Below are 72,089 nucleotides of genomic sequence, written 5' to 3'. Positions count from 1 at the left end.
CTGTGGCGCATGCCTGCGCAACGGAATCATAGTCTTCTTCGCCGGACTGCTCCTCGGGCATGAAGTTAATTTTCTGATGGGTCCTTGTCGATTGCCCTGCTACCCATGCCGAAGGCTGTCTAAAACGGGATGAGGAATCTATATCCATGGGCTCCGCCCTTGGTTGTTTCTGGGTGTTTCCCGTATTATTGTACGGTTTTTGTTTAAAAGAACTGGGTTGGTTATTGCCTCCCTTTTGAGGTCTGGCAAAGTAAGGGGTTTTTTGTATTGCCCCCAAATTTCGACTTTGTTCTTGGTCTGCGGGCCAATTCTTCCAGCCCGCTTGTCGCTGGTTGTTTGGTTTGCCCACTTTTTCCTCGCTGTGGCGAGCAAAACTAGCCGCAAAAATACTTCTTTCGTTGCTCGATTCGGCTTCTTGGGCCAAAGCCAATGCCGATGGCAAATCTTGTGGTTGCGCGGGAAATACGGCAATTTTTAATGATTTTTTTAGGCCGGATATAAACGCATGCAGGGCGTCGTTCCTGAATTTTTGATTCAAAACGGCTGCTGCGTTAGCGTCATGGGTCATAATAATTTTATTTGTCAAAAGCGTTAGCTTTCGTTCTACTTCATCATAGTATTTAAGTAAGGGTAAATCTCCTTGCCTTAACAAACTTAATTCTTGTTGAATTACGTGTGTCGGAGTTTAGTCCGCATACGTGAAATCTAAACGTGCCAATACGGCGTGAAAATTTAACACTGTATTATATGAAGACAGTGCAGCGGACGCTGGTCCTCTTATTTTGTTTCTGAGGATTGCGACTGCTTGATAGAATCGACTGCTGCCTTCGTAAGGCTCGAATACCCTGTATGCTGCTGTGGCAGCCTGCCTCCAGGAGACGTAATTCTCCTGTTTCCCTTCGAATTCCGGGACGGATTTTACTATATCCAGCGGTTCGGTACATTCTACCCCAGGTACAATTTTAATCTCCTGATACGTTTTGATATCTGGAGTTTTAATTTTTAATGAGTTTATTTCTGCCATCAATGCGGCTACTTTCTCATCAAATTCGTGCTGTTGCCTTTCGAGTGCGCCTTTCATGGCGTTCTCGATGGCTAGAAGCTGCTCTTGAGACATTTCTATTTTCTGACTGGAAAATTCAGAGATTCCAGTTTCAAAGGCACTCTTTCGAACAAGGGTGTTGGCCCTACTGGTCCATTGATAATAGTCCTCTTGGGGAGCTCCTGACCCCCGAGATTTCCTATACTCTTCCAAAATTTCTTCGTCTGACGACGCGTAATTTCCCGTGGACATGGGTCAAAATCAACAATAAAAACTGCTGCGGGTTTTTATATAATTTGTAATATTTTGTTTCATAAAAATGAAAAAAAATTTAATGCATTTATCTATTATGTAGTTTTTTACTAAGAAAAATAATTCCCAGTGTACTTTTATAAATCGTAAAAATGAGTTGGCTGCGCAAATGTTTTTATTCGTACTCGAATTTCGGAGAAAAATTTATTTTTTCACACTCAGGTTTCATAAAAAAAGGAAAAATATACCTCTTTAAATCTTGTATATCTTTATTGTATTAATTTTTTATTTTTTTATTTCACTTGAACGATATGTTTAACAAGTTAAAAAAAAAAAATTTTTGGAAACGGAGAAAAAAAGAAATTTAAATATTTTCTCTTTTTTTTTTTTTTTAATAATGTAGTCACTACAGACCTAGCGAATCTTTTTTATTGATTTTTTCTTTCTTTTTTTTTTTAAATTTTCTTTTCTATATTATTTATTTTGCACGACACAAACAGCCTACTTACATTTTCTTATATTTATTTTTCAAAGTTTTCTGCAAAGCTGCCGTCGGCTTTTCTCCGCTTCAGTTTGTTTACTCCCACGGAGGGGGGTGAGGGTTGCTCTACAGCTCCCTTTACTTGTACTATTCCCGCGGAGGGGGGCGAGGGTTACCCTACATCTCCCTTTACTTATATTATTCCCGCGGAGGGGGACGAGGGTTGTCCCTGCAGCTCCCTTTCTCACTGTCTCCTTGTTGATTTAGAGTTTTATGCAAGATCCAAAATCTTGCAACACAATTAATTTTATTTAAGAACTCTTCGTTTTTTTTTTAAATGTTTTATTTTTGTTTTTTCTCGCTGTTTCTACAATTTTTCGTGTAGAGACAAAATATATTTTTTGTCCGTATTTAGAAGTTTATGCAAGATCCAAAATCTTGTAACACAATTAATTTTATCTTAGAACTTTTCGTTTTTTTTCTAATGTTTTTTTTTCTCACTGTTTCCACAATTTTTCATGTAGAGACAAAATATATTTTTTGTCCGTATTTAGAGGTTTTTTTTTTCTTTTTTTGTTTTTTTGGTTTGATTTCTCTTCGGTTTTTTGTGTTTTTTTTTTTTCACTTGTTTATCTCACTGTTTCTACAATTTTTTGAATTAGGGTGTGGGTTTTTTTCACGCTTGGGCGCCAATTAATAATATGTTGTTGGGGTGTAGTTTTAATATTATTTATTTATTATTTATTTATCGATTATCTTGTTTCGCTCAAGCCCGTTAGGGTTAGGCTACTGACAAATATAATATAAAATATTACGCGAGCTAAGGCTGCGGAGTTCTGCTTAAGACTAAACTAGAATACTACCCGGGCTGTACTTCGAAGCCTTCGTTGGGCTGCGGCGCAGTTGCCCAGTTGCAATGTCAGCATTCCGTATCCGGCCAGCAACGATCACTTGTTGTGCAAGTGCCCGAGCCGGTCCGCGGACAGTTGCCCTTGGAATGCGTGGTCAGCACCTCTCTCGTTACGCGTGCGGGCCACCGTATCCGGTGTGCAATTTGGCACTTTTCCTAAATTCTGCCTGCGCGTGTTAACTTGTATATTAATTCAGCTGTGCTTTTCGAATCGAAACTTTTTTCGATTTATTTGTTGGAACTATTGTTATTAAAAAAGGCGAGAGGGTGTCAGAAATTAATGAAATAATTTATAAATTTTGTTCACAGGCAGTATTTGTTATAGAATCTAACACCAAAAATGTAAATTGCTTAATAAAATACAAAGTCTAGTTCCCGTAAAGATCTTAGCAACAACTGCAACACAGCTACGAAACCTTATTGATTATAACGTGCATCAACACTGTTGGGCCAAGCAGCCACCAACTAAATCATTTAAAAATAATCTAAATAATATGTTTAGCTGCAGCGGTTATTATTAGCATTTATTCTTATCTGTTTGTCTCCCAGTTTGGCATGCGCTTTGTTGTTATTTGTAGCGTATGCGCTTTTGGGAGCTTTGGTAGAACTTCTGCGCAAGCTCTTAGTGATAAACTTATATTCGCTATTAATTGTTTGATTTGGGGTTAAATTGACAGATTATAAATATTGAAATCGAAACTAGATTTGTTTAATAGAAGGCCACTATTAAAAAGCTGATAGCGTTACAAATACTATGGTACTAATAAGCGTCATATGGATCGTAAGACACATGCACTGAATGAGCATTGATTATGCGAGCGATCGTGGGAAAGTCAAAAACTAGAAAATATAAAAATATTCGGCAGCCCAATAAGGCCAACAAAATTTTCATCTACCAACAACGAACTCTCACGGACTAATTAGGCGCTAAGACATGGACTTCAGTAACTTCAACAAAATGCTACCAATGATATCGTGGGATGGTAGAATAGATATTTCGCTGCCTCCCGTTCGTTGCATCAGACTGTAGCGGCGACTGAAGAGTCATTTTCAAAAAAAAAAAAATAATAAATAAAAAAAAAAAACTAAAATTGTAAACAAATACAAACGATATACATATCGGCTTTGTAAATTGGTTTTTTATAACCGAAAGTTAAAGTAAAGCTTTTACTTCGGGAGTTGCCCAATTGCTAAGCGGAATCAGCTGCAGCAGGGAGGCTTAGGAAAGCTGCAATATCAGCTGTTCTGCATTTCCGGTAACCTAAATGGCATGTAGGTTGTTCCATGCTCGGTCTTTTCTATCGAACCCCCACCAAGTGCAGACGCCTAATAATATCTCTCTCTGTATATATAACATCTCAATGGTTTTATCAGCGCAAGTGCAAAGTGGTTATTTTTTTTTGTTATCCCCAAATACCAAGTAAGTCGCAGATTATGCGTATGTTTTTATTGTGTTTACATGCATACGCTTATCTAGATTTGCAACGGTGATAAGGGCAGCCTAAGCCTGTGTTTGTGGGTTTTTTGTTTTTGTTTCGCGGCTTTATAAAAGCGCGACCTCGTTGCGGCCTTATCAAAATTTATCAGGTGAATATAAAATATGGTTTCTAATACCTCCAGGGTACTTATTGTAGCCGTTTTAAAGATTCAGGCGGTCCACATCAAAGCACCCCGGGAGCCCTCCTGGTGGAGGCTCCCAGATCAGGAGCGGCTAAACCTCGATCGGTTAGTCCGTGAACCTCATCCCCCTCCCCATCATCATCATCATCATCTTCATCTAATAATACAGTGGCGGCGGAAAATTAACACACAGTAGCCGAAAACTGACTGCAGGGATGGAATAAGGGAATTTGCAATCCCAACGAAATCAAGACCCGTTAAACGAAAGGCCGTTGACCCCACCAGCCATGGAATAAGGAGCAAAAGAGAAATTATTAAAACCGCTAGCCCAGCCGCCCAGCTCCAAACTCGTGGCGATCATTTTCTTTTCTTCTTCTCATCTACATTTCATTCCCCAAATCACGAGAGTATAAAACTGTTTTAAATTTTATTTTTTTTTTTGTTCAATAGTTTTAATTTTAAGTTTAAATTTAAATTAATTACAGGCTTTTAGTGAAGTGAAGAAAACGGAATTTGGAAAATATGAAGATAATATTTGTTTTTTAAACTTTCGCGAACAAAAAAAATGGTTATCAGTAATCCTCGTGCGTAAATAAGTTTGTTTTAAAATTCTACGGTGTACAAAGCCCTCATTACACTCATTTACAGCAACCCAAAGCAGAGATCGATCTTTCGCCGATGGATTTACAGTGAGTGGTTTATTTACCTTTTACATATACACTGGGAAAAATTTTTCGAGTCCCACTGAATTTTAATTCTATAATATAATGCATTCATCCTTCATCTTAACACGAACAAGATAACAAGAGCACGAATTTAATTTAAATGATTTAATTGATGACTAACGAATACTCTATCCTAATGAATTTTAAATATTATCATTTTTTCTAATGCCTTTATTTGAAATTTATTTTATTACTTTCAAAAAATGAGATTTACTCACACCAAATTTTATTATATTACATACATACCCATATTTCTTTAAACATTTACATGTTAATCTATATTTTTTTATAAATCTTACATATAAGTTTCCCTCCCGTATAATTAGGATTTGTTTTATGCAAGCAACCGTTTAGAAATAATGTCAAAAGCCTCTTTAGCCGGACTCTATAGCGTGCCCTCGCAAGTACAAATCCTTCCTAAACAGCGCAGAAGACCGTTACACGCTACAAGACTGCCTACCTTCTTTCGCGGGTGAAGTCAATATCGTTGCTGTACCAGTACATCTTAGCGTGGGGCCTTCGGTAACGACTGCGCAGCTGCATTTCGGGTCTGCTCATCATTTCGAGATTGCTGACGAAAGCATCAGCTATTACGTTGGCTGCTTTTGGTGGGACGAGGTCGAGAAGTGTTTCAGTATAGCGTATAAAAATAATGAAAGATTCCTTATCTGTACATAAGGGGAAAGATCAAAGTCTCCCGCGATAGATTAAAGAGTTTGAGAAGTGGTTTTCACAATGTCTCGGCGCAGTTCTTCAGAATACAGCCTGGTACTCCATCGGGGCCTGGCGAATACAGGGCCTGGCAAATACGTGGCCTGCCTGGGTTTAACCTTAAGAAGATCCGATAACACACCACTTTTATTAAAAGAGGAGTAAAATATAAGGTTGATTGGATTGGCTGATTGGATACTATAGGTGTAAGGATGAGCTGGAATGGTGCTAGGTGAATACGTTGTTTGAAAAAACTGTGCAAAGAGATCGGCCATTGCCTGATCAGTGTTCGCATAAGAGTTTTCAAACGTAAGCTTCTCTGGCCAAAAGCTGACAGAACAAATTGTATTAAATATCTGCACGGACACGCGTATTTTAAAAGATGACATGTGCCTGGTGTAGGTATGTATATTTCAATTCAAAAATATTCGCTACCTTTATCAGACACCACAGATATGAGCGGCTGCATAATTGTCGGCTGAGTAGGCTGAAGATTATTCGCCACGATCCCATCACTAAGAGCGAATTTCTTTCGCTTGGAGATTCATTTAGTAGCTGAAGTACTGTTTAGGTTCAGCTGGTTGACTGGAATCTCCTACTCGTCAGATTTTTGCATGCCACAATGTGCCCCATCTCTAGGAACCAGTAGCAGCGTGCTACCACCTAATTTATCTTAATGTGGCAGACTGACCATACTTCAATACACTTGCCCACTGCTGTGATTGCCTTGGCAAGACCCGCGTCGGTGATGGCCTACACAGTGCTCAGTGCGTCAATTTTTCTCTGAGTACGCTTGAACCTTTGCCTTGCCTCCTAGAATCTCCTCCTTTTGTCCTCGCCAGCTTCAGTAGAAGCCTGCCTTTGCCTTTTTCCCTTACCTTGTTTATGTACGGGCCCAAAACGTCGTTTAGGCTCCTTCTGGGGGCTCGAGCTCGAACCTTCAATGATTTGACCAGCTCACATTCGTTTTGTTTCCTAGCTTGGTTCTCCTGCACAGTACCGATCTTACTGCTACCGGTCGTGGTTGAGCGTCGAAACTTCCGCCGGAAGGCGCTGTTACTCGTGCTCACCAACATCTGACGCAAACTAGCTTAGGCATTGGGGCCGTTTGCGCCTGCTATACTGGGACACACCTTACTAGGATGGATGCTCTGGTTATGATGCTCTTCTGCATAATGGGGATGTGCCTCTTGTTCTTGTTTTTCTTCTTGAAATCAGAAGGAATTGGCTATTGACATTAAACTTTCTTTCCTTCCAGATCCTCTGCCAACCGTGACTTCAGATTTTCAAACGCCTCTTTGAGTCTGGCTGTCCATTCGCATTTTGTCCCTTTCCGCAGCTAGGTGAGCTATACGCGCTATTTTAATGCTCGATTCTTCCCTTCTCTAGCAGCTCTTCCATCATTGCGTTGATCTCCCCTGGTATTTCGGGGTTCTTCGGATATTACCTCTGTTTTATGGGAATGTCGTCTTTCATGATAATCCTGTGCTGCGTTATGTTCGAACAACCTTTCTGGTTTGCCAACGCCACTAGCTACTCTTTAATGAACCTTTTGTCACGTTCCTTCTCCCATTCCTCCAAGGATCGAGATACCGCTACCGGGAACCTATCCTCCAGGCAGCCGCTCCATCTTTTTCTTTTCGGTGTCGTGATCTGATGGCTCACGCACATGTTGTGTTAAATCCTGCGAGGAAATCCCACCCTAGCACCGCGCTGTTTCCCATGCCTGACATCATCAGCAGGTTCAATTTTCTTTCCTTTTTACCAAAGCTTAAATTTATTTGGGGTATCGTTCGAGTCTCCGTGTGGCTCCTATCGGCCAACGTTACCCATCTTCTCGTTTCTGCTCATTTTCCGGGAATTTCCTAGCTCTTTACTAACTTTTCTGAAATGAAGCTAGCCGTTGCCCTGTGTCTATCATGGCCTGAATTTCTGATCATCCGACCGTGACGACCGCCTCCTTTGTTACCATACCATGTTATCTTGGTATGCGTGCGGATAAACCTCTGCTTTGAGAGAAAGCACTTCGCGATCTCCCGCTTGTTGGTAGCACTCTGTGCTTCTTACTCCTGTTGCGCCGTACATCCTGCAGAAAAATATTCTGGGGTTCCTGCACCCACTCGCCCAATGGCCCATGCGTCCACACCTGTTGGGTGCTGGGTATGGGTAAACTGTATGCATTTGTGGTTCGAAAAGAAGCATTTTTTGTTTATAAATAGTTTTATTAATATAAATAAATATGTAAACATACAATACGATACAATATAATTGTGCCTTTCAATTTATTGAGTAGTTCTGTATATAGTACCATTTTAGATTTTATGACTTCAACTGCAATTGCTTCAAGGGTTCCTTTTGTTGAGTTTACCAATTTGATGACGCTTAAAATATTTAATAGTCCTTTAAATTTCCCCGTAATTCCCTGTTAGAAATAATCTTTAATTTCAATGCTTTAGTTACGGAATTCTTAGTTATCAACTTTTGGCACACCAAAAAATTCGTGAGTGACATTACAAATACAAATGAGCAGAAAGAAGTAATTACATGCGAACACAACCGCGCCCACAGGGCTGCCCAGGAAAATGATAAACAAGTCCTTCAGAATTACAATTTTCCGAATATGGCCTAACTCAGAAATGAAGTGGCGATAAACTGCAAGACATGCACCTAGGCTAAGTACAACGACATCCCAAGAAGCAGGAGTTGGGTGCCACACCTATCCCTTCATACGGTGTGAAAGACTACATATACATATCTATTCTACGGATAAGAGATTATTCTTAGCCTGCCTAGATATATCCATTACCATCTAGGAACACAGTTGAAGTAGGCAGCCACATATAACAACTTATAAACTTTTTCTCAAATATTAAAACACATCGTAGGGGACAATAAAAAGCCCCAACCGCCGCCGATTTACATTAGAGAGAAAAGTTCTAATGCTCTCGTAAGCACAATACTAAATCTAATCGGACCAGACAATTTTCACATAATTCCACTAACAAAGGGAAATATTCACGAAACAGAAGTTCAGACTAATACGGAAGTAAATTACAAAATTATGTCGAAGTATTTAAACGACAACAATAAAAACTTCCACACGTACCAATTAAAAAGCAGTAAAGGCCAGCAAGTAGTACTTAAAAGTATTGAACCGGAAGTAACACCAGCCGAAGTTACAGGCGCACTAAAGGAAAAAGGTTTTATTGTTAAAAATGTCACTAACATTTTGAATAGAGAAAGAAAGCCTCAACCTCTGTTCAAGGTAGAACTTGAACCCGAAACCAAATCCAAGCCTCTGAAAAAAATGAAGTGCATCCAATTTTTACTCTCCAGTTCCTACTTCACCGCAGAATAACCGTAGAAGAGCCGCATAAGAGAAATGGGCCGGTGCAGTGTAATAATTGTCAGGAATACGGCCACACAAGAACTTACTGCACGCTCCGCCCAGTATTCGTTGTTTGTGGAGAACTTCATGGCTCCCACAAATGCCCAAAAAACCAAGAGGATTCCAGTAGCAAAAAGTGTGGAACTTTGGAGGCAACCATACGGCTAACAGGGGCTGTCCAGTCTACAAGGAACTGAAATGTCGTACACACCAAAGAGTGACCACTGCTCGCTCACACATTCACCTATGAAATCAACGCGTGATGTCTTCCCTCCTACAGCCGTGACCTTCAGCTTATAATGAGTTCACCGACAAACCCGAAAGTTTTGCAGCTGCTCTAAAAATTTGCCTGAAAATCACCGCCCCTACCAAGCCACGATCATCAGTTTCCCCTCACCAACCAGGAGAACAGTCTACGAACAAATTTGAAGCAATGATATTAATCTATTAATTAAACCAGGTAATCTTCAAGAAAGTATGATAGATTTCATGTCATTCATGCAGACAACTATACAAGATCTTGTGCGAAACCAGAATGTTTTGATTGAGCTGCTTGTTGCTCTAAACCAGACAAAGTAATCAATGGCTCCACTTCGTATCTCACTGTGGAACGCCAATGGCGTCTCACAGCGCAAACTTGAATAAGCTTAATTCCTTAATAACAACCATATCGATGTAATGTTACTCGCAGAAACTCATCTTACAAATAAATACAATTACCAAATTCGGGACTACTTCTTCTACAACACGAATCACCCAGACGGGAAAGCACACGGAGGCACCGGGATTTTGATTAGAAAACGAATTAGCCCTCTAAGACGTAAGCCTCCCTGAAGGTACGTATTACGTTTTTGGCCCTAACAAATAAACTAACAGCTTTTTAATCGATTAAATAATTTGTGGCTGTTGATAAAAAGCATATTGAATTATAAATCTCAGCTTTAAAGATCTCCGAAGCTTTTAACGGCACTTATGCTTAGAAATACATAAAGCATATGTTTTTTCCCGCGTAAAATTTGGTCGGCGGTATGTTGTGTGTTGCTGTTCAAATAGTAGCAAATGTATAAAACCTATCCAGCTCATAATTTTTTTCTTGAGAGGTAAGTTTATTTACTTTTAAAATTAAGTTGAAGATTTACAAATATATAAAAAGCATGCGTTGTGACAGCGAGAGTGCGATACGTGCCTTGAGGCCCGTTTGGGTTCATTGCAATTTATGTGTTTGTTTCTGTTTATGGAAGGATTTTACTTAAAAGAATTAGAAATATTATAGAAAATGGCAAACCGGGTTCGTTATAACTATTTGTATTGTGCGATTCATTCGTATACGCATACCGCTTTGAGATCTACAGCGGTGCAGGTGATAATGTGGTCTTATCTGGTCACCCAGATTTTGGTGCTTCAGCCAACATTGTATCGCGCTTAAAAAAACCGTAGAAAGATTTTAGAATCGCATAACTAACTTTGATAATTTTTATACATCTTTGCCGTTGATGATTTATCTAAGAGCGATAGGTATTTTTAGCCTTGGAACGGTGCGAGGAAACCGTATCTCCTATTGCAAACTATCAAACGATATTGCCATCAACAAATTGCCAAGGAGTTTTTCGACTGCGTACTGAGTCGATCTCATGCACGGCCTAATGGGACGCTATCATATCAGAGCAAAAACTAGGGATGCCGCAACACGTATTTTTTATCACCTAATTGATATGATACCTAAACCATTTTCCACATTGGTTGGATCGAAACAGTGGTAAAGAAGTTGCAATCACTGTAAAACTTCCAAAATGCAATGCATATGCAGGAAATGCAGTCTTTATTTATGCTGCACAGCGAATAAAAATGGTTTTGTAAAATAGCATAAGAAAAAATAAAATAAATATTCATTACTTGAAAATGTTTTTTTTCCCTTAAAGCCTCAAGCGTGCCTTCAGGCCCGCTTACCTTTCTTCTCACCTTACATGTGAACCAAAGACTATACGATATTTTTAAGCATATATTAAAGCTTAGAAGCATTCATTCACTTTAAAAAAATGTATTTGAATAATTTTTTTCCATTATTTTGGAAAGTAGTCTTAGAGGGTTAAGCACTGCTTCCACAATAGTTTCGCCACTAACTACATTCAAGCTACATCTATAGAGGTACAGGTGGACCACCGTTCCCTAAAGCTTGCCGCCGTATACTGTTCTTCTCGGTTTACAATATCCGAATCCCAATTCATGGACTACTTCAACTCTCTGAGGGAACAATTTATAGCAGCAGGAGACTTTAATGCCAAGCATACGAACTGGGGATCTCGACTGGTGACTCCAAAGGGAAGGCAGTTGTACAACGCAATAATAAAACCAAGCAACAAACTAGACTGTGTGTCACCTGGGACACCTACATATTGGCCAACAGATCCCAGAAAATTGCCAGACTTGATAGACTTTGCAGTCACAAAAAACATTCCACGCAACCTGATAAGCATCAACTCCTTACCAGATCTATCGTCTGACCACTCGCCTGTACTCCTCCAACTAAATCTACATCCAGTTGCGGTACAACCAACTGGCTCAAGTATAAAAATGTGTAAGTTCGCACATCAAGTTGAATCCACGTTTGAATGACGAAGCTGATATCAACTTATCCACAAACGCCCTTGAATCCGTCTTGGTCGCAGCAGCTCGCATGTCAACCCCACAAACGCAAGAAACCTCGTACAATCATAGATACACGAACGTTGAAATAGAACAGCTTGTTCAAGCAAAGCGACGCTCACGGCGAAACTGTCAATCCAACAGATCACCTTCTGCAAAAAAAAGGTTTAAAGATTCTACACGAAGACTGACAGCTGCACTCCGTCAAGAAGAAGAAAGGTCCCAAAAACATTTCATAGAGCAATTATCCCCAACGAGCTCCAAGTTCCCACTTTGAAGAGCACACTCATCACCCAGCGCACCAATAGAACCTGCATACCAATTAGGACATCCACAGGCAACTGGGCGCGCAGCGACGGAGAAAGGGCCGAGAGATTTGCAGAACATCTTCAAAATGTATTTCAGCCCAACACAGCATCTAACGGGATCTCACTGCCAGCAACATCAGATATCGACACATCTACGTATGATCCAATTGTATTCAGACCACACGAGTTGCTCAAAATCATAAATGAACAACTCAACCCAAAAAAATCCCCAGGATGCGACCTAATACCACCAAAAATGATTATCGAACTTCCTCTTTGCGCAGTTCGAGCTATTTGCCAACTCTTCAATGCAATAACGAAACATGGGCACTTCCCAGAGAGATTGAAAAAGTCGATCATCATAATGATACCAAAACCTGGCAAAGACCGCACAATTGCTTCATCATATAGACCAATTAGTTTACTAACGTGCCTATCAAAACTCTTCGAAAAATGCCTCTTGGCACATATTACCCCACATCTCAGAACACACAACAAAATCTCGACTCATCAATTCGGGTTTCAAGAAAAACATGGAACCATCGAGCAATTCAACCGCATAACTGCACTGCGATATTTCTGGACGTATCGCAAGCTTTCGACAGAGTATGGCTACAAGGTTTAATGCACAAGATAACAGAAATGCTCCCAACCAACACTCATAAACTTCTGAAGTCATACCTTTACAACAGGAAATTCTCAGTAAGATGTAATGCTGCCATGTCCGATGATTACATCATCAGTGCCGGAGTTCCTCAAGGCAGCGTGTTAGGACCAACACTCTACCTTAAATACACTTAACAGGCAAGACTGCTCCCCACTTATTCTAAACAACACAGTGGTTCCGGTGGAAAATGAAGTGACATATCTTGGCGTACACCTCGATAGACGTCTTACTTGGCGCAGCCACATTGAAGCCAAAAGAACTCATTTAAAGCTCAAAGCCAGCAACCTCCACTGGCTTATCAATAGCCGCTCGCCCCTTAGCCTGGACTATAAGGTACTCCTATACAACACAGTTCTGAAACCAATCTGGATGTACGGCTCTCAGTTGTGGGGGAATGCCAGTAACAGCAGTGTGGGCATAATGCAAAGATCACAGTCAAAAATTTTCGGAACCATCACCGGGGCACCGTGGTGCGTTCGGAATGCAAACATTCACAGGGACCTTGACATACCGCTCGTCGGAGAAGAGATAGCACAAATTACAACAAAGTACTACAGCAGGCTATCAGTAAATCCAAATCATCTCGCGAGATCCCTCACGCGAATTTCTAGCAGTTCCCGCCTACACCGCAACGACCTTCCAATCCAGCGCTAATTATTAGGACCATGTAGTCTCTATTCAGTTAAATTAAACTGAAAACTGATAATACGTTAAAGTTATAATAAAGTAACGTATTATTTTAAGATTTGCAACCTTATTGTTAGACTCATAAGGAGAAGATCCAATAAATAAAATCAAGCTTAAAAAAATTGTGTTTTTTAATAAACTTTAATTTAGTAAATTTTAATTTTGAATTTAAGGTGAAACTTGAAATAATGATATTGAATTTATTAGAGTTAGTTAAACCATTTTTTGTTCCATTATATAGGAGTTTTTAATCACATATTTGTATCTACAAAATTTCTATCTACAAAATATGTAAAGCTTTACTAAACCAGCTGAACCTGAAAAAGATATGCTTTGAACATAGAAATAATTTTAGAGGCAGAAAGAAATCGGCCTCACCAGTTAGTTAATTTATTATTATTAATTGAATAAATATTTTTTTCCCCATCTTCTACTAATCTTCGATAAAAAATCATTTTCCATATGTTATCTTATTTATGTGTTCTGATCATATAAACATTTACATTTTAAACGTATTCTCCATTTTGCTTCTCACTTGATTTTTGTTTGGTTTTAAATTATATTATCGTTTGCTAATAATTTTAATATTTTGTTACGAATCAAAAATTTTTGCTTTGCAAAAACTTTATAATTTATTATTTGTAGCAAATTAAAATGGCAAGTGGAATTATTTTCGCGTTTTTTAAGCTAGAATGATGGGACTTTCTACGGATTCCAAACTTATTTGTTCTGCCAAATTTCATCAGGATCGGCCGACTATATCCGATAGCCGCCATATAACTGAAAGATCGGAAATGGCACAACCCTAACGGCAAGGGTATATCAACTTCGGCTCCGCCCGAAGTTAGCTTACCTTTCTTGTTATACCCTTGCAGAGGGTATTATAATTTTGGTCAAAAGTGTGCAACGCAGTGAAGAAGACATCTCCGACCCTATAAAGTATATATTCTTGATCAGGATCACCTCCTGAGTCGATATAAGCATGTCCGTCTGTCTGTCGGTTTCTACGCAAACTAATCTCTCAGTTTTAGAGCTATCGAGTTAAAACTTTGCACACTTCTTGTCCTTGCAGGTAGTATATAAGTCGGAACGGCCGGTATCGGTCGACTATATCCTTTAGCTGCCACATAACTGATTGATCGGAATTGGCATAACTTTGGTGTTTTTTAAGTTAGAAGGATGGGACTTGGTACAGATTCTATTTTGGGCAAAATAATGCGATTTGCTAAATTTCCTAAGGACCGGCCGACTATATCCTATAACCGCCACATGAATGAACGATCGGAAATGGCACAACCTTAACTGCAAGGTTATATCAACTTCGGCTCCGCCCGAAGTTAGCGTTACTTTCTTGTTTTTTTTTTTAATTTTGCTTTATATAAACTTCAATTTCTATGCTTTAGTAAATTATCGATTTGTTCCAGATATTTTATGCAAATGAAAATTGTGACTTCTGGAAACTGAAATTATTTTTAACAAGATATATTGCTAGTATTGAAATTGAATCTAAATTCGGAGATTCTGCCATTTTTCTTATTCAATATAAAAACCTTTATGAACTCATTAGCTTAATAGAAGACTTGCCTAAGCACAAAGGAATCCTTAATATATACAGCTTTCACCTTTTGGAATGTAGCCTTGGCATATTACTAATAAACTTGCTCTCTTTGGAACATCCAAATATGCAAAGACTAGGACCAAAGCTTAGTTTTCTCAACACCGAAACGAAGTCGATCGAAAATCATAGCGCAAGATTTTTGCACTTAGTTTATGTGTTCCGCCAGAGATTCATCATAGATTTAAGAAATTATTTTTTATTTATCTTCAAAAGCTTTGTATCCACATTGATATTTATTTGGATTCTATATATTCTGTGTCAATATGACTATAAACTGTTTGAACAAAATGCATCTTTTCCCATTCCTCATCCCAGCAATGGAATAATGTTTTTGCAACAAAATGCTTTAAGTCGTCAACTGCTTGCAGCTGGTCGACAATATATTATGCAAGGAGCTAAGGAGATTGGAGCAGATTTGGATATTTATGAATATATTCGCCATTATATGGTTGATCACAGAATGCTTTCAGATATAAATATTTTAACAGGTGCCATATTTACAGAAGAGAAAGTTGAAATTTTATTCAATGACAAACGACAATATACTGTACCAAATGGTCTTGCCCATTTAATGAATTCTCTTGCTTTGTAAGTTTCCGGGAAAAAATTACCAATATACTCATTTCACTTAATTATAATTTTTTAAAGTGGATTTGTGGGTCCTGATACAAAAATTATTGTTAAAATGGAGCTGTTGCAGTTTTCTACTGTTCAAGGTCCAATTGCTCAAAACAATGTCAATAGTATTAATTTGGTTTTAGCTACTTCAATAAGCTTCTGTTTTTGCTTTATCTGGACATTTCCCCTTCTGTTTATCAACTTAAATAAGAGTAGTCGTCCTTACTATACAGAATTATGTGCAGGGATGCGAATAAGCGTTCTTATATTGGCCTTTTTCATATATGATTCACTTTCTTCTATGCTTGCTCTAATCCCATTGAATATTTCCATTCTTTTTTTTCAATGGGATGCACTAATGGATACTGAAATATTTTGTAAGTATAAACATGAAACATTCACAAATTTTTAAGGATTGAAAAAAAAGTGTAATCGTTTATTTTAATAGTGCTTAATGCCTATGTCATTTTTGGGATTGGTATATGTGTCCTTAGTATAAATATATTAATATCGCTTCGTTTTACGGATCTACAAAACTGCTATATGAAAACTGTCACATTTTATTCATTCGGAATAATAATTTACCTTGTGGTGAACGAATGGCAGCAGGTTATCAGTCTCAACAAGCTAACAAACATTTTATTAGATTTTCATCCGCTTTATTGTTTGTTGCATAATCTAATGATAATTTCTAGTATAACCGAACTGAAGAAGTTATGCAGTGATGAACAAATTTTTCAAACTAGTACATATTCAGAAGAGTGCCAAAAATTTCCAAACTGTTGCGGTATGATACTTATATATTATATATGTTTTTATTTTTATACCAATGTAGAATTTACTATAATTTGAGTTAAAAATGCGAAAAGCAGTGAAGAAGGTGAATGAGTTATATACCCTACAAAGTAAATAAATTACGTTTCTTAATTCCCGATTTAAATACAAAAATTAAAATGAAGATTTTAATATATCAAGAAATAGTTACAAAGGTATCCTTTTGAAATGATCGCAGATTACAAACTGATTTTACCATAGCTTGCAAATAACTGTTAACCGATTCTTGCGGTCTCAAAATAAGTGAGCAAATCTTCACCTACCTTCGTATAATAGTAGACTCCTACTAATATACTTACCTTCCTTAACATCTCTCTTCCTTCACTTCATAGCGAACGGTCGTGATTATTTTTTGCGCTTGCGATAAACTCTATTTTTGCCAAACGCGGGCTTGAAATCTTAATTTAAACACTTTGTTTTCATTATTAATATTGTGTCTTAATATTAAAGTTATACCCGTATCGCTACGCGCTTGTGCAGTGCCATATTTGGGTGAGCATTTAATAAAATTAAAAAGTCGCAATCCAAATATAGCTCTGCTTCTTTTTTTACTCTCTGCCTTTTTAATTTTTGCAGTTAATTCTGCTCTTATCTTTTTGCGCGCATTTCGTTACACTTGCGCTCTCCCGTAGCTCTCTCTTTACTAACACTCTCCTCTACCTACTCTTTTACTAACCTTAGTTGGTACAGTGGTTGAAGGCTTATTTGTTTAAAATAAAAAACAAAAAATAATAGAATATTTAAAAATTATAAATTAAATTTTGCTAATTTGCTAATTAATTTTTTAAAATGGAATATAATGTTGTCTGCTCTTTAAAATCGTGCAATAAGCCGATATCTGCGTCCCAGGCCAGCATCTATTGTTGGCTATGCGAAAGTGTCTCACATGCCAAATGTGCTGGCCTTACTGCATCTGTCTCAGATGCCATATCCCGCCGTGTTGGCCTCCATTATTTCTGCAGTGGGTGCCGAGCTGTCCAAGATGAAATGAGATCATTCATGCGACAGACCAAGAGTGGGTTTAAAGATTTGATCGTTGGTTTCCGAAAAATCAACGATCAACTCAGTGCGCTGGATGTTCAATTCAATAGCCTTCAGCTGTTGAATGAATCTCCTAAGCGGAAAAAATCTGCTACTAGGGAAGTTGCAGCTCCAGTAATCGCGGAACAGCTGGATCCTCCCGCAATAATGCAGCCGCTCATTTCCCTTGCTACTCCAAGAGCAGGGACGGTAAATGAAAAGTTAGCACCCGAATTTACCGTAGCAGAGCAAAATTTGTCTGCTTTGTCCTCCATGGCATCACTCCAAGTGATTCCCAGGAATACCCTTGAATTAACCCCCATAGCTTCCACTAGAAATGGTAACCCGCCGCCCGGACCCCCGGAACGGACTGATGCCGCGGTATTACCGACCGTGGCACCAAAACCATTACAGGTAATACCACCTGTTAGACAAATATTTGTCTCACGGCTAGCCCCCGATACCTCGGAGATTGATATCTCGGCTTATATCAAAGCCAAAACCAAGGCCGTTATTAGAGTGGAAGACATTAGGAAATTTAAATACTCCTACTCGAGGCGCATGTCATCCTTCATGATACGTGTGCCAGTGCCGATGTTTGTGACAATATGTTCGCCTGGCTTCTGGCCAGAGGACATATTTGTACAAGAGCATCAGCCGAGTAAGGTAAAGAAAAAAAACTCGAAGCCTGCTGGAGTCAAGCTCCCAACATCTGTCCAATCCGACTCTTCAAAAAACTAACACGTTCTATCAATCTTACCTATCAGAACTGTCGGGGCCTACGTAGCAAGCTCCCTAGACTTTATTCTGATAGTCTTTCCTTTGCGTCCCATATTATAGTCTTTACTGAAACTTGGTTAAAGCCGGAGATCTTTTGCTCCGAAGTTTTTCCAAGTAGGTACACCACTTTTAGACGTGACCGACCTCTGCGAAGAGGAGGAGGAGTCTTAATTTCTATTGACTCCAATTTCGTTTCTGAAGAGGTAAAGTTACCAGAGTTTGGTGATTTCGAATTTATTTGCGTTAAAGTCATATTGTCTGCTCAATCATTGTTTATTACATGTTCTTACATTCCACCATCTTCCGAGCCGCCCACATACTGGCATCACTTGTCGGCTATACAGGCTGTTACCAATCTTATGTCAGATATTGACCTTCTGATAGTTCTTGGCGACTTTAATTTACCAGAACTCAATTGGTCAATTACTGAAAATGTAACTTTCTTATCACTTTCCACCCATCACGATTTCACGGCGGGCATCTTTGACTTGTCCCTAGGCCAGATTAACCATGTTAGAAATTCGTTAGGTCGGCTTCTTGACTTATGTTTTGTATCTGATCCAGATAGTACCACACTTTCCAGAGCGTTGCCCCTCTCAACCCCTGAAGATCCATACCACCCAACGCTTGAAGTTTCAATTGAAACCAATTCTGATGTCAATCAGAAGACTTCCTGCGTATCAAAGAAGATTCGTTGTTTTCGTAAGGCTGATTTTCGTAAACTTAATTTATTAATTGATACTTTTGACTGGTCCGATATTCTGGCATGCACTGATATAAATATCATCCTAGATAAATTTTATTTGACATTAAATTCATTTTTTGACTTAAGCGTGCCGTGGAAATATCCGTCCGCTACAAATAATCCACCTTGGTTTACAAGGTGCCTAACAAAATTAAAAACATATAAAGACAGGCTTTTAAATAAATATAAAAGAACCTGTAGCAGCATAGATTTCTCAAGATACTTAATAGCTCGGCTAAATTTCTCCGTGCATAACGCCGAATGTTATAAAAATTATATTCGCCGCTGTCGGATTCAGTTCACTCAGGATCCAAAGCAGTTTTATAACTTTGTAAACACGCAGCGTAAACATGTATCTTTTCCTTCCCTACTTACGTATCAAAATTTATCAGCGACTTCGGATCAGGCCATTGCGGATTTATTCGCAAAATTTTTCCAAACAACTTATTTACCTCCTAACACTTCAGATCAGCCATACGCTTACAACATTCAACCAACTAATAGTATATTTGTTCCATTTCTTTCTGAAAACAATATACTATTGGATCTTCAAAAGGTAAAACCAGTTTATTCGCCAGGCCCCGACGGAGTACCAGCCTGTGTGCTAAAATACTGTGCTAGGGCTCTGTGCAAACCTCTTCAAAAACTATTTAACTTATCTTTGGAATCTTCGATTTTCCCCTTTAAATGGAAGGAATCTTTCATACTTCCTCTGCACAAAAAGGGGAAAAAATCCGATGCTGCCAACTACAGAGGCATCTCAAAATTGTCAGCGATTCCAAAGTTATTCGAAAATTTAATAACTCCTCATTTGCAACACCTATGCTCATCAATAATTTCTCCATGTCAGCATGGTTTCATTAAGCGTCGCTCAACCACCACTAATTTATTGGAGTTGACATCCTTTGTTTTAGATGGCTTCCAAAAGGGACTTCAAACTGATGTTATTTACACAGACTTTAGTAAAGCATTTGATTCAGTTAATCACTCACTCTTGTTGAGTAAACTAAATCTTTTGGGATTCTCAACCGACCTCATTACGTGGATCTCCAGCTATTTAAATGGAAGAACACAGAGAGTCTTATTTAAAAATCAATACTCCCGCTTAGTCCGTGCCACATCTGGTGTCCCTCAAGGAAGCCATCTTGGCCCATTACTATTCACTCTTTTTATAAACGACTTGCCCCCATCCATAACGAACGCGCTGGTACTAATGTACGCAGACGATGTTAAGCTTTGTCTGCAATATAAGTTCCCGTCTGCCCAAAACAGACTCCAGTCCGATCTTGACAATTTTCAAAAATGGTGTTTAGCTAATGACTTAGTACTTAACGGATCAAAATGCAAACTTATGTCTTTTTATCGTACTAGTCCTCACCAGGCTTCGTACAATCTCTCTGGGATTGCCTTAGAAAAATTAACTCAGGTTAATGATCTTGGCGTCCTCTTAGACATAAAACTTAAATTTTCCGACCATATTTCTTCAATGGTTAATAAGGCTAAAGGTGTTGTCGGTTTTATTAAAAGATGGGCAAAGGAATTTAACGACCCTTACATTACTAAAAGCTTATTTATATCCTTGGTCCGCCCGATACTGGAGTACGGTTCATGTGTCTGGTGTCCCCAATACGGTGTTCATCAAGACCGCATAGAATCCGTAAAAAAAAACTTCTTATTATTTGCTCTTAGGGGACTTAACTGGGACGCAAATCTTCACCTACCTTCGTATAATAGTAGACTCCTACTAATAAACTTACCCTCCTTAAAAAACCGTAGAACAATGCTGGGTGTCGTTTTCCTACACAACCTTATTAATGGTGATGTAGATAGCCAGCACTTACTAACACGCTTACAGTTTAACGTTCCGAATAGAAGGACCAGAAACTTTAGTCCTTTATTCTTAAGCCATTGTAGATCGACATATGCACAGCATGATCCCCTTAGGATTTTATGTTCGAACTATAATGGTCTGTATCATATTATTTCTCTTTCATGCCTGTCAAATATGAAAACCTCCATTTTAAATTACCTTTAAGAGCACACTAATTCTTCCTCGTTTTCTTTATAATCCTTCTATTTAAACTAACGAATTTATTCCCGCGATTCGAGCCGAACGTTATGCGACAGGCGCCCCTTGGTCGGTGGGCTGTACGTATGCAGTGGGAACCGCGCAAAAAAAAAAAAAAAATAAGCAAAACGCTAAACGTATAATGTTCGACTGGACGACTGCACTGCTGACTGCTGCTCACAGACTTCTCCCACACAAAAAAAAAAAAAAAAAACTCAATAATAATTTTTTATTAAATACGGATTTGATTGGTTTGTTTTAAAATCATTTTATACCATAGCTTGCAAATAACTGTTAACCGATTCGTGCGGTCTCAAAATAAGTGTTTGTCCCTGAGACTTTGAACAAAAAGTCTGAGAGCAACCGATTGAGTTGCTCGTATACAAATTTTGCTCACGCTCAGTCGAAGAAAACTTTTTTCTGTTTTCGTTTGGTCTGCTCATTCTAGGACCATTTGCTTGCGTTTGACGATTCAAAAAGTCTTTTGTGCATGTAAGTGTGTATGTGAAGTTTCGTAGGCTCAACTTGTCAATTTGCTTTGTAAATCTCTCGTGTAAACTCGTTATTCATCAAATTTATTGAAAATGGGACGAGAATTTAATAAAAAAGTGCATCATTTTTTTATATTTAATTATATATATTAATTTATATTTTTTATATTAGATGTTAAGCTTAACTCAAAATAAATGAATTTAAAAAAAAAAACTATTCATTTTTTAATTAAAATAATCAATATATGTATTAGTTTGAAGTTGGAAAAATTCACGTTTAAAATTTTAAGAATTTTTTTCGTGAAAATTGCATGTACCATGTACCACTGTGCAGCGAAACTAAAACAAATTATTGAAAAGACTTTTTGCGCTGACTTTTTCAGTCAATCGGTCTTTTACTGAGTCTCTCTCCGCGAGCGTCACTTGAATCTCTCATTGAGCGACGTTCGGTAGACGAGAATTTCATGAAACAAAACGAAACAAAGTCTACTGCTCAGAGAAAAACCGAAACGGCATGCTTTTTTTCGGTTGCTCTCGCGAACAGAGCGTAAGCAAAAAAACGGTTAACAGTTATTTGCAAGCTAAGGATTTTACACATTTAATATACGAATAACTATGGCTTTTATCGGTGAAAGCGATGCTAGCAACATAGATGGACTTTGGTTGAATAATTTTGATTGGTCAGAGTTTTATGGTTACATGTAGGTTCCCAAGATGGGCACTTTTTTTATGAATTTGAATGGGGTTTGATTTTTATTTCTACTGTCTTCAATAAAGGCGTATGAATGTTTTATGTCTCCGTTTATGTCTGGCTGCCACGGATAATACCATGGGAAAGGGTTTGTATCTAACCTATTTGTATTATACCCACAGTAGGCTCTGGAATGTGATGATTTGATAGGTATAGCAAGGTATACTGGTTGTATGGAGGTTTCTAGGGTGTTTGCAAGTGTTCATCTCGCCCCCCTTAAGAAATTTCATCGTCCTTGTTGCATTCAACAATTTTATTTTTTGTGTGCATAAACATATACACCTCCCACCTTCTTCAGGTGACATCAGGCTCGTTCCCTTTCTGTTCCCTTCCCCACTATTGATTTTAAAACAAATTTTAATTCCTTCGGATTTTTATGTTTTAACTATGGCGGGAAAAAAAACTCCTGTACATACGTAACTCCGTTGGGCATTTTCTTCGTCTTTTTTTTATACCCTTGCAGAGGGTATTATAATTTTGGTCAAAAGTGTGCAACGCAGTGAAGGAGACATCTCCGACCCTATAAAGTATATATATTCTTGATCAGGATCTCCTCCTGAGTCGATATGAGCATGTCCGTCTGTCCGTCTGTCCGTCTGTCTGTCTGTCTGTCTGTCCGTTTCTACGCAAACTAGTCTCTCAGTTTTAAAGCTATCGAGTTGAAACTTTGCACACACCCTTCTTTCCTTTGCAGGTAGTATATAAGTCGGAACGGCCGGGATCGGTCGACTATATCCTATAGCTGCCATATAACTGATTGATCGGAAATGCCATAACTTTGGTGTTTTTTAAGTTAGAGGGTTGGGACTTTCCACACATGTTATATTTGACCAAAATATCTTATGTACAAAATTTCATAAGGATCGGCCGACTATATCCTATAGCTGTCATAGAACGATCGAAATTGGTATAACTTTGGTGTTTTTTAAGTTAGAAAGATGGGATTTGGTACAGATTCTATTTTGGGAAAAATAATTCAATATGCCAAATTTCATAAGAATCGGCCGACTATATACGATCCGCTACATATCTAATAATACAAGATGCGTGGCGCCACCTAGCGGACTGCGACTGAACTGCAAGGGTATATAAACTTCGGCTCCGCCCGAAGTTAGCTTTCCTTTCTTGTTATTCTTTCGACCCTTCATCCTTATTTTTATACCCTTGCAGAGGGTATTATAATTTTGATCAAAAGTGTGCAACGCAGTAAAATAAAGACATCTCCGACCCTATAGAATATAGATATTCTTGATCAGGATCACCTCCTGAGTCGATATGAGCATGTCCGTCTGTCTGTCTGTCCGACTGTCTGTCTATCTGTTTCTACTGAAACTAGTCGCTCTGATTTAAAGCTTTCGAGTTCAACGACACATACTTATCTTGTTCGCAGGCATTTAAGTCCGAACGGCCGGGATAGGTTGACTATATCCTATAGCTGCCATATAACTGATTGGATATCTGCCATATAACATAAGGATCGTCCGACTATATCCTATAGCTGTCATAGAATGATCGGAATTGGCATAACTTTGGTGTTTTTTAAGTAAGAAGGGGACTTGGTACAGATTCCATTTTGGGCAAATAAATCCGATTTGCCAAATTTGATAATCTGTCATATCTAAATTGTCGACGGGCATCGGCTATAATCGGCGCCAATAACAAACTACCCTGCAAATTGATGGCTCAGTGGTGATCGAGGATGACCGGTTCTTGCCGGCCTTCTCGTCGCCTCTTTTCCTCCACTTTACTGTGGAGCTCCGGCGGCCACTCTGTCTCCACCGCTTTAGTATCGGTCTCACCAGTCTCTGATCTGGGCATGACCTCTGCCGGCAGAGCACCGACCTCGTAAGTTCTCAGCTCATGGCTCTTGCGTTGGACAGTCTCCAGCGCTGTGGTGCCCACCGGTATCCACCGCCCACGTCGCTTTCGAGACCCATCGTGCCACCTTGACCTTTCGGATGTTCCTCCTGGGCTCGCCGACGGTTTCTATCTAGCTCTCGTCTGACGAGATTCATGTTGTGGGATTAATATGCGTTTAGAAAGGGAAAATATAATCCCTGTAGTCCTGGCTCGAAAAGGCCGCGTTTTGATTTCTGCTGTTCTTTTATAGTCCCATTGCTTTGTCCAACCCATTGACCCACTTTTTTTCGTTTACTAGAATTATCCTGTTGTCTTTCCACAACATACGAACGCCCACCGCCTGCCCAACCTACCGAGGGGCGCTTATGGGAATAGATCCAAATTAATAGATGGATGGAGTGGTTAAAAAGCTAACGAGAAAAAATTTCTCTGTTCTTGTAAGTAATGGATGTTTTTTTATTTAAAAGAGAGGAAAGTGAAATGATGCGATAGAGACCATTCGAACATAAAACTCTAATAGAATCATGCTGTGTATATGTCGACTTATAATGGCTTAAGAATAGAGCTATAGCGTTTCTGGTCCTTCTAAACGGAACGTTAAACTGTAAGCGTGTTAGTAAATTAACATTAGTAAAGTTGTATAGAAAAAGACACCCAGAATTTGTTGTGAGTAAGTCCCAGCTAATTCCCCCCAGCTAAAATTCTCTAGCCTATCTTTTGATTCAACCAAGAAAACCTTTCTTGGCTTAGCTTAATTAACCATTGAGAAAATATGGTTGGTAAATTTAAGTTTTCCGTTTATAAGACACTAATATTGTTAGCCAATGTTAATTTTCCTAAGGGAATCCCAACGAGATAGTTCGTGGCCTGGAGAGGAATTGAACGATAAAAAGACATAAGTTTGCTCCATTAAGTATTAAATCATTAGCTAAACACAATTTTTTTTGTAATTATCGTGATCGGTCTTATGTCTGAATTAAGCAGAAAAAGATTTTTATTGCAGATAAAGCTTTAAATCCTCTGCATAAATCCATCGAGATCATCGAGCATGGGGAAAGTCATTAATCGCGCGGTTCACACTGCATACGTACAGCCCACCTCCCGTCCAACCGACCGAGGGACGCTGCCGCATAACGTACGGCTCGAGTCGCGGGAATATTTCCGAAATAGATTAAGCGAAAAGTAGGAGAAAGATATTACGAGGAAGAGTGTTGCACAGATAAGGCAGTTAATATAAGCGATTTAAGATTGTTAGTAGATCAAAGTGACAAGATGTGGTTCATTGTAGTCCGAACATAATACCCTGAACGGATCATGTTGGGCATATGTCGAACTAAAATGGCTGAGGAGTAGAGGGCGAAAATTTCTAATCCTTCTACTAGGAACGTTAAAATTTACGCGTGTTAGTAAATGCTGGCTATCTACATTTCCATAAATAAGATTATATAGAAAAATGACACCCATCATCGTTCTACGGTTTGTTAATGATGGTAAGTTGATTAGTAAAAGTCTACTACGATAAAAGGGGATGTGAAAATTTGCATTCCAATTAAGTCCTCTAAGAGCAAAATCAGGAAGAAAACCAAGCACACCCATAGCTTTATTGACCATGGTAGATATATGGTCGGTAAATTTAAGTCTCAAATCTAATAGGACATCTAGATCGCTAATCGTTCTAAGACGTTCCCATAGAGCAAGTACATATCCTAGTGAGGACGGTAAAAAGACATGAGTTTACATTTCGATCTATTAAGCTTAAGGTTATTTGCTAAAAACCAATTTTGAAGTTTATCCAAATCGGATTAAATTTTAGACTGGGTGCTAGTGAATTTATCCTGAAGGCATAGCTTAACGTCATCAGCGTATATAAGTACAAGTGAATTAGTTAAGGCAAGGGGCAAGTCGTTAATAAACACTGTAAAAAGTAGGGGTCCTAAATGGCTGCCTTGGCGCACCCCAGATGTTGCGCGGACTAAACGTGGGGTAACATCTCTAAAGAAGACAAGTTGAGTTCTCCCAGATAAGTAGCTCGAAATCCAGTTAAGAAGATTAGTTGGGAATCCCAAAAGACTGAGTTTATTTATAAGAACCGAATGGATGACAGAATCAAATGCTTTACTGAAGTCAGTGTAAATGACGTCTGTTTGTAAGCCATTCCGAAAGCCATCCGTGATAAAAGATGTTAGCTCCAATAAGTTTGTAGTGGTTGAGCGGCGCTTCATGAAGCCATGCTGGCACGAAGTTATTATTGAACTACATAGGTGTTGCAAATATGCAGTGATAAGTTTTTCAAAAAGCTTTTGAATTGCTGACAATTTAAAGATGCCTCTATAATTTGCAGCGTCGTATTTTTTCCCTTTTCTATGCAGCGGAATAATGAAAGATTCCTTCCACATAAGGGGAAAGATCGAAGTTTCCAGCGACAGATTAAAAAGTTTAACGAGCGGTTTGCACGGAGCCTCGGCGCAGTTTTTCAGAACACAGCCTGGTACTCCATCAGGGTTCTGACAAATACACGGGCTTAACCTTAAGAAGATCCGATAACACATCACTTTGATCGAAAGATGGGCAAAATATAAGGTAAGCTGATTGGATATTATAAGTGTAAGGCTGAACTGAAATTCTGCTAGGTGAATACGTAGTTTGAAAAAACTGTGCAAGGAGAAACTGATCGGCCTTTGCCTGATCAGTGTTCGCAAAAGAGTCCTCAAATGTAAGCCGTTGAGGAAAAGATACATGTGTACTCTTAGTGTTTACAAAGGTTTAAAACTGATTCGGATCCTGAGTAAACTGAATCCTGCAGCGGCGAATATAACTCCTATAACATTCTGCGTTATGCACGGTGAAATTGGAACGAGCTACTAAGTATCTTGAAAAACTAACTGTACTGTCAGATAATCTATGTTTATTTAAAAGTCTTCTGATAATGTTCTTTAAATTTATAATGTTCCTTGTATGCCAAGGCGGATTCGTTGAAGCGGACGGATATTCCCACGGCACGCAAGTGCCGTGAAATATATATGAGCGAAATGAGCTTTATGAGATTTAAGTCAAGACTTAAGGTCAATTAAGCAATTGTTTTCGATTGAAACATCAAGAGTGGGATTATATGGATCCTTAGGGTTGGAAAGGGGCATCAGGATCAGAAACGAAACATAAGTCCAACAACCGACCTAAAAAATTTCTAACGTGGTTAATTTGTCCGAGTGACATGTCAAACATGCCCGCAGAGAAGTCGTGGTGGGAGTTAAGCTGTAAAGACGGTGAATTCTCAACATTTGACCACATAAGCTCTGGGATATTAAAGTCACCCAGAGCTATCAGCTGGTCACCATGAGACAGACGATCGAAAACCAAATGAATAGCGGACAAATGTTGCAAGTATGTTGGCGGTTCGGACGAAGGTGGTATGTAAGAACAGGTAACATACAAAGATTGATCGGACAAAGTGATTTTGATGCAAAGGAATTCAATGTCACCAAACTTTTGTGATTTTACCTCTTCAGAAGCGAGTTTGGAGTCTACAGAGATTAACACTCCTTCTCCTCTTCGCAGAGTTCTATCACATCTAAAAGTGGTGTACCTACTAGGAAAAACTTCGGAGCTTAAGATCTCCGGCTTTAACCAAGTTTCTGTAAATACAATAATGTGAGATGCAAAGAAAGAACTATCACAATACAGTTTGGGAAGTTTACTACGTAACCCTCTAGTATATTAATAGGTAAGAGTAAGTGAAGACATTAGTTTTTTCAAACTGAGGAAGATGAGGTGGAAGGTTGGTCAGTGGCCGTAACATGTGGGAGTTTTACACCCACAGGTTTGGTTATTTTTTTTTCACGGTACTTGGCTTGACCGTACGTGTGCCTGGTGAATAAATATTTGAATTTTGTAATATCCACCACATTTATGTCGCCTTTTGTTTTGGCTTTGATGTAAGCCGAGATATCAATCTCAGAAGTATCGGGGGCAAGCCGGGAAACAAAAATGTGTTTCGATGGTGGGCTCACCTGCAAGAGTTTTGATGCCGCCGTAACTAATACTGCGGCATCAGTACGTACCGGGGGTCCGGACGGTTGATTACCCTGTTTGGTGACTGTTACAGGGGTTTGAATTATTGGGTCAAGGGGTCCCATTGAAGCGGTGCCACACAGGACATATCGGACAATTGCTCATTAATTCTGAGATATTCAGAAGCCGATTTTTTCTCAGGTCTGGCCCTTGGGGTGGCCAGAGATATAAGCGGCTGCATAGTTTTCGGCTGAGCAGGCTGAAGATTTTTCGCCACAAGCACATCACTAAAAGAGGATTTCTTACGCTTTGGAGACTCGTTTAGTAGTTGAAGACTACTAAACTGTGTATCAAGCGCACAGAGTTGGTCATTGATTTTTCGAAAACCACTAATCAACTCCTTGAATCCGCTTTTAGTCTGCCTCATGAACGATCTCATTTCGTCCTGAACAGCACGACAACCGTCACAGCAAAAGTGTAGACCAGACCTACGTAAAATAGCATCCGAAACTGAGGCAGGGTACCCGGCACACTTAGCGTGTGAGACGTTTTCACAGAGCCAGCATTGGATGGTAGGCTGGGAAGAGGAGATTGTCTTATTACAAGAATTCAGCGCACAGACCAATTTAAATTCCATAATTATTAAAAATTAAATAATTAATTTATTAAAAATTATTAAAAATTCAATAATTAATTTATTAATATTGTTGATGAACCTTGTGCCACTGTACCAGGGAAAAGAAAGGGGGAGATTAAAAAGAGCAATTAGTGCGAGTTAGTAAAATGCAAAGAATAGAGATAAAAATCTCTATTGAGCGAGAGTAGAAGCAATAGGATAGAAGTAACACCGTCAGAGATGAAGAAAGCAAAAAAAGCATCAATAAAAATAAAAATTAATAAAAAAGTATACAGTAACGGGACGAGATGGTTTCCTTGAGGGACCCCAGATGTAGCACGGACTAAGGGGGACTTTTAAATAAAACTCTATGTGTTCTTCCATCTAAGTAGCTGGAAGTCTACGTACGTAGATCATTAGTTTGAAGTTCCTTTCCGAAACCATCTACGACATAGGATGTCAACTCCAATAAATAAGCAGTGGTGGAGCGACGCCTAATGAAACCATGCTGCCATGGAGAAATTATTGCATAGCAAATAAAGAGTGATTAATATGTGATTTAGAATAGCTCCCAATTTAGAGATGCCTTTGCAGTTGGCAGCATCGGATTCTTTTCCTTTTTTATGCAAAGAAATTATAAAATATTCCTTTCATTTAAGGAGAAAAATCGAAGTTTCCAAAGATCAGTTGAAAAGTTTATGTATTTAGCGTGCAGTCCGTTGACAAAAAGACCTTAAATAGATTTAAGATTTTCATGTATCCTTCTTTTAGGAGAATTGTATAAAATAAAAACATTTTTGAAACAAAACTCATTGGAGTAAATTCTAATTATTACAAGGGGTTTCTCTAAACATTTGGTCCTTTGAGACAATCTGACGTTTTCCCCCCTGTGCTAAGAGACTCAGACTTAAAATACAGAAACTTGTAGGTGGCTGTAGAAGAACAAAAATTCTCAGGCCAGGGTAGCTAAAAAAATAAAGGCTGCGATCTGGGTAAAAAAAAGAGTCGTTTTAAAAATCGTAACCCTCTGTCATTTCCCCCCAGAAAGTTAAGAACACAGAGAATAAAATTATATAAATGCCAATGAGAATAAAGAAATAGAAAATAAAAATTTTGTTACCTTCTGTGAAAAAAAATATATAAAAATATATAAAAAATAAAATTATTAATGCATTGGCGTATCCCAGGCCCTATATCGGAAAAATTAAAAAATAAATAAATAGTAAAGTGATTGTGGACAATAGAAATTAAAAAAAAAAACAAGAAAGGAAAGCTAACTTCGGGCGGAGCCGAAGTTGATATACCCCTGCAGTTAAACTTGTGCCATTTTTGATTGTTCAGTTATATGGTGGCTATAGGATATAGTCGGCACAAAATGGAATCCGTAGAAAATCCCATTATTCTAGCTTAAAATTCAGCAAAAGTTATGCCAAGTCCGATTGTTCAGTTATATGGTGGCTATAGGATATAGTCGGCACAAAATGGAATCCGTAGAAAATCCCATTATTCTTGCTTAAAATTCACCAATAGTTATGCCAAGTCCGATCGTTTAGTTATATGGCAGCTATAGGATATAGTCGGCCCATTTTTCTAACTTAAAAAACACCAAAGTTATGGCATTTCCGATCAATCAGTTATATGGCAGCTATAGGATATAGTCGACTTATCCCGGCCGTTACGACTTATATATTATATAAGAAGGATGTGTGCAATGTTTCAACTCGATAGCTTTAAAACTGAGACTCTAGTTTGAAAAAATTTGAAAAAATACAATCGCGGTGTTTCAAAAGACGTTTATAAGATCGTCACAGGTGACGAATCATGGATCTATGCTTATTAGCTCAAAACTAAACAGCAATCGACCGTGTGGGTCTTCGAAGACGAACGAAATCAAACGAAAGTTGTTCGTGGAAGAAGCACTTCGAAGCAAATGGTGGCCTGTTTCTTTGGTAAAACAGGTCATGTGGCTATTGTTCAGCTTAAGCAACGTAGGACGGTCAATTCTGAGTGGTACACCACAATTTGTTTGCCTGAAATCTTCGGAGAAATTCGAAAAACGAACAAGAGAAGACGGATCATTCTGCACCATGACAATGCGAGCTCTCACACATCAGCTCAAACCAGCGCCGTTTTGGCCTGCCAAAATGTCGAATTGATGGGTCATCCGGGTCAGCCCTGACATGGCACCCAATGACTTCTTTTGCTGGAGAATACTTTGAAAAACAATAAAACCGTTTTTAATCATAAATATTCGCATTTTCTTTATTAGGCTAGAAATATATATAGAAACCCTTGTATAACTACAAAACAAAATTCAGTCACCGGCGTTTTCTTCGTTTTTGGGGCAGTTTCTTTTAGTTTGCACCTTCTGACTAGCGTTGTGATCAGACTTATGATCATTTTAAGCGGAATAGTGGCTGAAGTATAATAATTAACGGATGCTAAGAGATGAAAAAACTGGAGGTCTGGGGACTACAGCAGTGATTTCTTTTGCTCTGTAGGTTTTTTCACCGTTCTTTACTGTGAAGTTTCGATACCTTCTAAATCTTTGAAGATTCCGAACAATGGCACCATTCCATTGTAGTCATTCAGCATCAGTGTACCCGGTAGTATTTTCTCAAAATCAGGCAAGTGTTGACTGTTGATTGCCGTGCATTTCGATGGTCTTAGGTTTAAAAAAGCGCTCATGCAAGTGTTGTTGTTTAGGTCTAACAGTTTTTCTATAACGCAAATTGTTCTATCGTTATGCGATTCACATGGTTTCGATATCAGAAATACATTTTATCAAGTTTTATAATTTTGTGTCATTTATTGGGTATGGTGTACAAGGAGTTGGAATGTGTACATTGCATCAAAAACTACGCCAGACGTCTTCTTCGCCAAAGCGAGGTCCTCAATCGGTCCCCTAAACACCACAAACGACTTCTCCTATGCCGATGCTCTACGATCTGGAATGGAAAATCCAAATCAGCCTAACTCACACAGCGCTCAACAGGCCCCAGAACAGCCACATAGAAAAACTGAAACCATGATGCTTACTGGTAATACAGCTGCTCGTTGCACAACAGTTTAAATAATATATGCAGACTCTACGAATGTCAATGTGGAACGCCTCACGGCATAAACTAGAATTGGCACGATTCTTGATCGATAACCATATTGACGTTAACGCATCTTACAAGCAAATACAACTTTCAAATAAAAGGCTATACAATCTACAGCACAGATCATCCAGATGGGAAAGGCCAAAACGGAACTGGAGTTCTAATCAGAGAACGTTTAAAACACCATTTTCACAAAAGGTTTGAAAAAAACTTCTTGCAGGCCGATCGATACAAATTCAGTAAAGAAACGGAAGCCTTTCAATCGCTGCCGTTTGCTGCCCTCCTCGTTTCTCAATCTCGGAAGGACAATTTATGGACTTCTACAATTCACTTGGGGATCGTTTTATAGCCGCAGGAGACTACAACGCCAAACACACGCACTGGGGATCACGTCTAGTGACTCCCAGAGAGAGGCAATTGTACAATGCAATTATAAATGTGAAAATTAAGCTGGACTATGTTTTCCCTGGAAGTCCCACATACTGGCCAACCGACCAACTCAAGCTCACAGACCTTATTGATTTTTGCGGTGACAAAAAACATACATTGCAATTTAATAAGTGCCAAAGCAGTCTCGGACTTATCATCAGACCACTCGCCTGTGCTTTTAACGCTTCTTCAAAGCCCAGAAATAACTGAAAACCCCCTCAGCCTGACATCGCCAAAAACGAACTGGCTTAAATACAAAAAGTACGTGAGCCTTTGAACAGCGAGAATACTGTAGCGCTATTTTTCTCGACGTATCTCAAGCTTTCGACCGAGCTTGGCTTAATGGACTCTTGCACAAAATTAAAACGTATTTGCCAACATACACCCACAAGCTACTGGAATCATACCTCTACAATAGGGTATTCTCCGTGAGATGCAACGCAGCTACTTCGGGCGACCACATCATCGAAGCTGGAGTTCCACAAGGAAGCGCACTTGTCCCGTGTCTATATGTTTTGTATACTGCAGATATTCCTACGAACGCACAACTAACAACGTCAACATTCGCCGACGATGCCGCTATCCTTAGTCGCTCCAGATGCTCAACGCAAGCAACAAACCAATTGGCTAATCATCTAATAGTAGTGGAAAGGTGGCTGCCCGACTGGCACATTAAAATAAACGAACAAAAGTGTAAACATTTACCCTCCACTTTCACTAAGCGGTATGCAGATCCCTCAAGCTAACGGAGTAACGTACCTTGGCGTCCACCTTGATAGACGACTAACATGGCGAAAGCACATCGAATGCAAGAAGGTGCACCTAAAACTGTAAGCCAGCAGCCTCCGCTGGATCATAAACTCACGATCGCCACTGTGCCTGGACTCCAAGCTACTACTCTACAATTCAGTCCTAAAGCCAATCTGGACGTAGGGCTCCCAGTTGCGGGGGAACGCGAGCAGCAGCAACATAGACATCATACAGCACTCACAATCAAAAATCTTGGGAACTATCGCTGGGGCACCTTGGTATGTTCGCAACGAAAACATCCACCGGGATCTGGGCATCCTCGCAGTGAAAGACGAAATTCATAAGCAAAAAGAGTCCTACAAAGAAAAACTGTCTTCGCACCCAAATCGCCTCGCTCAGGGATTGACTCGGGTTTCTAGCAGATTCCGCCTGCGACGCAACGACTTTCCAACCCAGCAATCGATTTTTAAATTTGTTGGGTCCTTTTTTTTAGTGCTTTGACTAAAAGTGTTGTTCAGATTTCTTTACTTTTTATTGGGATGCTTATGATACTTACTATAACTTATGTTTAATTCTAGTAGTTCTTCTTTATTGAATTAATTATTTTTTTTATTATATTAAAGATTATATTATATTATATTTACAACATTTTTTTTGCCCAAGTGATAGCATGTAGTATGTTGAAAATTTTTTGTGTTAGTCCGGTGCTCTTGCCAACAATTTCCATGCCATTCCTAAGACTTTTATGCCTTTGCACAATGTTTTAAAGTTTCGGTCAAAAGTGTGCAACGCACTGAAGGAGACATCTCCGACCCCATAATGTAAAAGATAAAAATTCTAGATCAGATCACCTCCTGAGTTGATATAAGCATGTCCATATGTCTGTTTTAACGCAAACTAGTCATTCATCTTTAAAGCTATGAAATTTGACATACACCCTTCTCTTATTTGCAGGCAGTATATAAGTCGGAACAACTTAGATCGGTCGACTATATCCTATACCTGCCATATAAATGATTGATCGGAAATACCATAACTAACATAACTAAAAAATCTGATCTGCCCAATTTCATAAGGATCTGCCGACTATATCCTATAGCTTCGATGTAACCGAACGACCAGAAGTGGGGCTTGGGGCTTTTTGCAAAATTTTTATTAGAAAATTGATTTGATGATGGAATTTTTATAAGGGCCGGTCAAAAATAAATATAGCGTTTTCCTTTTATTTTTTATTCTAAAACAGATTTAAGATTTTTATGTATCTTTCGTGTAAGAGATTTGTATAAATGAAAAACAGTTTTGAAACAAAACTCATCGGAGTAAATCCTAATTACTACAAGGGGCTTCTCTAAACATTTGGTCCTTTGAGACACTCTGACGGTTTTCCCCCCTATGGTAAGAGACTCAGACTTGAAATACAGAAACTTATAGGTGGCTGTAGAGGAATACAAATTCTCAGCCCAGGGTCGCTAAAAAAATAAAGGCTGCGATCTGGGTAAAAAAAAAGAGTCGTTTTAAAAATCGTAGCCCTCTGTCGTTTCCCCCCACAAAGTAAGGAACACAGAGAATAAAATTATACAGATGCCAATGAGAATAAAGAAATAGAAAGAAAAAAGTAACAATAAATACAAATTTTGTTAATTTCTAAGCAGAGTTTTTTTCGGCACAACACCGGAATAAAAAAAAAATATGAAAAAATATATAAAAAATAAAATTGTTAATGCAATTATTAAAAAATAAATAAATAGTAAAGTGATTGTGGACAATAGAAATTAAAAAAAAAAAAACAAGAAAGGAAAGCTAACTTCGGGCGGTGCTTGGTATACCCCTGCAGTTCAGGTTGTGCCATTTTCGATTGTTCAGTTATATGGCAGCTATGTCAGATCCCGGCCGTTCCGACTTATATACTGCCTGCAAACAAAAGGATGTGTGCAATCTTTCAACTCGATTGTTTTAAAACTGAGAGACTAGTTTGCGTAGAAACAGACAGACGGACATGCTTGTATCGTCTTAGAGGGTGATCCTGATCAAGTATAAATATACTTTGTAGGGTCGGAGATTTCTCCTTAACTGCGTTGCACACTTTTGACCAAAACTTTAATTCTCTCTGTAAGGGTATGGAAAGCGTTTTCAACCCTACAAACAGCGAATTTCTCCTTAACTGCGTTGCACACTTTTGACCAAAACTTTAATTCTCTCTGTAAGGGTATGGAAAGCGTTTTCAACCCTACAAACAGCGAATATCAGGTTACAAATTGACAAATGACACTTAAAAAGAGTCCAATTTAGTGGGATGTAAAATATAAGATGCACGAGCTAAAGCAACACCGAAAAAATCAAGGAAATTAATAACTTCCCGATACCAAAAACACTAAAGAACTTCGATCATTTTATGAAATAAGCGAAGATAACCAACCATCCAACTGTGCTATTAAAATGAAAAGAAGGACGTGTATTCAAATAAAAGTTAAGCTAGTCCCATTAACTTACACAAAGAAACAGCGGGTGCATTCTAAGAACTTAAGAATAAACTTATCTCTAGAGATCTAAAGTAAGTGTATACAGACTTCACAAAGAAGTTCCAATTTATTCCTGACGCTTAGAACAGAACCATAGTCCATTATCATTCATGTTCCCCCAAAAGGGCACACAGCTACGCAATCGAAAACAAAACACAGATATTTAAAAAATATTTCTTCCCACAAGCTTAAAAAAGCAAGGAATATTTCAATCCTATCAAACCTGTAGGGAATCCAAATACGATAGATACCTTCCAAAAGGGGGCAATCCAGGACAGAACATTTAAAATCCTACATACATCCGACCTTAAAGAACCCCACCCCATCACATTATTTGTACCCCTATCTGTCTTACGAATTGAAACAAATAAAAATAAATCTTCTCAAATTAAGAACAAACAATAGACAAAGAAATTGTTCGTTCGTAGAGCGTCATACGGCCACTAAGTCGAATTCGAACTCGCGGGCAAAACCGTAGATCCCGGAGTCGTAGTCAAGGAATGTATGAAATCTTTCTAATTTACCTGGATTCTGCAAGGGACTGATCGGGTTGACCAGGTGCGTGCTGTGATCAGGCTGGAGTGGATGTGGGGTATTTGAAGTCCTGGGCTGGTTTTCCTCAAGTACAGATGGTATGGTGGTTCGGCTGATTCCTTATCGGCCGGTCCTACTTGTGGTCCGTTTCACGGGAGCAACACTCGAAGTAGGTCAGATAACGCGGGGTCTACTTGAGGTCCGTTTCACGGGAGCAACACTCAAAGTAGGCTGGTATGCCGCGGGTTCTCCTTGTGGTCCGCTCTACGGGAGCAACACTCAAACCGTTTTGAACCGTTTTACGCAGGATCACTCGAAATAGGTCGATTTTAAGTGCCGTAGTTTAGACACTGAGTAACGAGACGATTCACTCTGATTTCGCAGCTATCTTTATTTCAGAAGAAAAATTCTTATATAAGATGCTAGCTTATACATAATTAAATTAAATAATATGGACGTGCTAAAACTTATGTTAATTCCAGTGCAGTGACTGGTCAAAGAAATCTACATTAACGCGAAAAGACGCTTTTTGCGATGAAATCGCTAATGTTTATATTGATTAATTAATTAACTAATTAATATAAAACACAACTCTTAAAACTCAAACTAAATCAACCTCGACTGCAATGAGCTTAAACGACGTTCGCACACAACGTCAACGTGAGCAAGACGAGAGACGGCTCTCAGTACAAAGAAACAATGCGTACTTCTCTTTTAAAGCAACCGAAAACCATGCAAGCTCTGATCAAGCGCGGTCAATTACCCCCAACTTGACCGAATTCTTAAACGTAGAGAGCGAGAGATCGCGTTCCTGCTCCCCCTCGATGTCTCTGCAGCCAAAGAGTGCAGTAACTAGCACCTCAATTTCTTTGACAACGTCAACAGTAACAACAACAACAACCGCAACTGTATCGACAGCGCGTTTAGCGACGTCATCAGCTAGCAGCGCAAATAGTAATACGTCCGCGCTGCCCGAAAACCAAAACAAAAACAATGACTATATTAAGCCGGCTGTACAGACTGGCATGGATCGCTACATCCAAATTGAGCTTATTGGTAAGGATAACTTCCACATAATACCCCGTGTAAAGGGCAACATTCGAGAAACAAAAGTTCAAATGAAGTCTGAAGATAACTACAGAGTATTATCAAAATTTCTTACCGAGAATAAAAAGAACTTCTACACGTATCAGCTAAAAAGCAGCAAGGGCCTGCAAGTCGTACTTAAGGGCATAGAGCCCGAAATAACGCCTGCAGAGATAAAAGAGGCGCTACAGGAGAAGAGTTTTAGCGCCAAGACAGTCTTTAATATCCTTAACAGGGATAGAAAGCCGCAGCCACTCTTTAAGGTTGAGCTCGAACCAGAAACCAAGCTCCTGAAGAAATACGAAGTGCACCCAATATACAATCTTTAGTACCTGCTGCACCGTAGAATTACAGTTGAGGAACCGCACAAACGCAATGGCCCGGTACAATGTGCGAACTGCCAGGAATATGGCCATACAAGGTCATACTGTAAACTGCGCCCGGTGTGTGTAGTTTGCGGAGAGCTTCATGACTCCGCACACTGCCCAGCGAGCAAAGATGACAACAACTCGAAAAAGTGTGGCAACTGCGGTAGCAATCACACTGCTAATTATAGAGGATGCCCAGTCTATAAGGAGCTGAAAAGTCGCATCCACCAGAAAGGAATAGCTGCCCGCACCCAAAGTGGACAGTTCACGGCGTGCAGATCAAACCCTGAAGTCTTCTTCTCGACTGCAGCCAGATCCTCACTAGGACCCATTAACTCTGACAAAAATGTGACATACGCAAGCGCCTTAAAATCAGGACTGGCGACACCTGCCTCAAGAAGCTCATCTCTGCAATCAGCATACCAAGAACCGACCACGGCTCAGCAACATCAACCAACAGAGCAGCCAAAAAGCAACTTTGAAGCTATGATATGCAGCCTACAACAAAGCCTGACGGAATTTATGTCGTTTATGCGCACAACTATGCAAGATTTAATGCAAACCAAAATCTATTGATTCAAATGCTGGTTTCACAACAATCCAAATAATGGCTTTCCTACGGATATCTACGTGGAACGCTAACGGCGTTTCGCAACATAAACTTGAGTTAGCTCAATTCCTACTCGACAATCATATTTCTCTTTCTTTCGCCATTGATTATTTTAATCTTACATGGCTACTATACAATCTAACTTACATACTACTTAAGAAATGCCTAACCAATAAGACCCTAAACGCTTGTTTATCTGAGCCCCACTTAGTTCGGAGGCTAGGCGGCAAAGTATTAAAAAATGATAATGCTCTATCAATAGGCTCGTTCAAAAGGTAATTGGCCCTACGACAAGCAATCCGAAAGGAGCAAACGAGCGAAGATCCCTCTGGGGCACATTGAAGTTTATAAGCTTCAATAACATGGGGCAATCAATGCTGCTAATTACTATGTTATTAATGAAAGTTAAAGCTGCCACAGTGCGCCGATCATCAAGTGTACATATGTGGAGGAGAAGGCACCGGCTGTGGTATGAGGGTAAAGGATCCACAAACCTTAAAGGGAGTAGTGCAAATTTTAAAAATTTTTTCTGCAACCGCTCAACTCTATTTGAACTTATTTTATTTGCGGGGCTCCAAATAATAGAGGCATATTCCAGCCTCGACCGGACGAATGCGGCGTAAACACTAAGCTTCGCGTACGGGCTCTTGAATTGGTCTGTGTGCCTCTTCACAAAACCGAACATGGCATACGCCTTAGGCATTATAAAGTCTAAATGGCTGGAAAATTTTAAATTTGAGTCAAAAAGGACGCCAAGATCAACCACTTCCTCCTTGAGCTGCAGGTCATGGTTGCCAATTGCATAGGAAGTACATAAGTCTAGCGCCCTCTTACTGTAACGAATGAAATGACATTTAGCTAAATTTAGAGGAAGGAGATTGAGGGCGCACCAAGAAGAGACTCGGCGCAAATCATCCTGCAGTAGATAACTATCCCTAATGCAGCTAATGGCCTTAAACACTTTAAGGTCATCCGCGTATAACAAAAAGTCCGAATAAAGAAAGCAAGAGGAAATGTCATTGATGAAAATGATGAATAGGAGCGGCCCCAAAGAGCTACCTTGCGGGAGGCCAGATGAGGCAATAAAGGGACTCGAGGTGGCATCACCAATGAGAACGTGGCATGGTCGGTCTGCCAAATAAGACTCAAACCAATTTAACATGGAGGAATGAACACCTAATCTGAACAATTTAGCAAGTAGGGCTGCATGGCAAACTTTGTCAAAGGCTTTAGAGAAGTCCGCATAAATGGCATCGACCTGACATCGGCGTTCAAAGGCTTCCAGGCAGTACTTAGAGAATACCACTAAGTTGGTTGTGGTGGATCGCCCAGGCAGGAATCCATGTTGATTGTGAGAAATAAAGTTACGAATCAAAAATGTTAACTTTTTGGTGACAATACGCTCAAGTAACTTGGCAATATTACATATCTTGGCTATAGGCCTATAGTTAGTGACGTCTGCCCTGCTGCCACCTTTATGAATGGGCGAGATCGAGGTAATTTTCTATCGAAAAGCAAACTTACCCGATGATAATGATAAAGTGAACTGAAGTTGCAGAGGTGTGGTTAAGGATGCAATACCCTTCCTAATGAAGAATGGGGAGATACCATCTAAGTCAGAATTAGAAATTTATTGAGGAATTCAAACTCCCGCTTATATTGCCGGTACAACTCACCAGCCATTAGTTCCCCTGTCTTTAGAAATCGCTTATAAAATTTATCCCTTCTATTCTTTAAGTTTTTTAGACCCTCAGTATACGAAGGCAGCTTGAACGACCTTCGAACCCTAACGGAGACATTATTGTCGATAATATTGAAAAGAGCAATCAAAAACTTGGTATAACAATCATCAATCGTGCCATCCGAAAAAAGGGAAACCCAATCAAAACTTACAATAGCATTATTAATAAGTGAAAGGTTAGACTCATTAAAGTGATAATAAGAAATAGGTGAGGGGGAATGCAGAAAACTATAAAATTCGATGTGTATCAACAATGGCTTATGGTGCATATCACACGGACTTAATGGTACATTACAATTTTCTACAATACTATGAACGACATTATTTAAAAATATCAGATCCAGAATTTTCGATAAATCATTATAAATATTATTCACTTGGGGGAGGCCCATGCTAAAAATATCATCCAAAACAACGATTTCATGCGATTGGTGAACATTGCTGGGTAACATGCCAAGGGACTCCGGGTCCCAAGTCCAAACAATAGAGCTCAAGTTGAAGTCGCCAGCAACCATCAGAGCCGTAGGGTCCTCCATGCTGCCACAGACACTGGCGATATTTTCCATATGCGCTTGATAAGTACTGAATGCGCTGTTTGGCGGGATATACGATGCAATGATGACGAAAGGGCCCTGAATGCCCTGGATTGAGACGGCTAGCTGGTCCAGTATAGGGTCGCCAACCATAAGGCTAACCACCGTGGCCAACATGGATCGGCGGATAGCAATAATCACACCACCTCCTCGCTCACAATGGGTGCTGGATGAATCACGGTCCTTTCTAAATACTTGAAACAATTTGGGTTCAAAGAACTCGGAGGAACTAAAGTTGCTATTGAGCCATGTTTCAACGAGAACGATTACATCAAAATCACAAACTGAAGAATTCAAAAGCACCATGCGGGATTTGGTCCGCATAAATAAATTTTTAACTCTACAGCTAAAGATATAGAGCTCATAGAGTTTTGAGCATCCACGCGTAGCGATGCTCTACACTCCAGACCATGATGTAAACAAACATTTCCTCCAGACGCCGAAAAGTGAGCACGAGTGGTCAGTCTCACAGTGGACAACACATCCAGGAGAGATAAGATAAACAGAGAGGGGCTCACAATAAGACGATAACGAACCATTTGTTGTTGCTGGAGGTCCATAAGCGAAGATAATATGCAAACGGCCCACCTTGGGATCAGCTGCTGTTGTTGGAGCAAATAGTGCATTGACGGGAGCAGAATAACGTAGGAAGTAACATCAACAGTATCCATAACTGCCAGCGCCGAATGTTGTTGGCGGCTCAGGAGAGGGAGAATATGATGACCGGTCGAGGAATATGAAGAGGGAAAAATAGCGGCTCCAGTGGCGCCGCTTACTTAGGGTTTTTTGACGCTCCAGGGTTTGATCGAGGGACTCTCGCAGGGAGGTCAATAAACTTAGCAGGCTCTCCATGAAGAAATCGAGTGACTTTTACCGACATGGGCCAGAAATCCACCTTGAAGACAGCGGGGAAATGTTGCTCGGGAACTCCCAATTTAAAGTTGACGAATTTTAGAGCGTTGATATCAGCATCTTTTTTAACCAATCTAGCACAGGCTATATAACTGGGGTCCAGGTGCAACTTATCAGCGACGTATTTGCACAGTGCCTCCGGTTGGGTAGCCGTTGCAAATTTACCAATGTGCAGGTATTTTAGAGTGGGAAGAACTTGGAGCTGCGCACAGCTTGGTGCATGTCCGACAATGCGCCTGCTAGGGTTATTTCTCTTATTTCTTGGGACAGCCACTTTTGACCCAGTGGGGATCTGGGCCAATGATGACTTTTTATTTTCGGCGTTAGTATAAATAGTAGGGGGTGTCACTCTTTGAGACCCCTCTGAAGCAGCCCTGGGCCCAGACGAACTTTCAAGAGCAAGATCCAATTTTGCATTGATGCTCATGTAAAGGGATTCCAGGTCCAAAACCTTCATATTAAGCTCATCAATTTTTGATTGAGAGTCGTTTCCAATGACGCAACTATCACATTGCCACAGTAAGTTTGGAATGTTTATTAGAAGTTTTATAGCCTCGGATGGTAAATCCACACAGTCTGTATGATAGGAACGGCGGCAGATCGATGAGCACCGAACGGCCTCACACCCACGAAGCTGCGTAGCAGTAACTTCCCCACTGCACTCCGAACAAACGAGCGGCGACATAGCAGAAAATAAACGTCCGAACGCAAAGAAAGCTACCTTTCAAACAAATACAATTTTCAACTACGAGGATATTCATTCTACGGAAAAAATCATCCAGATGGTAAAGCACATGGTGGGACTGGAATTCTAATCAGAAGCCGCATAAAGCACCATTATCAAAACAAATTTGCTAAAAACTACCTACCAGGCCACATCTATACATATACAACTAAACACTGGCAACCAACTTACACTAGCCGCCGTATACTGCCCCCCTCGCTTCAATATAGCTGAAGATGAGTTTATGCAGTTTTTCAACACACTTGGAGACCACTTCATAGCAGCAGGAGACTACAATGCCAAGCACACACACTGGGGATCCCGTCTCGTGACTCCAAAAGGGAAGCAGCTCTATAATGCAATTATTAAAGCCAAGAACAAGCTCGACTATGTTTCTTCTGGCACACCAACATACTGGCCGGCAGACCCAAAGAAACTACCAGATTTAATAGACTTTGCGATTACCAAAAACATCCCTAAAAATCTGATAAGCGCCAATTGCCTATCGGATCTTTCATCTGATCACTCGCCTGTCCTGTTTATTCTACTGCGACATCCAGGAACATTGGAACAACCATTAAAATTGACCTCACAGAAAACCAATTGGGTTAAGTACAGAAAATATATCAGCTCACACATTGAGCTAAGTCCTCATCTCCACGATGAAGCCAACGTAGACAGCTTTGTTAATTCACTTGAGTCTGTACTCGTCTCTGCAGCTCGAGCCTCAACATCGCAAACTATAAATACACAAAGCAATAAAAAGACAAATCTACAAATCGAACAGCTCGTCTTCGAAAAGCGGCGTTTACGTCGCGAGTGGCAACTCCACAGATCGCCATCTGCTAAGCAAAGCTTTAGGCATGCCTCACGTCAACTTACTAAAGCCCTACAGCAAGAAGAAGATTATGTCCACCGCCGCTATATAGAGCAATTGTCAACTTCTAGTACAAAACACTCACTATGGAGAGCTCACCCAACTCTAAGCTCACCGAAAGAAACCGTGATGCCTATTAGAAATCCCACAGGCGGCTGGGCGCGCAGCGATGCAGACAGAGCCAGCACGTTTGCCAATCACCTTAAAAATATCTTCCAACCAAATCCGGCCACTAGTGCCTTTACTTTGCCGACTTTACCATATGAGCCTCAGCTTCAACATGAACCAATCGAGTTTCGCCCAAACGAAATCGCCAATATCATCAAAAACCAACTAAATCCGAAAAAATCACCAGGCTGCGACCTCATAACTCCCAAAATGATCATTGAGCTTCCATATTGCGCCGTCTGCACTATCACCCAGCTCTTCAATGCTATCGCAAAACTTGGCCACTTTCCAGCGAGATGGAAAAAGTCTATTATAATAATGATAGCAAAGCCGGGAAAAGACCACACAATTCCCACGTCGTATAGACCTATAAGCCTACTTTCATGCTTATCTAAACTCGTTGAGAAATGCATTCTGACTCGTATAAACACATACCTAAGGATCCAGGAAGGAATCCCGTCACATCAGTTTGGGTTTCGTGAAAAGCACGGAACAATTGAGCAGGTCAACCGGATAACAGCAGAAATTCGGAATGCATTCGAAAAACGCGAGTACTGTACCGCAATATTTCTAGATGTCTCTCAAGCATTTGATAGAGTCTGGCTAGAAGGTCTAATGTACAAGATCAAGACAATGCTCCCTTGTAATACCCACAAGCTTTTAGAGTCTTACCTTTACGACAGAAAATTTGCTGTGAGGTGCAACACTGATATATCTGACGAATTCACTGTTGGAGCTGGGGTTCCTCAAGGAAGTGTACTCGGACCAACATTATATGTTCTCTTAACAGCAGACATCCCGACAAGCACACGACTAACAACATCTACGTTTGCTGATGATACAGCTATTCTTAGCCGCTCAAAATGCCCGATGCAAGCAACTGCTCAGCTAGCTCTTCATCTGGTGGATGTTGAAAAATGGCTATCAGACTGGCAAATTAAAGTAAACGAACAAAAATGCAAGCACGTTACGTTCACCTTGAATAGGCAAAACTGCCCGACCATTACGCTAAACAACACCCTACTCCCGCAAGCAAACGAGGTAACATATCTAGAAGTACACCTCGATAGAAGACTCACATGGTGTCGGCACATAGAAGCTAAAAGAACCCACCTAAAGCTAAAAGCCAGCAGCCTTCATTGGCTTATCAACGCTCGGTCTCCCCTTTGCCTTGAATATAAAGTCCTGTTGTATAACTCGGTACTTAAACCCATATGGACGTACGGCACCCAGTTATGGGGGAATGCCAGCAATAGCAATATTGACATAGTCCAGCGAGCTCAGTCGAAGATCTTGAGAACAATCACCGGGGCACCGTGGTACGTTCGCAACGAAAACACACATCGCGACTTAAACATTCTTCCAGTCAAAGATGTGATCGCAGAACAGAAGGAAAAGTACTTTAGCAAGCTATTGTCGCACTCTAACCACCTGGCGACAGGTCTAACAAGGTTGAGCAACCAATCACGACTTCGTCGCAATGACCTACCCACCCAGCGACCGTCTTGAGGAACGTGCAACCAGAATGCAGTATTAGTCTACTGTTAGTTAAATGTTAATGTTAAGATTTGAAAACTTATTGTTAGTCTCAAAATTAAGAGAAGATCCAATAAATAAAAGCAAAGTTTAATAAAAAAAAAAAAAAAAATTCCAGGGTCACCCACCTCTGAGTCTGCTGACTCAGATTGTTTGTTCATGTACTGCTTGTACATGCATTGTGGCATAGCTAGCTGGTTTTTGCTTGCTTCGGTCAGTCGGTCAATGCTGGTAATGCTGATTTTGCTTTTGGCGCCGTCTACTAGTGCTGGGTTATTAGGTTGGATATTGTTTTGTGCTTATTGGTAATAGGTTTGTATATTGCAACATGCTGATGCATATTGATTGGATTAAATTACAAAGTGTGCATTTAGGGTAGTAGGTCTGGAGACTCAATCCAATGCGGCTGTGCGTTGTTGTTGGACCGTCTCAGTGAACCGATGTGTACCCTTGCCCTAGAAAATATTGTGGATCTTAAAACTAATTACTAAAAATCGAATGTTAATACCAAAAAATTTTGAATCATGTGGGTGAGATCTCCAACATTGATAAGGTACCAACGATAATTCTATCCGGCCTGTTGTCTCCTTCGCCTTGTTGCGCGCCCTCGTAACTATTCTCCATGGGCATCCCAAGTAGTACTAGGCCTTCTTTCTGGTTGGTCAGTGCGCATACAGGACTCTTGGTCCTCTCTTGACCTTGCTTCTTGCTCCATTTTGGAGATGCATGTTACCCATGCCGAATAGGAGGTGACTTCCACTCCTTGAATTTCCTTGGTTACTGGCCCTTGCACTCTATGCGCTTCAGTTGTGTGTTGACAACCTTGGGCTTGTGGTTCGGGGTCCGTCTGCGGCTCTCCTTGTTGATCTTCCATGAGTGGGGAACTCTTCCGGATTTTACTATTCGCTCCTTGCCGATGCATGCAATCAAACTTTGTCGTGGCTCGTTAGCTTCCGGCGTTTATGCCGCCGTATTACCGACGATCTGTCATCTGCCTTGATATCAGGAGCTGATTCCGGGCGCACTGGCCCCATTACAATCCATCCAAGCGTGGTATTTTTTAGTAGTGGCTGTCCTTCTCCCAAATATGCCTGTTGTGGTCTCATAAGCTAGAAGATTATTTCGGCGCCCAACAACAGATCAATATTCTGGGGCTGCGTAAATTCAGGATCGGCTAGGCACAACTAAGGTGAGATATTTCTTGGTGCTTGAATAGGGTAGAATGGTTGATTGGGCAATATTTCCGGTAGTCCAACGACGTTGATTTGATCTTCAAAGTCAGTTGTTAATGATGATAGGGTCACCACAGCCTTTTTTCGTGATTTTTTAGTTGTTCCTCCCAGTGCGGCGATGTTCAGGGTTGATGGCTCCAATTGTAGTCCCAGTGTGTCAGACATCCTTCTGGTGATTATGTTAATCTGTGATCCAGAATCTAGGAGTGTGAGCATTGCTGAGGGGTTCCGGCTGGTCCATGTAAGCAGGGCTGTGGCTGAACACACCAATCGTGATGAACTGTATCGAAGTGGAGCAGCCGACGTATTTTCCTGCATTGTTACTTGACTGGTTGCCTGACGCTCAAGGTTTTCTAACATCTGCTTTAGAGATTGTCGATTGGTTGGATCGGTGACGGATAGTTCTAAAGATGATAGCGTGTGTGGGTCCAATCTTTCCTCAATGATGTGTATCAAGATTGGCTCCCAGTTGTCTGTTGACACCTTGAGTGCGTTGAGAGTGGCGATCGCTGAAGTCGATTGTGATTATTCGCTCAGAAACAAAAAGTATTCTGCTCGTACAACGTGAAATCTGTCATCGGTGTGTCCATCATTTTTTAAGGTGGGTTCCAGATCGATGAGATCATGGGATCCCGTGAAAATTTCCCTCTATAGCTCCTTCATGTGTTGTCTGATGTGTGAAGAAAATTCCCGTCCTTCGGTGCGGTTGCACATATCGTCTAACCGTCCTTCATGCCTTCGTTTTAGTGATGTTAATTGAGGGTCTTATCCCTCGTTTTCTCGTGATTGTGCCGTTGGCTCAAGATTTTCTCCTGTTTTCCGAGGCCTTTGAGATGGGCCTGACCCTGATGGGATTCCATCCAGCGCTTTGGCTTTTGTGAAATACTCATTTTCCAGACTTAGTGCTAGCTCATGGAGCTTGGCATCATTTTTTTTAAACTGGGTTCATGATTGAGTGAGCTGTTTGAGTCTCTCCTCGAAGTATCCTTCCTTTTGCTTTCGCTCTGCGGAGTCCTTAGTGAAGTTTCTGATTAGCCTTTGTATGGCTATGTTGCATTCAATTTGCTCATCAATGAGCATTTGGATAACAGGGTCTGATTCTGATCCCATGGTTGCGATGAAAGGTTTTTTTGTTTTAAGGATGAACTTTGTCGTTAATGTTTTCGACGGTTTCAACGACTGTTTTTGGACGACCTTCATTTTCGAGCGAGCGTCGGCCACGATTGAATTCATTATAACAGTTTTTCACAGTGCTATAGATGGTGCTCCATCGCCATACAAAGATTTAAGTTCATCGATGCACTCTTGTCGTGTTAATTCACGTCGAAAGCCGTGAAAAATTATTGTGCGAAAATGTTCGAATTAATTGCATTTTCTGCCAAATTGATTTTTTCAAGTCCCTGTAAAGAACACAAATTATGGCCGTATGTTAAAACGTTCTGAGCACGTTTCTGCTAAAACATGTCAAACTTCCCAATAAAAACGCCAGATGGCACCAGGCAACACTTAGTATGGCCAAGGCCAGAAATATATATAACAACCCTCGTATCAAATATCAAATGTTTTTTTTAGTCGCATATGACATTTTTTTAGGAATAACATGAAATCCGGTGGAATCCCGGCAATTCGCGATAACCGAACAAGCTTTGGCATTAAGCTAGAGAGCTTTCAGCCTATGTTCAAAGGCGAGCCCTCTTATTAGAAATTTGAATTACTCTGGCTCTGTCCATTTCATATGCACGTAAAATAAACTTTAATTTACCGTTTTAAATATATAATTTCGTGTTGTTATTTGGAACGTCATTGAAAAATCTCAATGACCAAAAAATGTTTTCCTTTCACTTCCGCACCCGCACTAGTTTCTTTTGGTAAAATGTTTTATAGCTCTCAAAAGTTTGCGTAAAAATCATTTTTTGAAAGGATACTTATGTTAATTATACCCTTGCAGAGGGTATTATAATTTTGGTCAAAAGTGTGCAACGCAGTGAAGGAGACATCTCCGACCCTATAAAGTATATATATTCTTGATCAGGATCACCTCCTGAGTCGATATGAGCATGTCCGTCTGTCCGTCTGTCCGTCTGTCCGTTTCTACGCAAACTAGTCTCTCAGTTTTAAAGCTATCGAGTTGAAACTTTGCACACACCCTTCTTTCCTTTGCAGGCAGTATATAAGTCGGAACGGCCGGGATCGGTCGACTATATCCTATAGCTGCCATATAACTGATTGATCGGAAATGCCATAACTTTGGGGTTTTTTAAGTTAGAGGGTTGGGACTTTCCACACATGTTATATTTGACCAAAATATCTTGTGTGCAAAATTTCATAAGGATCGGCCGACTATATCCTATAGCTGTCATAGAACGATCGAAATTGGCATAACTTTGGTGTTTTTTAAGTTAGAAAGATGGGATTTGGTACAGATTATTCTTTTGGCAAAATAATTCGATATGCCAAATTTCATAAGGATCGGCCGACTATATACGATCCGCTATATATCTAATAATATAAGATGCGTGGCGCCACCTAGCGGACTGCGACTGAACTGCAAGGGTATATCAACTTCGGCTCCGCCCGAAGTTAGCTTTCCTTTCTTGTTTTAAAACTACCATTTTAGAAAAGTGGCACTGGAGTTGAAAAAAAAGTTCAAGTATGATTTGGTTGGAAATTTCAACTATAACCTATTACCCATTTTTTTTTATAAAACTAAACTATTCTTTTAATATGATATAGATACAAATGAACAGAAATTTTATTATGTTCGCTACATTATTTCAACATACATTTTAACATTCATAACTTGGATATTCATTTATATTAGCCTAAGCTCAAAAAATTACAAGCACAGACTTCGAAAATATTATTTGGATATCTGGTAACTAATGTAAGAATCCTCTGAAATAAACTTATTAAATGAGCTTTATTATAGTTCTGATAGTCAATATGACCAGCATATTTTACATATTGCTCAGCCAAATGAGCTGGATGATACTTGGATAGAAGAAAAATCACGCGTTCGTACACTAGAACGTCATTATGTTCCTACTAAAGTTCTACATGTAGAAGAAATGAGCGTTTTTTTTGGACTTAAGTCCGTGCTTAAGCATATCAATTTCATGTTGGATCGGTATGTTATATTAAAAAATGTTACTTTTTATACCCTTGCATCGCAGTAAAGGAGACATTACCGATCCGATAGAGTATATATAATATATTAGGTTGTTTGGTAATGACATACCGGTTTCTTTATTGATTTTTGACGACGATTTTAACATAGTTAGCATGGTTCGATTTAAGTGCTATATGTACCGTTGTCTTCGATGATTTTCAGCCATTTGATAATTCTCAGCCATTTTGATGCTAACTTGTATATGACTCCTAAAAAAGTCCTCCTAAGAAATCCCTACTGGCAAAAAATTCGGCGATTCGATTTTCACAATCCTCCCTTGAACTCAATTTTTGACCATCGAAAAAATTTTGCATGGCCAAAAACAGATGGGAATCGCTTGGGGCAATGTAAGGACTATAAGGTGGATGCATAAACACTTCCCAACCAAGCTCCCGTAGCTTGTGGCGCATCACAAAAGATGTATGGGGCCTGGCGTTGTTATAATGGAACACAACGCCCTTACGATGTAATCTTCAATCGATCCAGTTGTTCACAGTAGAGGTCAGAATTGATGGATTGACCTTAGGGCAACACTTCATAATGGATAATTCCTCTAATATCCCACCATACCCTCAGCAACACCTTCTGAGCCGTCATTCCTGGCTTTGCCACCGTTTGAGACCTTTTACGCTTTATGTTGTTATATATGATCCATTTTTCATCACCAGTGACTAATAGATCCAGAAATGAGTCGAGTTTATTACGGTGCAACAAAGATTCGCATATTGATACACGGTCGAATAGGTTTTTTTGGGATAACTCATGAGGCACCCATACATCGACCTTTTTTGTTAAATTTTTCGACTTTAAATGCCTATAGACGGTTTCCGTGGTTAGTTGCTGCACCTCTGCGATGGTTCTAATAGTTATATGAGGATCTCGATCCACTATTTCCAATTTGTCATTGGTCGTCCGGAAGGCTTGGGTGTTTCGGTATAAAAATTGTCACTTCGGAATCGCCTAAACCACTGTAAACTGTTCGGCAGTTTGAATCGAAAGTTTGTTATCTCCTAAGACAGCAATAATCTGTCTGCGAGATTCTGCAGCAGTTTTTCCCTGTGCGAAATAAAATTTCAAAATTACCCGAATTTCTTATGAACTACATTTCAATCGATTGTAATTTTTTAACGTGGAAGCTCATGTAAACAAACTATATGTCAAAGGTTTTAAAAGTGTTACCAATACCTTTCAAACGATATACAGGTTTGCCAGATACGATTATATTTGATTTCACAAGCGAAGCGCAAAATTTGAATGTAAAAACCGGTATGTCATAACTAAACAACCTAATATTATAAATCCAGATCGGCTCCCGAGTCGACATAAGTATGTCAGTCTGTTTCTACACGAACTAGTATCATAGTTTTAAAGCGTGGTCCATCAAACTTTGCAAATAACATTCTTTGCCAGGAATAAAAGGCCTGAAATCTGTCCACTATATTCAATAGGTGCGGTGATATCCTATGGTGTCTTTTAAGATAGAAGCTTGGGACTTTATAAAAATTTTATTTTTGGAAAACTAATACGATCTACCAAATTTCATAAGGAACGGCCGAGTAAATACTGTAGCTGCCATATAACTGAACGATCGTAAATTACACATCTTTGGTGTTTTTAAAGCTAGAAGGACTTAGAAGTTAGAAGCACTTTTATATGAATTTTATTTTGAACCAACTGCCTAGATCTACCAAAATTTATATAGATCGGCAGACTAAAGCTTCCATAGCTCCCGTATAACTGAATGATCGGAAGTTACACAAGCTAGAAGTTTTGGGATATATTGATCTCAAGAAATTAATTTTATAATAAAATTCTCACAAGCATCGGTAAACTTTTAACAATATACTGCAAGGGTATATCAACTTCGGTTTCGCCCGAAGTTTATTATTTACATATAATATTTAAACATGTTTTTTTTAATGCTTTTTTTTTAGCTTTCAAGTACTTAGTATTTTTGGAGGTAATGGGTCTGGAAAATCGGTCCTGCTTAAGTCAATTTTAGGAATTTTACGTCCTAGCTCAGGTCACGTAAGCTCCTCAAATAAGGGACAAACTCCGTATAATAATCCTAAAGCTCACATCTTCATTGGCTATTGCTCACAAGAGGCAGACATTATCGAATCATTAACCATTCTTGAAACTATTTATATATTGCTCAGAATTCGCCGCTTCTACGGAATGAGCTTAAAAAGTGAAGCATTGGAATTATGTAAAGCTTTCAATTTATTTAGTCACCGATTTAGTTTAGCTGTTACCTGTAGTCGTGGAATAAAAAAACTTTTAAGTATTGCAATAGCCTTAATGAGCAATTCTAATCTTATTTTAGTAGATGACCCTTTTTCGTACCTTGATGTGATTAATCAAAATACTATTCATTATTTAATTCAAGAATTGTGTAGTCGCGGTCATTCTGTTATTTATACATGCTCGGATACTGAATCGTCTTCCTTGTCTCTGCAAATAGCTGCTATTAGTCGACTTGGCTTGGCTGCTTTTGGTGAACGTCAGCATTTACAACCGAATTTTTATTCTTCTTATTACGTCATTGAAACCAGAATATATATTAAGGAGCCTGAAAATTTTAGTTATTTTCATTTGGAAAATGTTCCGAAACCTATGAAACAAGAAGAACTTGATCCACTTTTATTGTTGGATTCGACAAATAGTGGAAGTAATATTTCATCTGGTATAGGCAAAGATACTTCAGACAAATTAAAATACTTGAAAGTTTGCGATCTTATAGAAACCATTTTTCCACATGCCATTATAAAGTGCGTAAGAATTTTTTTTTTTTATTTCCCGTTTTCAAAAGTTAATTATTTTGTAGGTATATAAGCCTTCCGAATGTATGCTTTTGGTTGTCCAGTCATATATATTCCATGTCGCAAGTTCTAAAAATACTTCACGAGTATAGGCACAACTTTTATTCCTATTCAATATCTCAGCCATCAGTAAGCACTGCCTATCTTCAAATTTCTTCTCATTCAGTACATAAAAAATCTTATTCATATCCTTAAACTAAATTATTGATATAAATTTCATTTAAAAAAGAGTCCTTGTTACTAAACAATTTTTTCACAAGAATATAAATCAATTTAATAAAAAACGCTGCCATTAAAGTGACAATCAAAAAAATTCAAAGTTTAATAAATAACAGGATTATATTTTACAAAAATGGATGCTGAAATCCGTGGATGCTGAAATCCTGCTGAAAATGAAACTGAAATAGTAATAATCCTGCTATACTAAGCACACACTGCTACATTTTAGGTGCACTTAAATATAATGATATTATAAAGACAAGCTTTAATCATATACTCAGGTAAGCAATTAATTTATGGACTTGTTACTTAATTTATCTAAAAAATTATCTCTAAATTAATTCCTTAAAATAACCGGAAAAAAACTTCATCATGCTCTTTTACTTCGGTGGTATTATCACTTTGGTCGTAATTGTGCAACACGGTAAACCTACTTCCGACCCTATTATAAAAGTATATATAATCTTGAACAGGATCACCTCCTGAATCCATATAGACATATGAGCTTCCTCTATTTTCTTAAAGCGAACAGACGCGTTTTTATTAAATTTCATATTGGATAACTTAAAACAACCACGGTGGTTTACTTATAATTATATACAACATTTTGATATAATTCAAATATCCGAATCGCTTTGCGTGTGTATATTTGGGCTGAATGAAAAGACGTATCTTAGACGGGTATATTTGGAGACTAAATAATATATTTATTAACATTCTTCCAAGCATAACTCTGCTTTTTTGTATTTTTCTGTGTTACATCTACTGTCGCTCAACAGAGAATCTTATCTCTATTCTTTATAGTTTTACTTACCCACAATAAAAGCTCTCTTTAATCTCTTTTTCGTTTCCCTGGTACAGTGCTTCAAGACACTTAAATATTGAAATAAAAATAATTTAAAAGTAATAATAATAAATAAAAAACAAGAATGGAAAGCTAACTTAGGGCGGAGCCGAAGTTGATAAACCCTTGCAGTTAAGGTTGTTCCATTACCGATCGTTCAGTTATATGGTGTCTATAAGATATAGTCGGCCGATGCTTATGAAATTTGACAGATGGGATTATATTGCCCAAAATGGAATCCGTAGACAGTTCCATCATTCTAGCTCAAAAAACCCCAAAGTTATGCCAATTCCGATCGTTCAGTTATATGGCAGCTATAGGATATAGTCGGCCGATCCTTATGAAATTTGGCAAATCGGATTATTTTGCCCAAAATGGAATCGGTATCACCCAGCTTTTTAACTTAAGAAACACCAAAGTTATGCCAATTCATCGTTCTATGAAAAATATATATGCTATAATTTTCATCGTTTTATGATATATAGGATATAGCCGGCCGATCCTTGTGAAATTTTGTAGATAAGATATGTTGGCCAAATATAACATGTGTAGAAAGTCCCAACCATCTAACTTTAAAAAAATCAAACTTATGGCATTTCCGATCAATCAGTTATATGACAGCTATAGGATATAGTCGACCGATCCCGGCCGTTCCGACTGCCTGCCAGGAAAAGAAGGATATGTGCAAAGTTTCAACACGATAGCTGTGAAACTGAGAGACTAGTTTGCGTAGAAACCAACAGACAGACGGACAGACGCACATGCTCATATCGACTCAGAAGGTGATCCTGATCAATAATATATATACTTTATAGGGTCGGCCTTCATTGCGTTGCACATTTTTAACTAAAATCATAATACCCTCTGAAAGGGTATAATAACACAGGCCGAAAGAAAAAATCTTCACGCTTAATTTCACCTGCTCCATAACCTTCAGGCTCCCCTGATACAACGTAAAGTACAAACATAGGTTCCATCACCTACATTTTCCGCGGTACACCTAAGAAAAGAGTATGATCAAATGTTACTATAATTGAATCATTTATGCCATGTAATTGCGTTGACCGTCATTTTTTTTAGTACATATATTTTTTGAAATGTATGTGTACAGACTAAAATAAAAGAAGAAAGGAAAGCTAACTTCGGGCCGATCCTTATAAAATTTGGCAGATCGGATTAGGTTGCCCAAAATGGAATGTGTATATATTTAAGGTGTAATAAAATTGTTTTAATGCGATGTTCGTTTCCTCGCATGCAGTACATCAGATCAATCAAATTCCGAAATTAACTTATTTAATTTCATAAAGTCAGCCTTACGGAACAAACGAACTTTATGAGATTTAGGTGTAGACTTAGGGTTAAGCTATTTTTTTCGATTAAAACCTCAAGAGTGGGATGATATGGATCCTCAGGTTTAGAAAGAGGCAAAGTTCTGGAAAGAGGTAGTCCATTAGGATTAGAAACGAAACATAAGTCCAATAGCCGACCTAAAGAATTTCTAACGCGGATAATTTTTTCGAGAGACATGCCCGCAGGGAAGTCGTGGATGGAGTTAAGCTGTAAAGACGGTAAATTTTCAACATTTGACCACATGAGTTCTGGGATATTAAAGTCACCCAGAGCTATCAGCTGGTCACCATCCGAAAGACAATCAAAAACCAAACGAATAGCGGACATGCCAGTATGTTGGCGGTTCGGAAGAAGGTGGTATGTAAGAGCAGGTAACATACAAAGATTAATTGGAAAAAGTGATTTTGATGCGAAGAAATTCAATGTCACCAAACTCTTGTGATTTTACCACTTCAGAAGTGAATTTGGAGTCTACAGAAATTAACAATCCACCTCCCTTTCGCAGAGTTCTATCACATGTAAAATTGGTGACCTACTAGCAAAAAAAAAAACTTCGGAGCTGGCGGAACAAATCGTCTTAAACATCTGCAAGGGCACACGTATTTTAAAAGATGCCGTGTGCCTGGTGTATGCGCATTTAATTTTTTTTAATATCCATCACCTTTATGTCGGCTTTTGTTTTGGCTTTAATGTAAGCCGAGATATCAATCTCAGAAGTATCATGAGCAAGCTGGGTAACAAAAATGTGTTCCGATCTGAGTAGGCTAACGATTATTTGCCACAAGCACATCACTAAAAGAGGATTTCTTACGCTTTGGAGACTCATTTAGTATTTGAAGACTACTAAACTGTGTATCGAGCGCACAGAGTTGGTCATTCATTTTACGAAAACCGCTAAACAACTCCTTGAATCCACTTTTAGTCTGCCTCATGAACGATCTCATTTCGACCTGAACAGCACGACAACCATCACACAAAGCAGAATTACATCAAAAGTTGCCATCAAGCAACAAAGTTCGAGGTTAGCCGAGTGGAGAGCGTCGTCGTTCCTAACACGGAGGGCCTGAGTTCTAATCCTAGTTGAGCCAATGTTTATGTTTTACTTTACAAGCCCTTTTTTATTTGGATTTTATTTTTGAAATATTTGAAAATATCTTATGTACAAACTTTCATAAGGATGGGCCGACTATATCCTATAGCTGTCATAGAACGATCGGAATTGGCATAACTTTGGTGTTTTTTAAGTTAGAAAGATGGGATTTGGTGCAGATTCCATTTTGATTCCAAAAAAATCTTATTGGCCAAATTTCATAGGGATCGGCCAACTATATCCAATAGCCGCCATATAACTGAACGATCGGAAATGGCACAACTGCAAGGGTATATCAACTTCTGCATGGCCATTCAAACAGATGGGAATCGCTTGGGGCAATGTAAGGACTATAAGGTGGATGCATAAACACTTCCCAACCAAGCTCCCGTAGCTTGTGGCGCATCACAAAAGATGTATGGGGCCTGGCGTTGTTATAATGGAACACAACGCCCTTACGATGTAATCTTCAATCGATCCAGTTGTTCACAGTAGAGGTCAGAATTGATGGATTGACCTTAGGGCAACACTTCATAATGGATAATTCCTCTAATATCCCACCATACCCTCAGCAACACCTTCTGAGCCGTCATTCCTGGCTTTGCCACCGTTTGAGACCTTTTACGCTTTATGTTGTTATATATGATCCATTTTTCATCACCAGTGACTAATAGATCCAGAAATGAGTCGAGTTTATTACGGTGCAACAAAGATTCGCATATTGATACACGGTCGAATAGGTTTTTTTGGGATAACTCATGAGGCACCCATACATCGACCTTTTTTGTTAAGTTTTTCGACTTTAAATGCCTATAGACGGTTTCCGTGGTTAGTTGCAGCACCTCTGCGATGGTTCTAATAGTTATATGAGGATCTCGATCCACTATTTCCAATTTGTCATTGGTCGTCCGGAAGGCTTGGGTGTTTCGGTATAAAAATTGTCACTTCGGAATCGCCTAAACCACTGTAAACTGTTCGGCAGTTTGAATCGAAAGTTTGTTATCTCCTAAGACAGCAATAATCTGTCTGCGAGATTCTGCAGCAGTTTTTCCCTGTGCGAAATAAAATTTCAAAATTACCCGAATTTCTTATGAACTACATTTCAATCGATTGTAATTTTTTAACGTGGAAGCTCATGTAAACAAACTATATGTCAAAGGTTTTAAAAGTGTTACCAATACCTTTCAAACGATATACAGGTTTGCCAGATACGATTATATTTGATTTCACAAGCGAAGCGCAAAATTTGAATGTAAAAACCGGTATGTCATAACTAAACAACCTAATATTATAAATCCAGATCGGCTCCCGAGTCGACATAAGTATGTCAGTCTGTTTCTACACGAACTAGTATCATAGTTTTAAAGCGTGGTCCATCAAACTTTGCAAATAACATTCTTTGCCAGGAATAAAAGGCCTGAAATCTGTCCACTATATTCAATAGGTGCGGTGATATCCTATGGTGTCTTTTAAGATAGAAGCTTGGGACTTTATAAAAATTTTATTTTTGGAAAACTAATACGATCTACCAAATTTCATAAGGAACGGCCGAGTAAATACTGTAGCTGCCATATAACTGAACGATCGTAAATTACACATCTTTGGTGTTTTTAAAGCTAGAAGGACTTAGAAGTTAGAAGCACTTTTATATGAATTTTATTTTGAACCAACTGCCTAGATCTACCAAAATTTATATAGATCGGCAGACTAAAGCTTCCATAGCTCCCGTATAACTGAATGATCGGAAGTTACACAAGCTAGAAGTTTTGGGATATATTGATCTCAAGAAATTAATTTTATAATAAAATTCTCACAAGCATCGGTAAACTTTTAACAATATACTGCAAGGGTATATCAACTTCGGTTTCGCCCGAAGTTTATTATTTACATATAATATTTAAACATGTTTTTTTTAATGCTTTTTTTTTAGCTTTCAAGTACTTAGTATTTTTGGAGGTAATGGGTCTGGAAAATCGGTCCTGCTTAAGTCAATTTTAGGAATTTTACGTCCTAGCTCAGGTCACGTAAGCTCCTCAAATAAGGGACAAACTCCGTATAATAATCCTAAAGCTCACATCTTCATTGGCTATTGCTCACAAGAGGCAGACATTATCGAATCATTAACCATTCTTGAAACTATTTATATATTGCTCAGAATTCGCCGCTTCTACGGAATGAGCTTAAAAAGTGAAGCATTGGAATTATGTAAAGCTTTCAATTTATTTAGTCACCGATTTAGTTTAGCTGTTACCTGTAGTCGTGGAATAAAAAAACTTTTAAGTATTGCAATAGCCTTAATGAGCAATTCTAATCTTATTTTAGTAGATGACCCTTTTTCGTACCTTGATGTGATTAATCAAAATACTATTCATTATTTAATTCAAGAATTGTGTAGTCGCGGTCATTCTGTTATTTATACATGCTCGGATACTGAATCGTCTTCCTTGTCTCTGCAAATAGCTGCTATTAGTCGACTTGGCTTGGCTGCTTTTGGTGAACGTCAGCATTTACAACCGAATTTTTATTCTTCTTATTACGTCATTGAAACCAGAATATATATTAAGGAGCCTGAAAATTTTAGTTATTTTCATTTGGAAAATGTTCCGAAACCTATGAAACAAGAAGAACTTGATCCACTTTTATTGTTGGATTCGACAAATAGTGGAAGTAATATTTCATCTGGTATAGGCAAAGATACTTCAGACAAATTAAAATACTTGAAAGTTTGCGATCTTATAGACACCATTTTTCCACATGCCATTATAAAGTGCGTAAGAATTTTTTTTTTTATTTCCCGTTTTCAAAAGTTAATTATTTTGTAGGTATATAAGCCTTCCGAATGTATGCTTTTGGTTGTCCAGTCATATATATTCCATGTCGCAAGTTCTAAAAATACTTCACGAGTATAGGCACAACTTTTATTCCTATTCAATATCTCAGCCATCAGTAAGCACTGCCTATCTTCAAATTTCTTCTCATTCAGTACATAAAAAATCTTATTCATATCCTTAAACTAAATTATTGATATAAATTTCATTTAAAAAAGAGTCCTTGTTACTAAACAATTTTTTCACAAGAATATAAATCAATTTAATAAAAAACGCTGCCATTAAAGTGACAATCAAAAAAATTCAAAGTTTAATAAATAACAGGATTATATTTTACAAAAATGGATGCTGAAATCCGTGGATGCTGAAATCCTGCTGAAAATGAAACTGAAATAGTAATAATCCTGCTATACTAAGCACACACTGCTACATTTTAGGTGCACTTAAATATAATGATATTATAAAGACAAGCTTTAATCATATACTCAGGTAAGCAATTAATTTATGGACTTGTTACTTAATTTATCTAAAAAATTATCTCTAAATTAATTCCTTAAAATAACCGGAAAAAAACTTCATCATGCTCTTTTACTTCGGTGGTATTATCACTTTGGTCGTAATTGTGCAACACGGTAAACCTACTTCCGACCCTATTATAAAAGTATATATAATCTTGAACAGGATCACCTCCTGAATCCATATAGACATATGAGCTTCCTCTATTTTCTTAAAGCGAAAAGACGCGTTTTTATTAAATTTCATATTGGATAACTTAAAACAACCACGGTGGTTTACTTATAATTATATACAACATTTTGATATAATTCAAATATCCGAATCGCTTTGCGTGTGTATATTTGGGCTGAATGAAAAGACGTATCTTAGACGGGTATATTTGGAGACTAAATAATATATTTATTAACATTCTTCCAAGCATAACTCTGCTTTTTTGTATTTTTCTGTGTTACATCTACTGTCGCTCAACAGAGAATCTTATCTCTATTCTTTATAGTTTTACTTACCCACAATAAAAGCTCTCTTTAATCTCTTTTTCGTTTCCCTGGTACAGTGCTTCAAGACACTTAAATATTGAAATAAAAATAATTTAAAAGTAATAATAATAAATAAAAAACAAGAATGGAAAGCTAACTTAGGGCGGAGCCGAAGTTGATAAACCCTTGCAGTTAAGGTTGTTCCATTACCGATCGTTCAGTTATATGGTGTCTATAAGATATAGTCGGCCGATGCTTATGAAATTTGACAGATGGGATTATATTGCCCAAAATGGAATCCGTAGACAGTTCCATCATTCTAGCTCAAAAAACCCCAAAGTTATGCCAATTCCGATCGTTCAGTTATATGGCAGCTATAGGATATAGTCGGCCGATCCTTATGAAATTTGGCAAATCGGATTATTTTGCCCAAAATGGAATCGGTATCACCCAGCTTTTTAACTTAAGAAACACCAAAGTTATGCCAATTCATCGTTCTATGAAAAATATATATGCTATAATTTTCATCGTTTTATGATATATAGGATATAGCCGGCCGATCCTTGTGAAATTTTGTAGATAAGATATGTTGGCCAAATATAACATGTGTAGAAAGTCCCAACCATCTAACTTTAAAAAAATCAAACTTATGGCATTTCCGATCAATCAGTTATATGACAGCTATAGGATATAGTCGACCGATCCCGGCCGTTCCGACTGCCTGCCAGGAAAAGAAGGATATGTGCAAAGTTTCAACACGATAGCTGTGAAACTGAGAGACTAGTTTGCGTATAGTTTGCTCATATCGACTCAGAAGGTGATCCTGATCAATAATATATATACTTTATAGGGTCGGCCTTCATTGCGTTGCACATTTTTAACTAAAATCATAATACCCTCTGAAAGGGTATAATAACACAGGCCGAAAGAAAAAATCTTCACGCTTAATTTCACCTGCTCCATAACCTTCAGGCTCCCCTGATACAACGTAAAGTACAAACATAGGTTCCATCACCTACATTTTCCGCGGTACACCTAAGAAAAGAGTATGATCAAATGTTACTATAATTGAATCATTTAGGCCATGTAATTGCGTTGACCGTCATTTTTTTTAGTACATATATTTTTTGAAATGTATGTGTACAGACTAAAATAAAAGAAGAAAGGAAAGCTAACTTCGGGCCGATCCTTATAAAATTTGGCAGATCGGATTAGGTTGCCCAAAATGGAATGTGTATATATTTAAGGTGTAATAAAATTGTTTTAATGCGATGTTCATTTCCTCGCATGCAGTACATCAGATCAATCAAATTCCGAAATTAACTTATTTAATTTCATAAAGTCAGCCTTACGGAACAAACGAACTTTATGAGATTTAGGTGTAGACTTAGGGTTAAGCTATTTTTTTCGATTAAAACCTCAAGAGTGGGATGATATGGATCCTCAGGTTTAGAAAGAGGCAAAGTTCTGGAAAGAGGTAGTCCATTAGGATTAGAAACGAAACATAAGTCCAATAGCCGACCTAAAGAATTTCTAACGCGGATAATTTTTTCGAGAGACATGCCCGCAGGGAAGTCGTGGATGGAGTTAAGCTGTAAAGACGGTAAATTTTCAACATTTGACCACATGAGTTCTGGGATATTAAAGTCACCCAGAGCTATCAGCTGGTCACCATCCGAAAGACAATCAAAAACCAAACGAATAGCGGACATGCCAGTATGTTGGCGGTTCGGAAGAAGGTGGTATGTAAGAGCAGGTAACATACAAAGATTAATTGGAAAAAGTGATTTTGATGCGAAGAAATTCAATGTCACCAAACTCTTGTGATTTTACCACTTCAGAAGTGAATTTGGAGTCTACAGAAATTAACAATCCACCTCCCTTTCGCAGAGTTCTATCACATGTAAAATTGGTGACCTACTAGCAAAAAAAAAACTTCGGAGCTGGCGGAACAAATCGTCTTAAACATCTGCAAGGGCACACGTATTTTAAAAGATGCCGTGTGCCTGGTGTATGCGCATTTAATTTTTTTTAATATCCATCACCTTTATGTCGGCTTTTGTTTTGGCTTTAATGTAAGCCGAGATATCAATCTCAGAAGTATCATGAGCAAGCTGGGTAACAAAAATGTGTTCCGATCTGAGTAGGCTAACGATTATTTGCCACAAGCACATCACTAAAAGAGGATTTCTTACGCTTTGGAGACTCATTTAGTATTTGAAGACTACTAAACTGTGTATCGAGCGCACAGAGTTGGTCATTCATTTTACGAAAACCGCTAAACAACTCCTTGAATCCACTTTTAGTCTGCCTCATGAACGATCTCATTTCGACCTGAACAGCACGACAACCATCACCATCGAATCGTTTTCACAAAGCCAACAGTGGATGGTAGGCTGGGAAGAGGAGATTATCGTAATTAATTAATTAATTTTTTTAATATTATTTTTGTTTATTATTGAGGAACCTTGAACCACTGTACCAGGAAAACAAAAAGGGGAGATCAAAGAGAACGGTTTGTGTAAAATGCAAAGAATAGAGATAAGAAAATCTATTGAGCGAGAATAGAAGCATCACTGTAAAAGATGAAGAAGCAGAGCAGGGCTATGTGTGGAAGGAAAATGAATCAAATTATTATTTTACGTCCAAATACACGCAAAGCGATACGGATAATAAAATGAAAAATGTTGTGTTTAAAAATGTGTATAGGAATAAACACCGAATGTTTAAAGTAAGCTTATTAAAGATCATATAAAAAAACCTCTTGACGAGGTAAAGTACCGGTGATGAACCTGCATGCGAAACCCAAAATATCTGATATCAATTTTAGTGATGAAAATATGCTATATAGGTGTACAAAATTGCATATAACAAATATTCTTGTTCGGCACGTGCAAGAAAAACAAAAAAAAAATCAGTCACGTGCCGAACAAGAATATTTTTTATGCAAAACGGTGGTGGCTGCATTTATTTACATGCATTATATGCTCAGTGGAGGCATATGCATATAAAGCGTTCTACTCATAAAATTTTGCATTCTTCTCATTAAGACATGAGACACTGAAACACAAAGCAGAATTACATCAAAAGTTGCCATCAAGCAACAAAGTTCGAGGTTAGCCGAGTGGAGAGCGTCGTCGTTCCTAACACGGAGGGCCTGAGTTCTAATCCTAGTTGAGCCAATGTTTATGTTTTACTTTACAAGCCCTTTTTTATTTGGATTTTATTTTTGAAATATTTGAAAATATCTTATGTACAAACTTTCATAAGGATGGGCCGACTATATCCTATAGCTGTCATAGAACGATCGGAATTGGCATAACTTTGGTGTTTTTTAAGTTAGAAAGATGGGATTTGGTGCAGATTCCATTTTGATTCCAAAAAAATCTTATTGGCCAAATTTCATAGGGATCGGCCAACTATATCCAATAGCCGCCATATAACTGAACGATCGGAAATGGCACAACTGCAAGGGTATATCAACTTCGGCTTCGCCCGAAGTTAGCTTTCCTTTCATGTTATGCCCTTGCAGAGGGTATTATAATTTTGGTCAAAAGTGTGCAACGCAGTGAAGAAGACATATCCGACCCTATAAAGTATATATATTCTTGATCAGGATCACCTCCTGACTTTTTGAATATGTTTCGACAAAAATTATCTAATTGAAACAATACCTTTCGATTGGTATATCATTCATTTAGATCGGTTGCCTACAGAAAATTTTTAATTCTTCGGCTATATATAGAGTTTCCTCGCGCACGCCTAGGCATGCAGGTCGTCACCTCGTGGACTTCCGTCCACAGTGATTTTATAAAAACGCAGTGCGCATAAAAAAAAAAACGTCCGTCCGCTTTAAGATAAAGAGAGAAAGTCAATTGCGAAGCCATGATTTCATCCGAAAAGGGACGAAATAGGAATGAAATCTCCTGGTTTCAAGTACCAGGAGGCGTTTGAAACACTCAAGTTGTGGCTAGCAAAAGATCCCGAGCTGCCATACCCAGATTTGCATTTTGATTGAGGCAAAAAAAGAAAAACTCGACAAATTAGAAGGAAGCCATAGTATTAGTGCGATTAGGCAGGACCCTACATGGAGGGTTATCAGTTCGACGTGATCAAGTATCAAATTTTGCAGAAATGACTAAACAACATCGAGAGCCCGCTTGGGAAAATTGTGAGAAGGGTTTGCGAACTGCAACAGTACGACTACATAATCAGCTACCGAAATGGTAAACTTAATGTGGTCGCAGAAGCATTTTCCCGCCAGCCAGTTATTGAGAAACTAAATAGTGCCACATTAATCGAAAACGCCGATCCACGTTCCTAATATAACGGAGCTAAGTAAAAGATTCGTCGCCATAGACATAGGGGAAAAAAATATATATAAACAAATGGCGTGGAAGATTTTATCTCCTCACAACAGATAGACCAGAATAAATGCTGATAACAATCCGCTACAACTAAACGTATTTTTATTATTTTAAATGGTTTTGATGGTGGCTGCTTGGCCTAACAGCTTATAATTTATAAATATCGGATTGTAAATAGTTGGCTGATCAAAATAGAATCCGTAGAAAGTCCCATCTTTCTAGCTTAAAAAACATGAAAGTCATGCAAATTCCGATCGTTCAGTTATTTGACAGCTGTAGGATATAGTCGGCCGATCCTTATACAATTTGGCAAATCAGGTTACTTTGCCAAAAATGGAATCTGTACCAAGTCCCATTATTCCAACTTCAAAAGCACCGAAGTAATGCCAATTTCGATCGTTTTATGAGAGTTACAGGATAAAGTCTCCGATCCTTATGAAATTTTGCATGTTGGCCAACTCTAACATGTGTGGAGAGTCCCAGCCCTCTAACTTTAAAATTACCACAATTATGGCATTTTCGATCAACCAGTTATATGGCAGCTATAGGATATATGATAGTCGACCGAGTCCAGCTGTTCCGTTTTATATACTCCCTGCAAATAAAAGAAGAATGTGTGCAAAGTTTCAACTCAATATCTTTAAAACTGAGAGACTAGTTTGCGTAGAAACGAACCGACAGACTGTCGGACAGACGAACAGATGGACAGACTGACATGCTCATATCGACTCAGGAGGTGATCCTGATCAAGTATACACTAGTCGGCATATATAGTTTGACATTGCTTTCATTTAACTATATACGTTTGCTTTGATGGTACCATTGTTTTAACAAAGCGAAAATGATGCTGATCCCCAACCAAAGACACGAATGAGCAGTAGACTGTATAGTTTTTATGTTCTTGTCAGTTTCGCTGTCTAATTGGTTCTAAAGTTACAGATCTTCCATTTGTGGAACTTGAAGATATGAGTGTATGTATACATGTTTTGGATTTTAAAGCTAATAGGTAGAGAAAATATAAGGATGACAATGACAACTTATAAACTATGTATCGATAGTTCCTAAACATGCCGGGCCACCCTGAAGCACGGTTTCTGAACTGGATAGTTTCGCAATTTTGGTTATTGGCCGGGTCACTTCTCCTCTTGACCCTGACTGCTCGAACCTTTCCTTGAGAAGTGTCGATCACCTTCGCTAGATGCCATGATGCTGGTGGTGTGTTGGACTCCTTGACGAGCACAACGCTGCCGATCGAAATGTTAGGGGTTGTCGAGGTCCACTTAGGACGTTGCTGTAGACTTGTCAGATATTCCTGGTGCCATTGTTTCCAGAAGCCTTGGTACATCGATTGGATACTCTGCCAGTATCCCAGTCGGCCAACAGGAATGTGGCCAAGATCCGCCTCCGGTATTGTCGTGAATGGTCTTCCGATGAGAAAATGGGCTGGTGATAGATAGCTGTCATCTGTATCTGTATCTGTAGCATAGGGGTCGTGAGTTGACGACAGCACTAATTTGTGTAAGCAAAGTGCGCATTTGTTCATATGTCAGTTTGGTGTTTCCGATTACAGGGTCCGGCACTCGAAGTGTAACCAATTAAAAAGGCTCGTCGAAGATGCAGTTTTACGCATCAAACTGCTGATTTCCATTTTCCTCCCCAATGCGGAGCACGTGGTGGGATGAATTTCCATTGCATCCCTTCGTCTGCAAGGGTGTTCCCGATGTGATCTTGGTGGTTGCATTTGCCTCGTATCGAGAAAAATCGTCGCAACGCCGCCAGAAATGTTTCTGTGGATAGGTCCGTGGCGAGTTCTAGATGGATCGCCGAAGTGACCATACAAACGAATAGGCATATGTAGCCCTTGCCGTGGTTTACGCACCTTCGCGTCCTTCAGAAGAATGGGTCCTGCGTAGTCACATCCGGTGTTTACAAATGGAAGTTCTTGCGTGATACGATCGCTCGGTAGATCTGCCATACGTTGATGCATTGTGTTGTACCTTTGCCGAAAGCTTGCCAGGCAGTTGTGCGTGATTTTGCGTATTAAATTTTGTGCGCCGAAAATCCAATACCTTTGTCAAACCATGACGAAGAGAGATGAGACTCCAGGATGCCAATTGAAACGATGCTCATGTTCAACGATCAGATAAGTTGTTGGGCTAAGCAGCCACCAGATAGGCTAATTAGAATATTGATAATTTGTTCATCTGCAGCGGCATTTAATCTTCTCTTTTGACTCCCAGATTCGCATGCACTTTGTTGTCATTTTTGTAGCGCATGCGCTTTTGGGAGCTTTGGAAGAGCTTCTGCGCCAAAGCTGTTCTTCTTCTTGTTGTAGTTGAAGAGTTGTTATTGACGGGCCGCTATTTGTTTTATTGTGCGGAATTAGCTCAATAAATTAAATATAAACAATTGAATCTCGTCTTTAATTCGGTCGCTATCAAAAAGCTGATCGCTCAGCATTGGTGACCCCGACGTGATCGCGCCCGAAGTTCAATCAGTTTAATTGCCCGAGAAACTGAAAAAACTGCGGTACGAAAACCTCATAAATAAAAAAAAAAAATAACAAACATCTCTTGGTTTTCGATTTAATTCACACGCGCTGGAGATTTGCGGGATGGAGTCTGAATGTGGAACTATTGGATCTGCTGCCGCAAGCCGGGAAAGGATGCTGCGGAGAAGAGCAGAGGTGACCTGCCAGGAGATGGAGGCGCTGCATCATAAGGTGAAGGCTGCAGCGCGGAATGAGGATGGCACCATTGTGGCGCTGGAGTCAGTGGAGAAGCGTTTGCGTGAGCGGTTCACCGCGCTGCAAGAAGAGTTGGAGGAGCTTAACTTCAGCGAGATCGGGAGTGACCTTTATTGGAGATTCTCGCAGCTGGCGACTGATGTGCAGGTGGACATTCAGGTGGAGGTTGCCAAGCACTCCATTAGAATTGCTGCCCACTCCACACTTCTCGACGGTGACGGTGTCTCACCCATGCCATACAAGCCAGCCCCCTCCTTACCAGCGTTGCCGATGCCAACATTTAGCGGCGGCTATGTTGACTGGCCGGATTTCTTCGCCCTGTTCAAGGCCACGATTGACAGCCATCCGCATCTAACAAATATGGAAAAGCTCCGGTGGCTCATTTCATGCCTGCGCGAGTCAGCCTTGGAGACGGTGAGAGCGCTGGAAATTACTGGCGCGAACTACGATGTGGCTCTTGACCTATTGCGCAATCGGTTTAGTAATAGGCGATTAATTTTCCAGTCTCACATCAACGAGATCCTGCAGCTTCGTGTGGTCGAGCCAGGTTCTGTTGCTACGTTGCGGGAGCTGTCGGATCGGTTCAATGGGCATATGCGGGCCCTCATGAGTTCCGGATCAGCTGCCGAGATCCAAGGATGCTTGCTCATCCAGATTGTCCTTCAGAAGTTGGATCCGGCCACAAGAGCCAAGTGGGAAGACACTCTCGCCGGAAACAACGACAGCCTTCCGTCTTGGGAGTCCATGGCACGATTCTTGGAGCAAAGGTGCCGGACTCTTGAATGCGTCGACTTTTCTTTGGCTGCGTATCCACCATCTAACCAAGTGGGCCGAGGGAGATCTTCGAATAACCGATCGTCATGCATGATTATCAACGCCCGTCCAGCTCTATGCGCCCTGTGTGGTGTTTTGGCGCACCCGCTTCCTACATGTCCAAGCTTCATTGCCTTGCCACTTAGTCAACGGTACGACGAAGTGCGACGGCTGACCCGCTGCTTTGTATGTTTGGAGGATGGTCATTTTGCACGCGGATGTTCAGCTGCCCGTTGCCCAAAGTGCAATCGCCGACATCATGCTTTGTTGCACCATTGCGGGCAGCTGCCCAGCTCAAACAATTCCCCACCACTACGAAGCTTGGGTTCCGCCGTTGGTGTTGCCGTTGCTACCCCACCGTCCCAGTCAATCAACACGGTCTTGACGCAGGATCGCCCTACTGAAGTGCTTCTGCCAACCGCCAATATCCTCATCCGTGGTCGATCAGGTGCCTTCCTGCCTTGCAGGGTGTTATTGGACTCTGGTTCACAAGTTCACCTTATCTCATCGCGGCTGGCAAGTCAACTTCAGCTTCGTCGCACCAAAAGCTGTGTAGCGGTCGCCGGTCTCGGCGGCACTGAGTTTGCTACGGATGGATCCTCCGTTAATGTGTGTGTGAAGTCTCGACTAACCACATATTGTGCGAACCTAGAGGCGGTTATAGTGTCTCATATTGCGGACTGTCTGTTCTTCTTCTTGTTGTAGTTGAAGAGTTGTTATTGACGGGCCGCTATTTGTTTTATTGTGCGGAATTAGCTCAATAAATTAAATATAAACAATTGAATCTCGTCTTTAATTCGGTCGCTATCAAAAAGCTGATCGCTCATCATAAGTTATTCGATGATTCTTTGGAAGCAGAATAGGATGATTCGCCTCTGCTGACAACTGTGAATGTTGGATTCGTCCACCCACTCTCAGCAGGTTGTCCTTGTCGATGATTGGTGAGAGCTTGACCAATTGAGATTGGTTCCCTAGAGCCTTGTTTCCGCGTAATAACTGGAACTCCTGTTGAAAACCAGCTTGAGCGTGGTGCAGCCATCGAATCCTTGCTGCCTTGATCTCATCGAATGTTAGAGAATTCGATTTTTGTTTCAAAGATGGGTGCTTCATGCGATGAATGAAGCGCAAAACGTAAGCAAGTGTGTGTATAAGCTTCAGCCAAGATGATATACGATTGAGAAGCTTATCCAATGGGCTGTCCGTCGTGACAGTCGTCTGCACAGCTAGGCAGTTAATTTTGACTTCGCCTTGTATGCGTTTGTCTGAAATAGAAATACAGTTGTGAGTATTGTTCAATTTTACCAAGAATTGATCCTTGTCCCTCAGCCATGAAGGACCCTTCCACCATAATTGGAAGTCGATGAGCTAGGCTACTCCCAAGCCACGGGATGCGCAATCCGCTGGGTTCGATTTTGAATCCAGCTTTTATGGATTGCAGAAGTTGACTTAGTAGAATTGCGCCACATAGTTCTAGGCGCGGCAAAGATTGCAGCTTTAAAGTGTCACTCTTGTTTTTGCTGCAAGTATGGCGACCGAATGGTATAGTTTCATCGTCGTTAACCACTCGGCTGTATACCACCGCTAAGTACGTCTTGGTGGATGCATATGAAAATCCGTGCAGTTCGATTTTCTGCGTATAGCTTTTAACTAAGCGTGGTATCTGGAGCTTGTGTAGGTTGTCTAGATCAGCTCGCCATTTAAGCTTGTTATCTACTAGTTTGTTCGGTAGTTCGTCGTCCCAATTCAAATTCAACATTCAACAACAAATAGTATTTTGAATTGAACTACGATTGGTGCCAATAGACAGAGAGGGTCGAATATGCGTGAGACATCCGACAACACTTACCGCTTGGTGCAGCTAGGGTCTTTCGATAGGCTTACATTGTATGACAATGTCCTCTCCAGTGTGCCAATGCAGCCCTTTCCACTTTGACTGATGATTGTGAGGAATCCGTGTTATCCTCCGATTCGATGAATTTGGTATTCGATACCCATTTCCCGAGCTCCAGGTTAGCACAGGACATCAGTTGGACCAGTTCGTCCCTGTTGCGTTGCAGCTCATTCTCACTATTTGCTCCAGTGAGAACGTCGTCGACATAGCAATCTTCCAACACGATTTTTGCTGCATTCGAAAACTCGTGCTTATGGTAAGCATCTAGTTGTTCTAGCACTCGGACTGGTAGAAATGGTGCGCATGATGTTTCATACGTAACCGTGCATAGTTGCAAGTGCTTGGTAGGATCTGACGGATCTTCTCTCCATACGATTCTCCGATAGTCTCTATGTTTTTCGCTCACCCAGATTTGACGGAACATCTTGACTATGTTCGCTGAAATGACGTATTTGTACATACGGAATCGCAAGCACACAGAAAAAAAGTCTCGTTGAATACTTGGTCCGACCATGGCTTTGGCGTCTTGATTTGAGCCGTCGAAAACCACTCTAAGTTTCCGACCCAATACGGGATGATGTGGCAAATAGAAATTCTAACCCTTTGGAATTTCACTCGGTGAGGTTTCTGGCGTATGTTCTAGCTCCTGGTATTCCCTCATGAACTTCACGTAGTCGTTACGTAATTGTTGATTTTGTGCCAAACGTCGTTCAACTGATTTGAACCTCTGCAGCGCAAAGTGTATCTGCGAATTGTGTTTCGGATACTTTAAACGGCAGTTCCACGATGTACTTGCCTTGTTCGTCTCGAATGTGTGTTGCAAGAAAGTTTTTCTCCTCGTCTTCAGGTTGGACTTCTGATTTGCGTTGTATGCTCTCCAGTTCCCAGAACCATCTGAAATAAGCATCTATGTCGATTGTCGTTGTAAGTGCCATAGCGTTGCATGCGCGTGATGAAAACAGTGATGTAATTACCCATCCGAAAATTTATGAAAATATATATATAATCATGAGCACCTTTGTTGTCGTAGATCTTTCTCCCAGTTATAACACTCCAAACATGTTCGCTGCCCAAAAGAATGTCAATTGAGGCATTTGTGCACGTGCGTTGCAGGTGCAACAGTTAATGATGACCTTTACATTGTCTGCACTTGAACGTAGATTTGCATTTTCTGAACCCATGTCCTGCTGACATATCCATGAATTGTTGGCATCCATACAGACGATGCTCTGTAGAATGGCATTTGCTGCACTCGTCTCCTTCGAGTACAACCAACGAATGTGTGGCCTTCCTTGTCTTGTTACCGATTGAGGCTGTAGTCTTCCCTCCGTTTGTTTCACGCTTGCTGAGCTCCAGTTCCTCGCAACGTGCATCCAAAAATTTGAAGAATTCCTCCAGTGTGGGTGAGTCTGACTCCACACTGCGCTCGATCCACCTGCGTCGAGTGTCTGCATCCAGCTTCTCCAGCGTCAAGTAGATGATCCAACAGTCTCGTCCTGTTTCCTCTATGGGATCCAGACCTAGCACTATTTCATTGGCGCCGTCTGACACCTTCCGCAATGTTGCTGTATCCGACCTTGTTGTTATTGGCAGCTCCATAACCTACTCCAATGTCGTACCAAATTCGCAGCCTCGTCGATAAGAAGAGATTTCAAATTATAAAATTTGTGCGTATTTGTCAAATTCGCCTTGTTATGAATTGTGCTCTCATAAATATCTTTGATAGCTGGCCACTCTAAATAATTGCCAGTGAACCGTTTAGTTTGAATTTTCGGCAATTCGCTTTGAGCGGATGCCCCTACCATTTGAGCACTACCTGAATTCGCCGCGTTGACGTCTCCTCCATTAGGTCTCGACAAGTTTGCAGTGGCTCGATTTGCTGCCAAATGTTCAAAGAGTTGTTGTTGTTGTTGTAGCAAACTTATTATTGCGTCGTTGTTTTGAATCACGCCGCTGCCGTTTTCACTATTCACAATTGATGGACTAGGACTTGTACCTAACATCGCCGAAAGTAATGCATGTGCATTTAAGTACTTTTCCACGTAGAATATGTTGTCATTCTCCGGATTCACATAGCCATCTACGTCTAGCATAGCTATTTCATCACCAAATCTATTGAAGTCTTTCCATGTTGTGTTGAAATGCTCCAGCCGCGAAGACACCTCAGCCCGTGTGGCGTTCGAATGCAGCGCGTCCTTAGCCCAAGCCAAGCTCCATGTGATATTGGCCTTGAGTCTGGCGTGTCCTTTTATCAGTGCTTTTAATTGCTGCATGCCGAGAAACAATTACAAATGAGAACCAATGCACAGAAAACTATAAAACAAATCCGGTTGCGAAGGACCAAACGATGATCCCCAACCAAACACACGAATGAGCAGTAGACTGTAGAGTATTATGTTCTTGTCAGTTTCGCTGTCTAATTGGTACTAAAGTAAAGTTACAGATCTTCCATTTGTGGAACTTAAAGATATGTGTGTATGTATACATGTTTTGGATTTTAAAGCTAATAGGAAGAGAAAATATAAGGATGACAAAATGTGCTAATTTAAAAACTATGTATCGATAGTTCCTAAACAGATGCACAAAAAAAAAATAGAAAACATTTAGGGGTTTCAAAGTTATGCCCCGTCGAAGTGAGGTCCGTCCAACACTGTGAAAATCTGGATCGTTTGAAATCAAAAAATGGAACGGATTTACATTTATTAAAAGTTTATCTATTACTTAATCGAAGGATATTAAAAAAAAAAAATATTTGACCTTTCAAAGTTGAAAAATCTTTTTCGTTAAAAAAAGCGGTAGTTTTTCAGCTGTAAAAAAAAAAGTTTTGCATAAAAAAATCAATCCTTCGATTAAGTACTAGATTATTATGTAATAAAAGAGCATGCTAAATTTCAAGACAATCGGGTCACTAGTTTTCGAGTAAAAGTGGTCA

The 72,089-nt window shown here is 39.5% G+C and overlaps 3 protein-coding genes and 1 long non-coding RNA gene across 4 annotated transcripts in view; all 4 read left to right on the top strand.

Moving 5' to 3' along the window:
* Nucleotides 1-3,310: 3,310 nt before the first annotated feature.
* Nucleotides 3,311-5,034, top strand: LOC116656460. Its single transcript, XR_004311412.2, has 3 exons — nucleotides 3,311-4,272; nucleotides 4,331-4,410; nucleotides 4,791-5,034. It is a non-coding gene; the product is annotated as an uncharacterized LOC116656460 (long non-coding RNA).
* A 9,829-nt stretch (nucleotides 5,035-14,863) lies between these two features.
* Nucleotides 14,864-16,522, top strand: LOC116656458. The gene is made up of 3 exons (XM_032456112.1): nucleotides 14,864-15,640; nucleotides 15,701-16,047; nucleotides 16,119-16,522. Exons 1-3 carry the CDS (start codon nucleotides 15,117-15,119, stop codon nucleotides 16,520-16,522), a joined length of 1,275 nt encoding a protein of 424 aa, XP_032312003.1. The 5' UTR covers nucleotides 14,864-15,116.
* A 32,242-nt stretch (nucleotides 16,523-48,764) lies between these two features.
* On the top strand, nucleotides 48,765-52,514 carry LOC116656459 (probable ABC transporter ATP-binding protein NosF). Its single transcript, XM_032456113.2, has 4 exons — nucleotides 48,765-48,901; nucleotides 48,956-49,153; nucleotides 51,130-51,966; nucleotides 52,023-52,514. The coding sequence occupies exons 2-4, from the start codon at nucleotides 49,095-49,097 to the stop codon at nucleotides 52,210-52,212; spliced, it is 1,086 nt and encodes a 361-aa protein (XP_032312004.1). The 5' UTR covers nucleotides 48,765-48,901; nucleotides 48,956-49,094; the 3' UTR covers nucleotides 52,213-52,514.
* A 4,940-nt stretch (nucleotides 52,515-57,454) lies between these two features.
* The window catches only part of LOC26515412, a 24,748-nt gene continuing 10,113 nt past the window's right edge, over nucleotides 57,455-72,089 (top strand). Inside the window, exons 1-2 of the mRNA XM_032456114.2 lie at nucleotides 57,455-58,287; nucleotides 58,343-58,837. The gene's annotated coding sequence lies outside the window, so the exon portion shown is untranslated. The remainder of the gene's footprint in view (nucleotides 58,288-58,342; nucleotides 58,838-72,089) is intronic.

The sequence above is a fragment of the Drosophila ananassae genome, chromosome XR (genome assembly GCF_017639315.1).
Source record: "Drosophila ananassae strain 14024-0371.13 chromosome XR, ASM1763931v2, whole genome shotgun sequence".
Taxonomy (NCBI): domain Eukaryota; kingdom Metazoa; phylum Arthropoda; class Insecta; order Diptera; family Drosophilidae; genus Drosophila; species Drosophila ananassae.
Note: the sequence above shows the minus strand (reverse complement) of the source record. Positions and strands in the feature narration are given on the sequence as shown.

Bases quoted from the DNA above. Each gene is read 5' to 3' on its own strand.
- LOC116656458 (XM_032456112.1), top strand. From the start codon at position 15,117: ATGCAAAGACTAGGACCAAAGCTTAGTTTTCTCAACACCGAAACGAAG. The intron at 15,641-15,700 runs GTAAGTTTCCGG...AATTTTTTAAAG, and splicing joins TTAATGAATTCTCTTGCTTT to TGGATTTGTGGGTCCTGATA. The intron at 16,048-16,118 runs GTAAGTATAAAC...TTATTTTAATAG, and splicing joins AATGGATACTGAAATATTTT to TGCTTAATGCCTATGTCATT.
- LOC116656459 (XM_032456113.2), top strand. From the start codon at position 49,095: ATGAGCGTTTTTTTTGGACTTAAGTCCGTGCTTAAGCATATCAATTTC. The intron at 49,154-51,129 runs GTATGTTATATT...CTTTTTTTTTAG, and splicing joins ATCAATTTCATGTTGGATCG to CTTTCAAGTACTTAGTATTT. The intron at 51,967-52,022 runs GTGCGTAAGAAT...ATTATTTTGTAG, and splicing joins TTTCCACATGCCATTATAAA to GTATATAAGCCTTCCGAATG.